The 70,215-nt window shown below is 54.4% G+C and overlaps 2 non-coding genes and 1 pseudogene across 3 annotated transcripts; 2 read left to right on the forward strand and 1 right to left on the reverse strand.

Annotated features, from left to right (window-relative positions):
- The first annotated feature begins 16,801 nt into the window (after positions 1 to 16,801).
- TRNAN-GUU (transfer RNA asparagine (anticodon GUU)) lies at positions 16,802 to 16,875 on the forward strand. Its single transcript has one exon. It is a non-coding gene; the product is annotated as a tRNA-Asn (tRNA).
- A 12,055-nt stretch (positions 16,876 to 28,930) lies between these two features.
- Positions 28,931 to 35,127, forward strand: LOC144274568 (C-type lectin domain family 2 member D-like; annotated as a pseudogene). The gene is made up of 5 exons (XR_013347896.1): positions 28,931 to 29,173; positions 30,268 to 30,369; positions 31,502 to 31,689; positions 32,422 to 32,525; positions 34,160 to 35,127. The product of XR_013347896.1 is annotated as a C-type lectin domain family 2 member D-like (transcript).
- A 32,112-nt stretch (positions 35,128 to 67,239) lies between these two features.
- TRNAN-GUU (transfer RNA asparagine (anticodon GUU)) lies at positions 67,240 to 67,313 on the reverse strand. The gene has a single exon. It is a non-coding gene; the product is annotated as a tRNA-Asn (tRNA).
- Between the last annotated feature and the right edge of the window lie 2,902 nt (positions 67,314 to 70,215).

Genomic DNA, 70,215 nt, shown 5'->3' on the forward strand with positions numbered 1-70,215 from the left:
CACTAGGCTATGGGGAAATGGGGGCAGCTTTGTGGGGCAGGAAAGGTTCCCAGAGGGCTCTTAGGGGACTCTCCTGTCCTTTCCAGGAGTGATAGCAGAGCACCACATCCTAAGAAGAGAAGTCCATGAAGTCCAGAAGTCCCCACTAGGCTCCTTGCCACCAGGTCAGCGAAAGGCGATAGGATGGGAATGAGGCCCTGGCCCCCACCTCAAGCTCCTGAGTCGATTGCAGCTGCTTACCGTGACCCCCATCAGTTGCTGTGCTTCCCCCAGGAGGGAGTAGACAAGCACCAGCCCAACCTGGCTGACACGCAGCACGGGGTCGTGGATAGCCAGCACTGCTGTCTGAAGGAAGGATCTTTTCTGACCAATGGAGAAGAATTTTCCAAAGACCTAAAACCAAGAGGACACGGGACTCGAGCAGATTGGCCAGAGCCAGCCTCCAAGTCCTGGCGGTACAATGGCGTCTAGTGCCCAAAGGGCGGGGAAGAGAGCTGCTGTGGCCAAGGCACTTCATTCCCCAGGAGGCTTTCAGGGTCCCAGGGCTCAGGGAAGCCCCTTTATTAAAAGATCGCAGATGCTGAGGGACCAAAGCCTCCAGTGGCTCTTTCGGGAGGTCAATTTCTGGCAGGGGCCAGAATGGGCTGGAAATGGATCTCTAATGTGTGTGAGCAGGCCCACTCTGCTGTACAGGGCACAGAGATGACAGGGGACCCTGTGTTGCTTCCAGCAGAGAGATCTCCTGCACCTCAGCAGCTAGAGGAGTGTGTGTGTGTTGTGTGGGGCGAGGGGGTTGGAGCTGACAGACCAAAGGTCTCTTCACCCCAGCTTAGTGATTTCTCTCGTTGCTGGGAATGGCCTCTGCATCTCCTTGGTTTCTTCACAGGGAATCCAACCTGCAGCCTCACAAGGACAAGGTGACTCATGGCCCAGTCCCCATCCCAGACGCTCCTCGGAGACATTTCTTCCGCGGCAGCAATTCAGCTTGTGTGAGGCGGGACAAGCTCACACAGTCTCTCTCACAGGGTGTCTGTGGAGCAGCGTTCTGTCGATGCCCTTGTCGATCCAGGAGCCGCTCCAGGGCCTCCTCTGTGATGTTGTGGCAATCACCCATTTCACCTTTGACTCCAGGCTGGGGGCACTGTGTTACGGTGTGTTCGAAGGTTTGAATATTCTCACCACAGTTGTGAGACGGGGCCAGGGGGTGTCTTTGATTTTCTACTTGTGCAGCAAGTAGCCGCAACTTGGGTCAGTGACAATGTGCTTCTTTGGAACAGTGGCTGAGGTCCAGATACTCTGCCATTCCCTGGCCAGGGCTGGAGACATAAGGGGGGTGCATGTGGTCCATATTGGCTCTGGAGCTCACTATGTCCCCTACCCAGTTCCCAGGTTGGGGCATTCTGCTTCCTGACCGCCAATGGAATTGGGCAAAGCCCACCTCCTTTCTCTGCTTCTACAGGGTGCAGGGAATTAAACAAGGGTCTTATCAAGCAATCGTGAATGACTGACTCAGGGCTCTCCTCTCAGACACTTGGGGATCAGCCAGGGGGACAAGGAGCAGAGAGACAGCCAGAGCCATAATCCTATATTAACTCACCCACCCGGGGATCTTCCTTATGCCACGGAGCAATGCAGCCATGTAAGACACTCAAATCACGGCAACGAGTGAGGTTCCAATGTGGGACCTTTAGCACCAGCCTGTCTCACTGGTTGCTGGATGAGGAACTCTGAGCTGGAAATAAGGAGTGGGCTCTTTTCCTGTCTCCAGGAGGCATCCACTGCAGGGAACCCAGCCAGCCACACTCCCTGAGCTGTGTCATGCCCTGGCACAGTGCCCTTACCTCCCCCACTCTGGCTGTATTCTTGTAGCCTAAGAGCCTTCTGTCCTGGTGCCAGTCATAGCACCAGAGATCTTCCGCGTCATGTATGGTCAGCCCTGGAAGAGAGAGAGAGAGAGAGACTTTTCTCCTCATTCTGGTTGCAGTTTCTGTGTCCTTCCAATCCCATTGGTGGCTCCACAGTGGAGTGGAGAAGAACAGAGGCAGAGAGAGACTTGTCCTCCAGCTGGGGTCAGTCTGAGAGAAATGGTCTGGGGTCCCATTATCCACCTGTGGTCACTCTCAGTCCCCTATTGGGTTCGGTGTCCCAGTTGGGTTCCTTACCCCTCTGTTGGAGCAGCAGTTGGTAGAGCCGGTAAGTCCCCTCTCTGGCCTGCCGGCTGATGTCCTTGTCTGGAATACTGACAAATAGAGCCAGCTGGGCCACATGGTGACCCATCCTGGGGAACTCGGCAGAGATCTAATGGAAGGGAGAGGAGAGGAGACTCCATCAGCATTTTCCTGTCAGCTCCCCTGGGCCAGAGGGCTCCATCCCCTTAGCTCCTCTGCAGGAGATGCTGGGGGAGAGGAGCTTGAGATCAACCCTTCATTTGCTCTGCTGCCAAGGGAGCACGGAGCTGCTTTGGGATGCCAAGCAGGGGTGGAACATGGGCTCCTTAAAGGCCCAGGGACAACACTGAACCAGGACATGAAGAACTTGACTCAAGCCTAGCTCAGTCCCTGCTCTGACTCTTCCTCCCTATGAAGAACCCTCCTTAAGCCACAGCCCCGGCAGCAGCAGATCCTGCAGCCCGCTGGAGCCAGCCCGCCTCCGCCTGGAGCCAGCAAGCTGGGGTCGGAGGTCACTTACGTCAAACTCAGGGAGGGAGACTGTGTATCTCAGCAGGGCTGTGCTGCTCCTGATGGCCCTGGCTCGCTCCTGCGACACCCTGGACACGACCCACAAGTTGATATTCTGTGGGGAAAGGAGGCAGGTCAGACTCAGTGGCCAGGTGCACCTGCTTTGCAAATGAGCCCCCCACGCCCCCAGCCCCAGGGGCCTGAGACATTCTCCACAGCGGGGAATATCTGAGGTCTTGATGGCAGAGCTTTAGAAGGGGATGCTTTCCCCCAGGACGCAGCTTGTACCCTGCAGGTCACAACTTGTCAGCTTCTCTCTAGATTGGGACAATGTTCGGGGTCGGGGCTGGTCCCATCCTCCCAGAACTCCTGATTCCTGAAGAGTTCACCAGAAAGGAGACTGAACCCTCGGCCCTTCCCTGCTAGGAAAATCCTTGGGGGGATGGAGGGAGTGACTGAGAACACAATCCCCCCAGGAATTTCAGAGCAGATCAGAGGGAAGGGCTGATTCCCTGGGCTCCTCCTCTTTCTCTAGGAAGGAGCGTGTGCCTCTTCTCTGTGAACCATCTCCCAAATCTCATGGGGTGTATGTGTTGGAGGGGTGGGGAAGGGTGGGTTTTCAGACTCTCACTCCCCAAGACAGCCAGGAGCCCTGTGGTTAGTACTCAGCAGAACCAGGCAGAGCTCTGGCTTGAAGTCCCAGCTCCTTCCTCTGTCCCTCAAGAAGGAAGGACCTGACACTGCATTGCACTGACGTCCCCAACCAAGGATGGCCCACTGGGGACCCAGCTAGGAGGACACAATAGAAAATGAATCTTCCAGTCTCTCCTTACCAGTCCCCCAAAGAGTTCATGTGAAATGGGGCTCACCTCCAAGATGAAGTGGAGCCTGTCTGTGTCTGGGGACTCTGCCAGCAGGTTCCCCAGCATGGCATCCAGAACCTCTGGGATGACTTTGTGCAGAGCCTGCAAAGCATGGGTCAGAGTTAGGGAACCTGGGCCTACACCTGCCACAGGATGGGAAGAGGGGTCTCTGGGAAGCACTGGGGAGACTCCAAACACATCTCCTGGCCTCTCTCCTTCACATCCCACTGCAGGCAATTCGCAAGAATTGATGACCCCTGGACCTTTGATCCATGAGCTTAGCAGGTCTCTGCAGAGGGCCTTGTAGGCAGAAGAGTATGAAACAGCCAAGTTGCTATGGATGGAAGCTAGGCTTCTGGGTAAAACATGGCTTATAAAAGAAAGAAAGAAAGAAAGAAAGAAAGAAAGAAAGAAAGAAAGAAAGAAAGAAAGAAAGAAAAATCCCCCAGGGAGAGGTAATCTCTTCCCTGCTGGAGGAAAGGATCCAACCCTGCAGCTTGTTCCAACTCCGCTACCCTACCCCTAAATCTGGAGCTCCAGTGAATCAAGGGAGCAGGGACCAAGGACCACTCTGGAAAAGTAAAAGGATGGAGGAGGAGGAGGTACCTGGATGTCGGTGGTGTCCTTCTCCGTGCCCAGGGTGAAGACGGAGTGAAGGGCAGCTCGCAAGAGGTGGGTCTCTAGGGCTGGCTCCAGGGCAGGTTTCATGGTGCTGGCAAGAGAGAGGAGCTGGTATTAGACTGTGCAGTACCGGGGTGGGACTGTCACCAACACGGACACCAACCCACAGGGACAGAGGCACAGGGTGGTGAGAATGGAAACTGAGGCACTTAGCTAGGGAATGACAAGGCCAAGGTGTCCCAGACAGAAAGTGGCAGGACAGGAATAGCTCCTGTTCCCTGGAGCCTACTGCCCCTCCTGTATCTGAGCCCGGGAGTGAGCCCCTCCCCAAGGCCCCTGTCATGTTATGGAAGTGAAAAGAGCCCTGCCAGGAAAGAGTGAACCTTCCCACCCCACCATCTCTGCCAGAGGCGCCACTCTTGGGAGGTGACCTGGGCGGGATAGTGACGGTGACTCCCAGCCTTGGGCCTGAGCAGCACTGGGGTGAGGGGAGCCGGCGGGGTGGGGGGGTGGGGCTGTCTCGGTACCAGAGGTTGCCCACTGCAGCCAGGGAGTGGGCGAGGACGGCGCTGGGTGACGAGTCATCGGGAAGCTCCTCGATGAGCTCCTGTGAGACGAGAAGGAGACAAAGGAGCGTGTAAGATTCAGGCCCGACTGACACCTCCCAGGGAGGAGATGACACAGCCAGTGCCCCACATGGCCAGCAGGATCCCACACAACCTCCCGCTCCTCCGATTCCTTCCTGCCCATCCGACTTGTCCCTCTTCCCGGATTCCTGCCCAGCTCACTCCCAATCCCCTTCTCTCCTCCTCCCTGTCAAAACTGCCCCCATTTAGCCCCATCCCGATGACCGAGCTGGGACCATGTGATTCTTTGTCCCCCACTCTCAGCTGCCCTCCAGCCCCACAATTCCCCCCGTGCCCACTACTGACCAATCTCACAATTTCTCCCTTCTCTTCTCCCAAGTCTTCAGCGACAGCAATCCCTGCACTCTGCTGCCCCCTCCAACAGTACCCAGCCCCCACCCATTAGCCTGGCCATACCCCTGCCAATCCCATGTCTCTCTCCTCTCGCCAGCTGCCGTATGGCGTGTCTCACTCACCACGATCCTCTTCACCACAGCCGCCTTGCAGCAGCGCGGCTCCAGCGTGTCCTCCCCTCTCTCCCGTGCAGCCAGACATGCGGGGTAGATGGCCTGAAGGAACAGGAGCTGCTGCCCCTCATCCTGGACCCACCAGGAGTGGGGTATAGCGAGAGAGAACCTGTTAGCGAAGGACCTTCCTGCCCCACCCAAACCAGTTCCAGGGCTCAGGCCTCAATGGGAGATTGTGGGGACCCGCCGATTGTCCAAATGCCCCACCACTCCTACACAAGCAGGATCAGGAACTGGGACAGTGCCTGTGGGGGGAGACGACCTCGGCTGTTGTGGGATAAAGACCCCCATCTGGAGGTCCCACATCATGGGTGTAAAAGGGCCCCATTAGGGGTGGTGGATCAGGAGGGACAAGACCCTCGGCAGGGGGTGGGGATGCTGGGAAGGGACAGGGCAATCTTGGTTCCAGCCCAGGTGGGGAACATTTGTACCTTATCTCTGCACTGGAGCTGCTCTCGGATGAGCTTGAGAGCAGCTTCATCTTTGGCCATGTGCACCCCTTCCTCCTGCTCCAAATCCCGGGGGGTCCCTGCACCAGGGAGGGAAGGACAGGGGCTTGGTGGGCAGAGCAGGATTCAAGACCCCCCTTCCCACCTCAGGCCCCCAGGGCAGATGGGGCCCCAAACCTCCCTCTCAGGGATGCCTTCAGCCCCCAACAGCTGCCGAAGCCCAGAGCAGAGCCCCCGTCCCCTGCCCAGAACTCCAGGGGAGGTGCCTGTTCCCCCCGCCCGGAGCAGCAAGGACCAACTGGCAGCAGCTCTTCATGCCCCCACCCCCAGGTCCCCGTGCGGAAGGGGCAGCTGTGTGACGGCTGCTGCTGTCCGTGGGGTTCGCGCGGCTCAGGCCAGACACCTGGGCTGGGGACCCCCCCCCCCGTATCCCTGGGAGAGCGTCTGGGCCCAGGGTGTTCACATCCCGTCCTCAGCCCTCCTGGAGCCCAGCCTGGCTCCTCACCTGGAACAAAGCAGTGGCGCCCGTCGGCCTGGCTGCTGCCAGAGGCCCAGGTGCTGCCGCTGTCCCAGGCTGAGCTGCCGGTGCTGGGACAGGGACCTTCCCCCTCCTGGCCGGCGGGGGCTGGAAGGGCCTCAGAGACCGGGCAGGGTGAGGCCTCCTGATGGGAAGGAGGGCTGGGCTCCTGGGGCCGCTGCTGCCCACACAACAAGCCCCAGAGCCAGCCTGCCCGGCGCCCCTCCTGGGCTGGGTCCTGTCTGCCAAACCGCAGCCTGGGCCAGCTCCACTGGGGCCTGGTCAGGGCCGCTCCCAGCTCGGCGCCTGTGCCGGGAGCTGGGGTCCTTTTCCAGAAGGCCGGGCACTTCCGCCGTCTGGCCTGGACGGGAGCTGCTTCCCCGCCAGCAGGGACGCAGGGGTTGCTCTGCCCCTTGGGAAGACGGCTGCTGCTTCCCTCAGGCTCTGGGGCCACCTGCAGAGCCTTCCTCCGCAACATCCGCAGGAGCCTGGCCATCCTGGAACCGAGCGGGGAGCAGGGGTGAGTCTGGGCTCAAGGCAGCCTTTCATTCTTGGCCCTTTTCCGTCCCTCCTCCTCCCTGCTCCAACCACAGCCGCCCCCTCTGCCCCCACAGGAGTGCAGGGAGTGCCATCTACACACACGGGCAGGAGTTCATTGCATGATCTGCTCCCAACGTTCCCCCTTGTAATCCCTGCTGCTGCAATAGCCAGGAAGTCTCATCCTTTTCCAGCAATGGGGTCAGTCCCAAAGACCATCGGTTACTCTGGACAAGCAGCCCCCTCCTGTCGTCCCAGGCCACTCTCCCACCCAGGCTAGAGAAGGAACCCAGGAGCCCGGACTTCTCCTGTGAAACCATTCTCCACATCAAAGTCACAAAGACCATAAGCACAGGAAGACCAGAGCCCTCCTCGTTCCCCATTGATTTCCAGGCTCAGCAGCTCACAGGGTCTGGCCCAGCTCAGAGACTCTCAGCCTGGGGAACAGTGTCCCACAAGGGAAGGGCTGGGAGCCCCATTGCTGGAACCTTTCCAAACACACTGGAGACGGCTCTGGAGAAGCCCCTGCCTGGCCTAAGAGTGAGGGGCTCTTGGGGGCTGTTTGCAAATGAAATCCCCCTTTGGAGATAGTCTCTCCCCCTGTTTCTGCCTCTCCCCAGACAGACAGGGGAAGACACCGAGGAACCTGAATGCCACTCACTTGCTCTCAGAGATGGTATGATGGATGGCGGATGTTCAGGGTCAGCAGACGTCCCTCGCCCTCCTCCTCACTCTCCAAGCCCAAGGCAGGCTGGAGAGGGTGGTGACCTCAGGAGTTACCCTGCCCAGCCAGCAGGCAGGGTGATGACACGAGGGCGATCGACTGACTGTAAAAACAAGAGTCTGTCTGATTGCCAAGGGACGGAGAAACTCAGCCAGCAGCAGGTGGGTGCCGAACACTGCCCTAGGGCGGAAGTGATGGCGCCTCCAAGATCCTGAGATCCCAGCACTTTACACACCTTCCTGGAGCCTCCCAACCCCGCTGGGCTGGAGCGATGGGACCCCAACCCTACTCTAGGCAAACGGGCCTCAGCTACCACCTCAGGGTCACACTGGGTGTCAGAGCCATGGATGGACCCCTTCACTAACCACTGCCGCACACTCCCTCCCACAGCTGGCAATTGCAACCAGGCCCTAATGTCTGGTCCCCCTGCCTTTGAGAGGGAGGGTCACTCCTGCTTCCATTGCTGCCTATTGATCTGTGGGACTTTCGGCAAGTTGCTCCCCCTCTCTAGGCTCTCTGGGACTCACATCCCTGAATGGGCTTTAAAAAAGACAATGGTTAAAGTTTGGCCCCAACTAGTTCTTGTTTCTCGAGACTAGCCATTTTAGCAAAGTTTAGAGTTCTTGACATTCAGCACCTGGAAACATCCCTTTCTCCTTCGCAGATGGCCTTAACATCCCTTATCTCACCCAGGCTCCCTGCTGCCTAGAGTTAGAAAATTGACCCTTTTCCCATTGGACCTACCCAAGGTGTCACACAGCAAAGCGGTGACGGAGCCAAAAAGAGAAGACAACAGTCGTGACTCCTGTTCTAACTAACAGACAACAACCCCCCCCCCGGAGGCAGGGATAAAGTCCAGGAAATAAGGTGTGAACATTTGCATGGAAACCATTTTCTGTCAGAAAATCCATTCAGACGAAACCACTTTGTTTCTTGAAAGCGTAACAAGTAGGATGAAAATTCTTTGCAAAAATATTTGCTTGCAAAACAAGAGCATCTCCTGTCCGTCACAGTGCATTAAACTGTCTCATTGTACACAAAGGGGAGACACTATGCTCTAGAAAATTAGATGAGATGCTTCAGTCTGAGCTAAGTAGTTGCTCCTCTTCACAATTTCAAAACAATAAAATACAAATCAAATCGAATATTAGGTCATAATCTGCTATGGCTCAGTGTGATAGGACACTTTCTAGTCTGCACTGCTCCGAGTGACACTCTTCAGTGCATCCCCAGCATCCACCCATGGTGAGGTAGGTGGGAGAGGATTGTTATTCGTACTTGACAGAAGGAGAAACGAAGGCTGAGAAAGGAGCAGTGACTTGTCTTAGCTGATGCAGCCAGTCAGTAGCAGAGTTGCTCTCAAATGAGCTACAGACCAACAATTGTTCCTAGTAATTATTCAGCAATTATTTCAGAAGAATTGGAATGTTCGAGAGGATCATGAACTGCTCCGAGACAATGAATGGAGAGCAGCATCAACATTGGTCAAACAGATAACTGGTTGTGACTTATTTGCTTGGTCATAAAAGAGAACAACAAAGACCAGAGTTTCCTCCCTGTCAATAGCCCCCTCCTCAGCCAATCAGGGTTGAGACTTTGAGGGGTGTGAGGCTAAGGGTTCTCATCAAATAGCCCAAAGAATGGCCCTGGTGACCACCAAGGGGATCACTCTCGTAGCACTAGTCCAGTCTCACCTCTCTGTGAGGGCCTCCCACAACCCCCTCCGGGCCCCGCTCCACACACAGAGCTCCTGGTGGTGGGAGGAGAGCAGAGGAAAAGGACAAAGGAAGCAAGAAGAGAAAGGTAGGAGGGACAGAGGAAAAGGGAAAACAAAAAGGAGAAACCCCAATGTCCCCAGTAATTCTAAGGGACAAAGTCCTAGGTCGGAAATAAAATACTGCCCCCACAATCTAATGTTTTCCTTTCCTAAAAATCAGCCGGCACCTGATGGATCAGACTGAACAGGTTCCAAACCTGTCCGAGGCTCTTACCTTCTCTACAGGGACGTCTGTTTTCTAGCAAAACTACGAAAAGAAAAGGAGAAAACTCCGAAGAGGGTCCTCCTTGCGCTCACGTACGTGCAAGTGAATGCTCTCTCAGTCCTCCAGGAGAGACCTCGAGAAGGAGACGTGCTGAAGCAAAGCCACAGGGATCTCCGAGGTTGCCCCTGTCCTGCTCCCCTGTCCTGCCTGGCTGATGTCAAGATCTCTCTGTGAGATCATCGCCTCCCCACCACCTTTGTCCAATAGGCTGAGGTCCTGCCAAAGGCCCTTGTGATGTCACTGCCACACCCACCCCTCCCCTGCAGTGCTGATGTCCTGCCCCTGTCCAGCCACATTGGATGTTTGAGCTGCTTCCCCTGGATCACCCCTCTCAATGAGTGTTCATTGTGGGCTCAAGCCAAACACAATAAAACATCAGAGGCTTCTCCCTGTGCTACGCTCAGTTTTTCATAAATTAGCAGACTTTATGGACAGAAGAGACAATTAGACCATGTCTTCTGACCCCCTGCATATCACATGCCTTCTGTAGATCATAGGAGCTAGTTTTTGACTACACACGTTCCAGAAAGCCATCTACTCTTCATTAGAAGACATCAAGAGGTGGGGAATTCCCACCACTTCCCTTTCTAGTTTGTTCCTTTGGTGATTCATCCTCACGGTTGAATATGTGTGCCCTCTTTCTCATATGAATTGGTCTCTTTTGAGTTTCCAGCCACTGGGTCTTGTTATGCTTTTCTCTGCTAGATTAATGAGCCCTTTAATACCCGATATTTTCTCTCCATGAAGTCACTTCAACACTTCAACGATGTCACCTCCCGATCTTTTTTATAATCTAAACAGGCTGAGCTCTTTCAATAGCTCACTAGCATCTGCCAGGAAGGGAGTCCCCACCGAGGGACACCGTAATCTCCCAGGGCGGGAAAAGGCTCTCACTGCCATCTCTTAACCTCATGGGGTGTTCTCCTGTTCTGCCAACCCCACCCCTATTTAAGCATCTCCAGGTGTCTGAGGGAGCAGGAACCAAAGGCCATCCTGCAGCTGGGACAGAGATGGAGGTTGATGACCTACCTGCCCATGGTGACCATGGTGCAGGACAGCCCTCAGGACATGCGAATGCAGCTCCAGATCTGGGAGCAGCTTCCCTTTGCTGGCACGAGACCTTGCAAGTTGAGGGGGGTGAGACAGGCACTAACTTTTGGAAACCCTCAGTGGGATCAGAGGGTAATGGTTTGTAGAAAGTGGTGTTGGAGAGCTTTACAAAAACTAGACAAGAACGGTGCATGTTCCAGGGCAGCTCCAGCCCTGGTGCTGTCGGTGAGACGTGTCCTCCCAGCCCTGCTTGAGGGGTCTTTCTGTTCCAGAACCTCATTGTAACTGCAAGAAAAGCCCAACTTGTGGAGTTGTGGTTGCACTGATAGTTGTATCATCTGCTTTGATCGCTGCCATCATTGCTCTGGCAGGTGAGTTCCCAGCTTCTGCCCTGCTCCCTTCCCCTCCAGTTACGATCTCCGTGCATCCCATTCCCCCGTGACCTACCACGGTCGCTCTCTCCTCCCGGCCTGTCTGACTTCTGCCCCTGGGACAGAGGATTCCTGGGGGATGTTCCTCCACGACCCTCCTTCTGCTCCCTCCCAGACCCCTGCACCTGGGCACTCTCTGTGTCGGGACGATCTGACTGACATTAGCCCCCCCCAGCCCATCTCTGAGCACTTTGGGTCCAAGTCACCTTTGCCACGCGCCGTGAAGTAGTCCCTGACCAGGGTGTCCAGTGGGACAGGGTGCAGTGCAATGTTGAGCACTTTGCCTTCCCTGTGTTGCTCTGAGGTTACCAGCCTGGCCTTCCTGGATCTTCAGGTCATGCCTGTGGCCGGGCGGCAGATGCTGCCGTGTTATTGAAAGGAGCCGGAGAACTCAGTCTAGACCCCACCACCAGCGCAGTGTGGAAACCCCCCAACCGCTGAGCGTGGCCATGAAGGCTCCCGTAGCACCATTCACTCCCCCGGGCTGCACAGACGGCGTGTGCTCGTGCAGAGGGCATCTGTTTGCCGTGAACATGAACGCTGCTGTATCCCCCCGTCGTCTGGGGCAGGGGCTGCTGGAGACTGTCGGGGGTGGGATTTCTCTGTTGCCCTGGGATCTGATTACTGGGCCCCAGGAGGGTTTAGCAGCTGGCAGAGGGGATTGAATCCAGCTCTGTCTGCATTAGGAATCCTCTGTGCCGATGTCATGACATCCGTGCCGTTGAATTGGGGCAAACCGCTAAAGGAGACGCACCGCACTGGTGCACAAAGCAGCTTGCCTTGGTGCAGTTCGCTGCAGGAAGTTACCAGAGCGAGCCGCACTGCTCCAGCGCATCTCCAGGAGGTGTTTGCCCTGATGTCACTGTGTCACTGTGATTATACCGGTGCAGATTGCTCGGATACAGAGGTGAATTAAGTTCCATCATTCCTGGCCCACAGTGCAACAGGTCACTTCTCGTTGCTGTGGTGTCTGGCGCCCCCTTCTGGCTTTCATGTCCCTGAGTGAAAGTTTCCACCTTCCTTTCAGTTGTTCACCTGCTGTTTGTTGCGAGGTTGAACGTCCAGCTGTTGATCTTGTGCCTGGGGTGAAATGCTCTGAGCTGTGTCAGTCCCTCCCAGGCTGGGAGTGTCCCTGGAATCCTTCTTGCCAGGCAAATTTACTGTGACAAACGTCTCCCTCACCCTGCGTCTGATTGCCGTGGACCAGCCCCAGCTGGGGGTCCCAGTAGGCTTGGCAGACCGGTCAATTGACTGCCTGTTTGACCTCAGTCAAATAGTGTCAAATATTCCAGCAAGAGCCCTGGGGGTAGGAGGCAGCGTGATTTTTGATTCGTCTTGGAGCCTCACTTGTGTTTTTCAGAACTTGGTTTCAGTGTTTCACTTTTTAATCTGAGTTAAAATAACTCAGTTCAATAATTTTTTTTAAAATTAGGATAAGTATCTACCTTAAGCTAAACCTACTGGAGACAATGACGTCTTGCTCTTTTTTTGTTACTGTTCTGATAAATTGGTATTTTAAAATATTTGACCATTGGTTTTTTTTATGACACATTTGAGGTACCAGTCAAATGCCCAATTCTAGGTGCAACTCTTACCCTCCATGTGACTTTCTCATTCTCAGTGCTGGCATCTAAGCTTTCATCAGCTGATCTGTGCCCCCCTGCTGGCCCTGCTTGCCCAGACGGCTGGATGGGATACCGAGGGAAATGCTACTATTTCTCCGAGAGGGAAGGGAGCTGGACCGACAGCCAGAGCTCTGCTCTGCCCCGGGTGCCTCCCTGGCTGGGATCGACAGTGAGCAGGAAATGGTGAGAGATCTCGAATTGCCAGACACTGGCCTTGGCTCAGCGGCGGCTGCTACAGTAGGACCTGGGCTCTGCCCCCTCCCGTGCTGGGAGGCCGGAGTGAATGAACTTCCAGCGGCTGAACGCCAGCCCTGGCTGGGCCCAGGGCCCTACTGTCTGTGTGTGATCACGAGGATTGGCCATTCTCAGCTTCCCCCTCCCCAAATAGGGAGACAGCCCCTCTCTAGGGCAGGGCTGGCTCAGGCATCTACTGGCTGCGGGAGTGGGACTGAGAACCCAGTCAGTGCTCCTGTTTGGGGGAAGGGAAAGGAGCAGGGTGAGGATGTGGGGGGTAGGGTGGGGGTGGGAACCTGTCACATTGACCCCTCCCACTTCAGTTTGACTCGCTCCCTCCTCCTACCCTGCTGTGGTGAGTGGTGGCTGCTCTGTGAGAAGAGACGTCTCTGCAGAGAGTTCAGACCCAGCAGCTGCCCCCAGCCCAGGGGGACTTGGGGTGTGGGTGACTGGGAGCACTGGGGCGGGGCTGCTGTGTGCGGTGGGAGGGTTAAGACTGCCTGGGTGGTCTTGTGCTTTGCAAGAGGGAGGGGAAAATCCCCCCCCCCCCCCCCGAAAATAAACTGAGCGTCCTTCAATATGCGACTGGGATTCTCTGCAGCACAGAGCCCTGGAGGGGCGGTGGGGGGAGCACGGGAGCTGGGGCTGATACCTGCTGTCCCTCGGCTTTCTTTAAGGCGTTCCTGCTGCGCCATAAGGGTGTCTATGACTGGATCGGCCTCTGGAGGGAGCCGGGTCAGCCCTGGACATGGGCCAACAGCACCAAATTCAAGGACCTGTGAGTCTCTCTCACCCCTCTGGACTAATTCCCTGGGCTTGGGGATTCTGGTGTCTGAGGTGTTTGAGCTCAGGTAGATCCACCATTCAGTGCTAGTGAAACAACCAGACACGACCCTGGTCTGTTCGCGTCCTGCGTGTATCGGAGACCGAAGGGAGCCGGCGTGTCCCTGAACTCTTGGCTGCTCCCTGCAGCACGCGGAGACAGAGCCCGCCATAGCCAGAGGTGCCCTCGCAGCGCGCTGGGATTTCAGCTGGGACACTCGCTGTTCTCCCCCAGCACTCTTCAGCAAGGTCCCTGGGGTGTCTGACCCCCACTGCGGAAAGGAGGCAGCAGGGAGCTCAGGTTAACAGTGGCTGCTAGAGAGGGCAGCATGTCGAGCAGTGCATGGCAGGTGCAGATCCCACTGGGGATTTCAGCCGGCAGGTTTGAGTGATTTGGCTGGTGAGGCCTCTGAATCCGCAGCAAGGCACCGATGTTAAAGGAGCCTGCGGTTCACAGGTGCTGGACGCCTGGGGCTCCCACTGGAACGGGGTACAGTAGTGATGGCTGCCCAGCCAACACCCCGCGATGGGTTTCAATGGGTTCCAAGTGTGATCACAAAACCTTGAGCCTGGAGCAGGGTTTGAACCCCAGAATTCAGCACTAGAAGCATGAGCCTCTGCCATAGGAGTGAAAGAATCCACTTCTTTAACTGAAACCCCCCCGACTGATAAAGCTCTTATGCAGGCCAGCCATTAGAGGGGGATGGAGACCCCCCACTTCCCTGATCTGGGTTACTTCAGTACTTTGAAAACTCAGGCTGTTATGGCGCTGGGTCAGGGCTCCCCAATTGACAGTCCCCATTCTGCTGTATTGGACCCAACCTTTGGATCCCACCTGCTTCCAGCCTCACTGGGTCTGAATAGCCACCAGACACTGTCCCGAGTTTGGGCCTCTGTGGCCCTCTCCTGGGGTACAGACTCCCTGTCTGGTTCCCTCCTTAGCATGTGGGACCCTGCAGATCATCTGCTGTAGGACCCAAAACCAGGTCTGAACCCTCCCAAACCTCCCGAGAGGCATGTTGTCCCTAGAGCTCCACCCTCCACTCCAGAGGAACTCTGGGAGGGTCACGTGAGGGTTACAAACAAGGCACACATGCTTTCACAAAGGAACTTCTTCAACACTCTCTTTTTCCCCCATCCCCAATGGAAAGCTCAGGAGCTATAGATCAATGGAAAAGGAAACCATCAAAATGAGTCGGGCCTCAAAACTGTGAGACCCACTTAAAAATCATGAGACTTAAAATACTAAATGCAGAGTTTTTTATTTCCTGGTTTGCGAGCCTTTGGCGGTCATGGTTTCTAGCATGCTCTGCAAGGGTTAAAGACTTTGTTTTGTCTGCCCTCCCTAAGAAAACCATGAGAACTGAGATTCTGGCCTGCTCACAGGACTCTAGGAGCTGGGGTTTTAAGAAAAACACCAGATATCATGAGCCATAAAAGGGGAGAATGGGCAGTAAGTTACAGCTGGTTTAGAGAAAGTGCAACTCCCTAGAAGTCAGAAGGAAGCAGATGATGAACTGTGTGTTGGAGGTGTATCTGAGTCCCGCGGCCTCCTGGTGTAATGTGGATTATACTCTGCTTCTGCCTCCCAGCTCTGGGTCACCTAACCTGGAGGGGAGGGAAGCCCAACCCCAATGGAACAGGGTCGAGCAAGAGAACTTTTGTGATGGTTGGGTGGGTGCAAGACAGGAAATCCCTTCGCAAAGGATTCCTTTGCTCCTCTCCGTGCTCTGCTTTGCCTTGCAGGTCTCCTGTGCTCCTTTCCTTTGTGGTTAACTCTCCCCTTCAGGCAGAGGTGAGAACTTTTAATAGAAGTCAGGGTATTTTTGTTCTACTACACAGACTCCGTGCTGGTGAGGGGGAAAGTGTTGCCTCGTAGATGTGCCCCCGGGGGTGTTTAGTTTTCTCAGATTACTGGCTGGGGGCTTGAGCCGGTTCTGTTTTGAGTTGTTAAGGGGAAACCCTGGAAACTAAACTGCACCCTTGTTGCTGCTGACACCACCTGGAAGAGGGGTTACGTAACTACAGCCCAAATCCTTCGCCCAGAGCAAAATTTTCCCTCAAAAAAAGTTGGACACATGTTAACCTCTTGTTAAATGTACCAGGGAACCCCCCTCCCCACATTTCTCCCCAAGTCCAGCCGCAGCCTCAGCCCACCCCCATTGCACACACTGCTGTGCCCCCTGCCTGGCTTCTTTATGCCCCCGGAGACCCATCGGGGGATCCGCACAGTGCCGGGCAAGCTGCACCGGCCAGGGCTCAGCTCAGCGGGGTCAGCGCCCAGAGATCCTCACTGGTCACAGTCTTTCCTGATCTTGGGGTGGGGGTACTCTTGTGGGGGCAGCTCCATGGCCCAGCCGGTGTGGAACCAGGAAGAGTAGTGTCGTCCCCAGGGGGAGCCAGCAGGGCCGGGGCAGAGAAGGGTGTACAGTTCCGGGGCAGGGCGGCAGGGGGGCCCAGGCCCAGGTGAGTTCAGTTTTGACATCTGGAGGTGGTGGTGCAGGGTACGGGGAGACTGAGGCACATGTGCCGGGCTGGGCTACGTACACTCAGAGCCCTGGGTATAAACAGAGAGACTCAGCCTAAGCAATTGCTTGGGGCCCCCAGCAGCTCAAGGGGGGGCCCCTAGTCCCTTTTTTTATTATAAGAAATTGTCTGTTTTAGTTTTGGGGGAGGGGGCAAAAGTCAACTTGGGGGGAGGGAGAGGAAGGGATGGGGTGGGTCAGAGCCTCTCCGCAAGCTGGGGAGAGAAGGAGACAGACAGACAGACACACACCCCTCCCAGCGCCTGTCTTCCCACTTCCACATTGTAAGGTGTGGGGGGGGGGAGGAGCGAGGGGGCGGGGCCTCAGGGGAAAGGGTGCTGCAGGGGGCGGGGCCCCGGTTCGGGCACCAGTGGTCCCCCCCGCCCCGCCCCAACACACACACTTTTAAGTACTTCCACTGCCCCGGAAAGCCGAGTGGCGGGGGGACTGGGCTGCCGCCCCTCCCCAGCCAGGCTCTCCCCAGCAGCTGGCTATGGCCGCTTGCTCCCTGCCTGGGGCCTGGCTGCCCAGTCTCTGTGGCACAATCGGTTAGTGCATTCGGCTGTTAACCGAAAGGTTGGTGGTTCGAGCCCACCCAGGGACGCGGACCTGCTTTTGGGGGGGTAGGGATAGCCATAAGCCCGGGAGGCAGCGACACAAGAGCGGGGAACGCTGCGGGATCCTGACCGCCTGGAGCCTCTGCTCTTCGCCCGCTCCCCGGGGGCAGACAGCTGGGTGTGTTTCCCTTCGGTGTTGCTGACCTGCCCAGCTGAGCGGGGCTGCAGCCGTGGGACCCTCTCCCCGAGCCTGGCAGCTCCCAGCGGGGCAGCCCGTCCCCTCGCTGCTCCCTCTGCCTGCCTGCCGGGGTCACTCTGAGCCCACTCCCCGGGGTGGCTCTGGCTCCAGGGGACACGAGCCTGGGCGATCTGCGAGCCGGGCTCCGGCTGCCTGCGGAGCGATCAGGGGCTGGGGGTCTCCGCCAGCAGGTGAGGAGGGGCTGGTGTTGTGCATGGAACGGGGAGGGGGCGAGCAGGGAGGTGCCGGGTTGGGGGGGAGGAGAAATGTGAAATGTACCAACCACTTCCCACTCACTCACTGGATACCATCTAACCTTAGACTTTCCCTTACCCACCATTCAACCCACAGCCTGCTCTGGCATCCCACCTCACTGCTGCCAATCCCCATGGCAAGACCCCCCCAGTGCCTTGCTACTGAGACAACATACACAAGTTTGCAACAAAATGAGGCAGACTGGATCCTCAAGGTACAAGGCTTCCTGTGCTTTGATGGGGTGGGGGCAACCCCTGGTTTCCTCGTAGCCCAGTCCCAGCTCGGACACTCCTCAAACTAACGCCTATCACCTCTCTCGACCTGCCCCACCCTTCAGTACAGCTACAGGTCCCACAGAGAGTGCAGCTGCTGTACATGCCGCTAATCCCAGTGCCTATTGCCTGCTCCAGGGAGCAGAGTTGAGGTTGCCTGGGCATGGACCGTAACTCTGTAATTCCCAGGTTTCTGATGCTTGAGTTTTGCCGATGCCCACGTTCTGGAAGGGAAGGAGCTGTCCCTGCCTGGCAAGCCGGACCTCTGCCTGCATGAAGTCTCTGCTGTTTAACTGATTTCAGATTCCTGCCCCTGGTTGGAGCTGAATTCACACTGCTGCGGGGTGGCGGGGGGGGACAGTCTCTCAGAGCCCCACAAGTTTTGTCCATCCCAGCGGCCTTTCAACCCTCTGGCTCTCTTTCTGTGCATGCTCAGTGTAGTCCAGGGGTCCTCAAACTGGGGGTCGTGAGGTTATTATGTGGGGGTCACGAGCTGTCAGCCTCCACCCCCAAACCCTGCTTCATCTCCAGCCATTATAACAGTGTTAAATATATTAAAGTGGTTTTCAATTTATAATGGGGGTCACACTCAGAGGCTTGCTGTGTGGAAGGGGTCACCAGGACAAAAGTTGGAGAACCACTGGATAATCCATTTGGTTCTTGGGCTGGAGGCACAACCCTAAAAGGAGACGCACGCGCTTTTGCCTCTTGTGTTCTCCGTTTTGCTCCGGCTGGTGGGGCTGCAGGGGTAGCTGCTGCCCCTGTCCCAGGCTGCCTAGGGGGAAGGGAGGGACAAGGACCCTGGGCTGGAAGCACTGGGAATGAATTCTCAGCCAATCAGATTGTGGGGCGTGACACCAGGAGCATGGGCGAGGGTATGAAGCCAGAGAACTGGGTGGGGAATGGAGGGGCAACAGCTCCGGAGCCCATTGGGGTGGCATTGGGACAGGGGTACTTGGGAGAGACACCACTGCTCACAATCCTGTAAGTGGGGACTGGATGAACACGAGTGAATGTCACCACGTGCCTGAGGGATCCCAGCAGGCCAGGGCCAAGGACTGAAGTGAGATCCCTCCATCTGGTCCCTCCAGGGCGTGGTGAGGGGATATAAGGGGGGAATCCTGATATGGGGACCCCACAACCGGTTCTAAACAATAGAGGCAATGTCTTGACTGACAGGTCTGGGAGGAACTGTCAGAGCTCCCCTTAGAGAGAAGCTTGCCACATTCAGACAATCTGCATGGGGCCAGGAGGTGACCAGCCCTGCAAACCAGCTGCCCAGCCACCCCAGAGGGGCCTGATCCCAACCCAGCGCTCGCCCGGAGCCCAGATGGATCCAGCAGCTTCTCCCTCTGCCGGGGCACCGCAGCCCACAGGGCATCTTCATGGCAGGGATGGACCTGGCACAGCCCCAGGTACCGCACTTCTCTGCCCGGGACAGGGACGGGCAGAGGCTAAACACAGACCCTGCAGGGCTGAGCAGCAGCAGGTGCAGCTGGCTGGTTCCTGTGCGGATCCCCCCATTGGGATCTGCTGCAGCTGCTCTTTGGGGGACAGAGAAGGGGCCCTATGGCCAGGCAGGGGGCACAGCTGTGTGTGCAATGGGTGCAGGGGCTGGAGTTGGGGGGGAGGTTGTGGGAACTGGGGTGGGAGGGATGGGGGATTTCAGAGCAGCTGTAACAAGTTGACTGAAATGGTTCCATTGACTTTTTTTTTTTTTTTTTTAGGAAAAATTGGGTGTTTGATTAAAGGCAAGTTTTTGTGGAAAGTGTCGGCTTTAATAAAAAACATTCACGGTCTTCTTGGAAAATTCAAAAACCAAAAATTGTTCTGTTTTCAATCATTCTGAACTAATTTTTTCTGATTCTGGTTTAAGATTTTGGCAGGGTTGGCCATTTTTGTCAGAAGTTTTTCTTGTTCTAGCCCTCCTGGATGGGGAGAAAAGCTTGAAAAGGTAACCCCTAAAGGCTGCACCACCAGGAGATCAAGAACAGAACCCAAAATTGTTTTCAAAATCTCATCTTGTTTAAGCCAATCTGATGATTTTGGGGGGCTCTGACTTGTGATTTTTGGTCACTGGGGGTTGGCCACATGGGCTAGAACCAGCTTGGCCAGGATCCAGATGTTAACCCCAGTGTAGAGCGCCCTGGCAGTGGCCCATACCCATCAGCTGTGGGGGACAGGAGAGAGATTTGATGTGTTCCCTGAAGTTCAAATTAGCAAGAGAAGCGGCCGGGGAGACACATTATAAACTGGGGGATCAGTGACATTCAGGGTGAGGCAACATTGAAAATACTCAGCGGTTTTACAGTCGCTTTGCTCTGACGCTCTCAGCCCTGGTGGAGCAGAGCCCCCGGCCCTTCCCTGAACACACCCACAGATACCCCTGCAAGGGGGGGTCCAGAGCTAGGAGCGGGGCAGGGGGACCCCTGGGCACCAACTCCTCACCGCACTCTCCTCTCCCTGTTCTCTCTCTCTCTCCAGATTCAGCCAGCCGGAGCGGGGTGGCAGCTCCTCCCGCCCCACAGGGACCCCTTGCTGTTCTGCGCTTTCACAGCCCCGCTTTCCTCTCTCTGTTAAATCTCCTGGGGTGGGATCCACCTTCCACCCCTCCGCTGACCTGCCTGTGCCCCTCTTCTCTCTCTGCCAGGCCCCTGCCTTCGCTTGGAGCTCTCGCCAGGGAGGGGCTGCTGCTGCTGACTCTGCTCTGAGCTCTGCCTGAGGATGGGGGAGATGCACTCGGCCCCTGGAGGGGTCAGGAACCGAAGGTAGAGCGAGCATCTCGCAGGGGTTGCCTGGGAACTAGTTCATGGTTTGAGATTGTCTAGCTCGGCATTTGTCCAACTGGGAGTCCTGACCCAAAAGGGGGTTGCAAGGCTATGGTGGGGGGAGGGAGGGGTCAAGTGATCACAAAAATATTCTCAGGGGAGGGGGGCAGGAGGGGAAGAGGGCTACAACAGCTGCCCCTCTCCAGCTGCCCAGCTCTGAGGGCAGTGCCCCGCCCGTAGCAGCCCAGAAGTAAGGGTGGCAATACCATGCGTATGTTTCTATGAGTCCGTACAGTAACTTGCTATGACTGTTTGGGGGTCGGGGGTTGTCATAGCCTGAAATACTTTCAAAGTGGGGCCAGCAAAAACAAAAGTTTGAGAAGCCCGGGTCTAGCTTATTCTGATACTTGTTGCTCCCAGCCTTCCCCCAGCTGGTTTTATAGAGCTGGTGAGGCTCTTCTTCCCCATCTAGTGTCCGATGCTAGTAAAGCAAGAGGGAAAAAATTGATCCAAGCAACTCCAGACCCATTCATCGAAGCCTAGCTGAGTAGTAGGCAAGGGGCTGTAGAACACGCTGTGAGGGAAGGATGATGAAATTCATGGAGGTAAATGGCAAGGGGGATGTAACCAAAGGTAGATGGGGCAGACTAACCCGAGTTCTGTCTTTGAGACAAGAACTGATTGTTTAGACAAGGGAAATGCAGCAGATCTAATATACTTGGACTTCAGTAAAGCATTTGATATGGTACCACATGGGAAATAATTAGCTAAATTAAGGAAGGTGGGGATCAGCACAAGAATTGTAAGGTGGGTGAGGAACAGACTGAAGGGGAGAAGGCTGAAAGATGAACTATGGGACCAGAGGGAGGTTCCTAATGGAGTTCTTCAAGGATCTGTTTTGGGATCCATCTTCATTAATCTCTTTACTAATGGTGTTAACACGAAAAGTAGGAGAGTGATAACAAAACTTACTGATGATAAAAAGCTGGGAAATGTGGTCAGTACAGAGGAGGGTCGGAATCTTACACAGGAAGATCTGGATGACCTTGTAGACTGGAGTAACAGAAAAAAGATGAAATTTAATAGTACCGGGTGCAAGATCCTGCACTTAGGGTCTAATCATAAGAATTTCTGTTGTATGCTGGGGGCTCATCAGTTGGAGGAGACAGAGGAAGGGCGAGACCTTCATGAGTTGGTCGATTACAGGATGATGGAGCCACCAATGTGATGTGACCCATGAAGAAGGCAAATGTGACTCTAGGATGTATCAGCTGAGGCCTTTCCAGTAGAGATAGAGAAGCATTAATGACATTGTATATGGCACTGGGGGGCCCTCATCTGGAATGGAGGGTCTGTCCTATGAGAGGAGAAAGGGAGAGCTGGGCTGGTTTAGTCTAGCAAAAGGAAGGCTGAGAGGGGATCTGATGGCTCTCCATAAATACATCGGGGGGTAGACACCAGGGAGGGTGAAGAGCTGTTCTACATAAAGGACAATGTAGGCACAAGAACAAATGAGGATCAAGTGGCCAAGAAGAAGTTTAGGCTGGAGATTAGAAGGTTTCTAACCATCCAAGGAGGGAGGTTCTGGATCAGCTTCCAAAAGGAGTTGTGGAGCAAACAACTTTATTAGTTTTAAGATAGCTTTGGACACATTTGAGTGTGATTTGCATGACAGGGTTGCTTGTGGTGGTGGGGGTTGGACTGGCCAACTCTGGGGTCTTTTCTGGCATATGTCTTATAGTCCCAAGTCTCATGCTTCAGGGCTTCAGCTGGTCACCTACAGGGGTCAGGAAGGGACTTCTCTCCCCCCCCCCGCCCCATGTATTCTGGGTTGGGGGCGGTGTTTGTTGTTTGTTTCCATCCTCTGAAGCATCAGAGTTAGCCCTGGCTGGAGGTGGGACACTGGATGGGGTTGGCCAGTTCTCTGGAGTGGAACCAAGCTTTCGTTCTCTCAGGAGCTTGGGTGGCTGGGTCTAATGCTGGGTCACATGCTCAGGGTCTCAGTTATTGCCATATGTGGGGTTGGGAAGGAATTTTCCTCCAAATCAGATTGGCAGGGAGCTAGGGGGTGTTTAGCCTTCCTCTGCAGTGTGGGGGGCAAATCCTTTGCTGGGACCAACTGGGTATCTCTCCCTTAGTCAGTTCTGTTAGAGGCACCTGCTTTCCAGTTCCAGAGGTCACTGATCAGCCCCAGCAGACGACCCCCAGCCAGGGGGCACTGGGAAGTTCATTTTCAAGAGGATTTCATGGCTCATGATGAACTGGGCATGTAGATCCCTTAGGTAGCTCTGAAAATCGCTGCCTGGGGAATGGAGATACCTGGCTAGTGGGGCAGAAAAACAAAAAACCAAAAACCCCAAAACCACACCTCCCCCACTTTTTTGATGGCTTAAAATATTGAGTAAAATACTTCCCCTGTGGCCTGTGCAGTGCAAGAAATTTGATAAGCATTTATGAGACTTTAGGACGGGTGCAATTTCTATAAAATTGGCATAATGGCTGTGATGGAGCCTCACAGATGAACTCCATCTCCATAGAGATCACTCCAAGTGAGTGTCAAAGGAACCCGCTTACCGCCCCACTGTGTATCCTGTATCTGCCACAGAAGGAGTGACGAGAATCAAGAGTTGTCTGGGGTAACCTAGGGCCATAACCACAGGGGGGTGAGGTGGGATTTAGGAGTATTGACAAATCTCTGGTGGAGGGAGCCAAGGCCTGGGATAGCCGGGAGATGCAGGTTGGGCTTGAGGGGCAATGAGGTGTTTGTCTACACTGAGACAGCTCATAGCCTGACATGGTTGTCCAATTTGGTTCCTTGTTCAATCTTTTTGCCTTCATCCGTCTGCCTGCGTGGGCAGCACAAACTTCCCTGCACTCGGCCCTTTAACCCAGCCATGGGGCTCTCTGCTTGGATTGTAGATTTCAACCATGCTTCGTGCCTTGCTGTGAACATCACATTGCAGCTGCCATTGGGAGATGCTGTTAGGGGTCACTACAGAGCAGCGGATGGCCAAAGAGCCAGTCCCCTGCTCCCGACAGAGCCCCAGGATGACCCCAAGAGCAGCGATGTGGGGGAAATGGAAGTGGAAGAGATGGGAGAACAAGAGGACGAGGAGATGGACGTGGATTAGAACATCGCTCTGAATCTGATCTGTATAGTGCTGGATGTGCATATGGACCATAGGATGTGCCCCTATAGGAGGGGCACTGTTTACAGACCTAAACCTCTCAGGGATTTTTTAAAATATATTTTATTATTACGTTCTCCTTTGCACTTACAAGCTTTGAGCAGATTTGGGGATTAATGAATGTTCCGTTTCCAGTGATGTCACTGTGTCGACAGCTCTGGGATTCGGACACGATACGGGTACAGTAGGGTAAGGTGCATCAAATCTCTTCAATCCAGACAGCGTGATCCGAGAGCAGACGAACGACCGGCAGGCTTTGTGCTGACCTGGTGTGAGTCAGAGCAGCCTTGAGGCTGCTGTAACATTCTGCTCCCCATAGGCCCAGGAGCAGAGCACGTGCCGAGCCTTCACAACAGCCAGGGAGATGCCTTGTGCAGGGGAATTTTCAAGGGCTGTTTACACCCATTTTAAATCCCCTTTGCCTCCCAGAGTTACTTAATGGGGCAGAATGTGACTGACTTCAGATTTTTCACAAATTGGCTGTTTTCTGCGGAAAGTTCTTTTTGTTGTTTTTTTAACCACCACCCCCAATGTCTGAAAAACAAAATATTTGCACTAAACCAAAAACATTTCAATCTGTAGAGCCTGCTGGGATGCTGCAAGGGAGCTGTGGTCCAGGTGTCTCATGTCCCCATTCTGCTCTGGGGGGGACTCTCCTCATTCTGGTTGGCTGGACTACATCTCCCATGATGCACCATAGTCAGAGACACCCATGATACAGCTGGCTCCCCTCACCTTGAGGAGAGACTGTGGTGCACTGTGGGAGATGCAGTCAGATCAAGAAACCACCAAGCCTCCTGAGAAAAATGCACCATGTTATATGTTGTTTCATGTCATGAAATATTTCAGTTCAATGTAATCCTACCAGGGTACCATGTGGCCTCATGGCAGCATTACATTGAACTGAAATATTTTGGTTTTCAACTTTTTGCCTAAAAGTGTAACTTTCTGTAGAAAATTTCAGTGAAAATTATTCCCCTCCCCCCGCATTTTCATCAGTTTGCCATGGTGGGGGGACCCACTTTTTCCAACCAGCACTGTCCGTGCCATCTGCTTACCCAGCTGAACCCTAGAGGGAGGGTGTTACAATAGCTGGAATGGGGGTGCAACAGTGGACATATCTCTGTAAACACTCCTGACTGTGCAAAGCTGTTTGAATGGTGGATTCTTGTTCTTGAAACACTGGAGATGAGAGCTGGTCAAAATGTTTCAATGGTTTTTTTCAATAAAAAGCTTTTTTTTCCAACAGTGAGATTTTTCATGCACAGTTGTCAACCTTTTTGTTTGTTTGCCAAAAATAAATATTTTAATACTTTTTGATAATTTCCAAAACGCAGAGCAAAAATACTGGTTTGCTGAAAAAGTGGATTTTGGCAAACAAAATAAATAACTGTTTTGGATTAAACATTCGAACAAAAATGAAGAAAAGTGGGTTTTTTTCAAACAAATTGAAATGAAAACAACTTTGCCACTGTGCATGAAAATGGCTTTTTGTATTTTGACCAGCTCTACTAGAGGCCACACTGTTAACAGTCTTCGTTGTTTTAAAAGATATATCCTAGCAGGGGCATTAAAACCTGGCATTGGGATCTGAATGCACTGTGATTTGTACGTCTGTGCAGTATTGCTACATATCAGACGTTTCTATTCTTCTGATGATTTATGAAACTGGAAAGCAAGGGATTGTGTTGTAGAAAACCCAGGGTTTTGAACCAGATGCTTTTAAGACGAATGTATTTCTTTATTTTGAGGTGTAAAAATGCACTTTTATTTGTTCTGTCACCTTATTTATTCGGCTCTGTCCTTTGCCCACCTGTCTCTCCACCATCTGCTTGGGCTTTGACGCTTAATTCAAACAATTACACTCCCCTCTCCTTTCTCTGTAGCACAGTTCCTAGTCCAGTCCCCTTGCTCCCTGCTGGAAACGAGTGAGGGACAAGCGCTGGCGACCAGAACAGCCTGCCTGCAGTTAAATAGACCAAAGTGTTGCTTAAAAAACACCCTGTTTCCATCAATAGATTGGGCTAGTAACTTTGGGCTATTGGTGCCAGAGATAAAAGCTGGCAACCCTTTGAGTCATATGGTCATGCCCCCAAAGCCACCCTGCTTCTGCCAGAGCTGGACGTGAGTGTCTCTTTAACCGAGGCACTGATTTCGTGGGGGGGGGGAGGGCTTGACCCCTGCTCTGCCCCAGGCCCCGCCTCTTCCCAACCCCGCCCTCCCCAGGCTTGCCCCGTCCTCCCCCCTCAGCACCTCCTGCACACCGCTGAACAGCTGATCACAGGCAGAGGGGAGGTGCTGGGGGGGCTGATCCTCAGGTGACCTGCAGACCAGAGCACTAACTCGGAGGATATTTCATGTTTTATGTGGAGTCCCAGCTCCTAGAGACAAGTGAGTGGGGGAGAATCTCAGCTTTGGTTTAAAAATTAAAGGAAGTTTGTAGCCCTCAGCGTCATGGAGAAAGGCCTGAAAATGTGCCCACAGGTTGTAAAACCAGGCAGGAGAGAAACAGGCTGCATCCTTGTTTAATACCTTGCTGATTTTTCAGCTAATCTCTTGATTTCGGGGGGCAGGTTTGGGCCCACCCATGGGTGCTCCGGGGCTGGAGCACCGTTGGGGAAAAATTAGTGGGTGCTCTGCACCCACTGGCAGGCAAGCTCCCCGCCCCCCCCCCACCCAACCGCCTCCACTCCTCCCCCTCCCAGCGGCCCCTTCTCTGCCCTCCCGAAACCGCTGTAGCAAGCGCTGGGAGGGAGGGGGAGGAGCGGGACTGTGGGGCGCTCAGGTGCCGGGGCAGGGATTTGGGGAAGGAGTCGGAATAGGGGCAGGGAGGGGGCGGAGTTGAGGCGGGGACTTTGGGGAAGGGGTTGGAAAGGGGGCGGGGGTGGAGCAGGGCGCGGGCAGAGGGGGCTTAGCACCCACCTGCCCGGCGGAACTTTCCCTAGCTGGAGATTGGAGCTCTTGGGACTAAGATCCAACCCGCCCCCCCCCCCCCACTGCCTGAGCCCCCCCCTTTGCTGTCAGCCCAACCGAGATCACTTTAGCAGCCCACAGTCAGAGGGGGAGGCAAACCAGCAAGGAACCGACCTGCTCTGCAGTGAGACCAGTGGAGATGGGGGGTCTGTGGGCAGGAGAGAAGAGCTGGGCACATGGAGATGAAGTTCTGCCCCCAGGGAGAGGGAATAAATCTGTCTGGGGGTGGAGGAGCGGGCGGGGCGGGGGAGGTTACAAACCCAACTACAACCCCGATGACGTGGGACCCTGTTTATTGCCATCTTGGCTCCTACTCGCTGAAGTTCAGGATTACTATCGCTCTCCCCTCGGGCACAACCGTCCCGCGTCTGACTCGGTCCGGCCAGCCCGGGGTCTTCTGCCTCCGGGAGCGGCCAGTCCCGGCTGCTTGGAGGGAAGGGATCGGGAACCCGGCAGCAGGCAGCTGGGGGGGGCCGGGGGGGGCTTCTCCCGGAGAAAGCCGGGGGGGGGCGCCCCGCTGTGAGAGCTGATCCCCAGCAGCTGGGACAAGTCTGAGAACCAGGCACGTCATTTTGGACTGTCCGAGCCAGCCAGCGGGCGGGGCGCTGGGTTCCGGACAGGCCGGAGGACCCTCCCCCTCGAGCCTTTGCTGTGGGCAGAAGCGGGTCAGCAAGTGAAGTCACGGGTCAAAATGTTCAAATGTTTTATGGCAGGACTGGGCGGGGCGGGGCGGGGGCGGAGTCAGCGCGAGGTTTAAAGCGCAGCGGGGGGGGGCGGTCGCAGAGGCTGGGGAGGCTCCGGACGGTGACGGTCGCTGCTGAGCTGGTGAGAAACGTGCCACCCGCGCCGGGCTCGTGGGGGGAGCGCCGGGACACAGGGGGGGCAGGGGCTGGAATCTCCCCCTCCCCCCTGTCTCTCCGGGCTGGGGGGGTGTCCCGGAGTCCCTGGGCGATGCTCTGGAACTGCTCCCTGTGAAGCCAGGCAGGACTCTGGGGAAGTTTCCCCCTGTCTGGGCTCCGGGGGGCGGGGGGGGAGGCGGCGTCCCCCCCCCCCATCTGGGCTCCGGGGGGGAGGCCTGTGAGGATGTGAGGCAGCAGGGAGGGGGGAGTGTTGACCTGGGAATGTGCCCTGGGGATGGGAGACCTGAGAGCCTGTAACCTGAGCTAGCAGGGGGAGGGGGAGGTGACACCTCTGCCCGGGAATGTGGACAGAGGCTGCAGGAGGGAGCCGGCTGGGGGGGTTTAGTTCAGTTTGGGGCTGGGTGGAGGAACACAGGGAACCCCAGGGCTGGGGTCCAAGCTCCCTGCTCCCCCAGAAGGACTTGACTGAGGGGTCCTGGGTGTCCCCTCAAGCTCTGTTTTGGACTGTGTTCCTGTTGTCCAATAAACCTTCTGTTTTACTGGCTGGCTGAGAGTCTCAGTGAATCCCATGAAGAGGGGTGCAGGGCCTGGACTCCCCCACACTCTGTGACAGGGTGTGCCCCCCCGTCCCCTCCCCCGTCCGGGCTCCGGGGGGGGGTGCCTCCTCTCCCTTCCCTTCTTCTCCTCTCTGGGCTGGTGGGGGGGGGGGCTCTCTTTTTCCCCCCTTCCTTCTCCTCTGGGGGCAGGGCCTCTCTTAGGTGTCTGGTGGCTCTCCCCACGCCTCGGTCTGCTCGCTGGGGATGGGGCACCTGTGTGCAGCATGGAGCTACCTGGGCCCTTCCCCTCCCATGGTCCCAAGCCAGTGGGGGGGGGGGCATCAGCGCACTGTTGCTCCCTGTGCCCCCAACCTTGGGGGCCCCAGGCCGGGCTTCCCACGGGCATCCTCCCCTTCCCTGCGTTCCCAATGAAAAAGGGGGAAGGAAAGGGCCACTCACACAATTTCCCCGCCCCTCCTCCCACCCTGTGGGGGAAGTTTTGGACATGAAGTTTTAATGGTTCTGTCACCCACTGAGTGGGCACTTGGCCTTAGAAAATTACTGAAGTGTGAATCGATAAGTTGATTAAAATTGATTATTTAAATTGAGGCGTTGGACTTGGTGATTTAATTGCCTTGATTTTACTCATTCCATCCTGGTTCTCTCCCCCCGCCCGCCAACTCCCCACTCCTGTTAGGATTCTCGACTTGCTCTTGATTGCGGGAGGTATGTGTGGGGAGGGAGGGTTTTTCCCTCCTGTCAACCCCAGCTGGGTGCCTGCCACGCGTGGGTGGTGCCTGGCAGGTGGGGTCCTCAGCAGATCAGGTCTCTGAAGCCCTGGGGGATGGAAGGGCCATGGCGTTTAAGGGGGTTCAATCATCATGGCACAGCCTCTGGCTGGGGGTTGGGCTGCTGGGCAGGGAACGAGAAACCACAAATCGCGCCCCTCCCCCCCCCGCCTCACTGACCTGTCCTGCTGGGTCCGTCTCGACTTTCGGATCGGCTGGAGAGTCCAGAGCAGGGTGTGGCGGGAAGCAGGGCCGGGACCCCCGCCCCAGCTTGGCTTCGCTGCTGCTGAATCGGACACAGTCACAGAGAGGAGCCGACCCCAGCCCAGCGCCTCCAGCAGCGTGTGCAGCCCGAGTGTCGCTGAGAGAGACGATGGGGCCAGCAGCTGGACCTGCTGGGAGCGAAGAGCCGCTGCAGGAGTGGCCTGTTGAAGGCAATGGAGACCTGGAGACTGGAGGAGAGCCAGGTAATGGGGTGTCGCTGCCTGGGAACAGGCTGGAGAGAGACACTGAGGCTTCCCCACATGGGGCCAGGCTCTCAATGGCAGCAGCCAGTGCCCAGCAACGCCCCGTCTGTGGGTAGCAGGGACTGGATCACCCCCAGGGGCTCTCAGGGCACCAATCCCTGGCTCACAGCTGCTGTCTGGCGCACACAGCGGTGGTCATGGGACTGTGCAGGGCCCTCCTGGGCTGGGTGTGTCAGACCCCCTGTGACAGCCCTGGCCCATCTCTGCCTGGTTCGTTCTCCCTCCTTCTGCTGTGTCTGGCCAGTGTGAGACCCCAGTGTGCGGGGACAGGGGCACTCGGCAGTGTGGGCCCAGCCAGCGCTCGGCAGGGTGCAGAATGGGGGTGGGGATGGTGAGGGGGCAGTTGGAGCAACTGCCACCAGGACATGCAGGTCCTTATCTCTGTGCCCCTGAGCTCACCAGGCCTCCTGGCAGCCTGGCTGGGAGTGCCCAGGGGAGGGCACTGGGCTGAGGGGAAGGAGGGGCCAGCCCCAGCCTGGCTGGCCCTCCGGGCTCCTCTCCCAGAGCGTCTGAGAGAAGGAGCAATCGACAGAACGGTGCATGCTCGAGTCCAGTGGTTCTCAGCCTTTCCAGAGGACTGTCGCCCTGTCAGGAGGCTGATTTGTCTTGCACTCTCCTAAGTTTCATCTCACTTAAAAACAACTTGCTTCCAAAATCGGACATAGAAATACAAACATGTCACAGCCACTATTCCTGAAAAATTGCTGACTCTCTCATTGTTGCGTATTTAATTATGAAATAGATCAATTGGACTATCAACGCTGTACCTTTCTGTGTATAGTCTATCAAGCAGTATAAACGAGTCATTGTCTGTAGGAAATTTTAGCTTGTACTGACTTAGTGCTTTTTATGTAGCCTGTCGTAACACGAGGCAAATCTCTCAATGAGTTGATGTGCCCCGTGGAAGAGCTCTGCTTACCCCCAGGGGTACATGAACCGGTGGGTGAGAACCACTGTTCTAAGGCAGCTCCAGCCCTGGGGCTGTCGGGGAGACGTGTCCTTGCGGCCCTGCCAGAAGGGTCTTTCTCTTTCAGACCCTCGTCGTAAGTGCAGGAAATGTAACTACAAGACATGTACAATTGTGCTCGCAGTCGCCCTCGCAATCATGTTCTTAGTTCTTATCATTCTCCTGGCAGGTGAGTTCTCGCCCTTCCCTTCCCCCTCTCTGCACATCCCATTCCCCCTGGAGCCACCACACTCAGTCTCTCCTCCTGGCCTGTCTGGCTTCTGAGCCTGGGACAGAGGATTCCTGGGGGATGTTCCTCCAAGACCCTCCTCCTGCTCCCTCCCAGACCCCTGCACCTGGGCGCACTCTGTGTCGGGACTGACATTAGCTCCCTGCAGCCCATCTCTGAGCACTCTGGGTCCAAGTCACTGTTGCCGGGCCCCAGGCACGGTCACTGATACCCGTGCAGAGTGGGGGTGATTGACAGTGCAGGGCAGCAATGAGCTGGGCCCTCTGCCTGCAGCGTGTCGCCCTGAGGTGCCAGCCTGGCCTTCCTGCATCCCCGGGTGGTGCCCAGTGCTGGGCAGGTGCTGGCGTGTCACTGAAAGGAGCCGTGGAACGCAGTACAGACACCTCCCTTAACGCAGCGTGAAACCCACCCATTGGTGGCCTCGGCAGGGCAGGGTCTCGTCATGCTATTGACGTCCCCGCCTACACAGACAGCGTGTGCGAGCGCAGATGGCAGCTGCTTATGGTGACCGTGAACCTGGCTGGCTGCGCTGGAGAAGCCGGGCAGCGGGCGTTCGGTCTCCTGAAGGGAAGGGAGTTTGTTCCTGTCTTCATCTCAACCTGCCTCTTCAGGGAAGCAAAGCGCAGAGCAGGGGGAGGGGGCAGCAGTCCAGGCTAGCAGAACTCCTTGGGGTACTAGAGCTGGCAAATCATGTTGAAGTTAATCTCCTACCCATTAATTATTGCCCCCCTGCTGGCCCCCTGGTAACTGTCCCCTCCCTCTGCAGCTGTCTGCCCACTCCGTGTTGTAACGCTGAGCTTGGGCCCAGCTCTCTGTCCTGGGCTTCATGGCATGAGCAGTTTGTCAGCTTCATCCCTGTTGAATGCGAACCCAAGAGAGTGAGAGCAGAGTCAGATAACCCCCCTCTGGGGCTGGATTCCCAGCATCCTCCTGGCTCCCTCACGGCCTTTCAGTACCCACCCTGGTTCGAGGTGTCTCAGAAGCCTGGAGCGCAGGGGCTGATCTCCCCCTGTTCTCCTCGTTGGCAGGTGGCGGGTCTCGCTCACACCACGTGTCGCTGTCTCATTCTCAGTGTGGAGACCTAAGTGTCCGTCAGCTGAACCGGGGCCCGTTGCTGGCCCCGCATGCCCAGACGGCTGGATCGGATACCGAGGGAAATGATACTATTTCTCTGAGGCCGAAAGGAACTGGACCTGCAGCCTGACCCACTGCTCTGTGCTCAGCGCCTCCCTGGCTGAGATCAACAGTGAGCAGGAAATGGTGAGAGATGCTCGAATTGCAACGTTCTGGTCTTGGCTCAGCAGCTGCTGCAGGAGAACCTGGGCTCGAGGAGCAGCTCTGAGTAAATGAGCTTCCAGCTGCTGAATGCCAGGCCTTGCTGGCTGGCCCGGGGCACCTCTAGTGTCCGTGTCTGATTGCAGGGATCACTCACTGTCAGCCCTCTCAAAAGGAGACCGCCCCTCTCTCGGGCTAGGCTGCCTTGAGTGTCTTCTGGGTGGCATGGGGCCAAAGGGGTACTGAGATCCCAGATTGACTTGAAGAGCCAGTGCTCTTGGGTAGCCAGATGAGGATGGGGGGGCTCCTCTTAGCCCTGGCCCCTTCTGACTGAGGATTTGGTGGCTCTTCTCTCATCCCTGGCCCTTCCCAGCATCCCTTATTGAGCTCAGCTGGGCTCTTTCCTTCCCCTTCCCCTGTGATGGGGAGGGGAGCTCAGTTGTTCTGTAAGGCGAGGCTTTGACACAGAATGTGGCCTTCTATGGAGAGGTGTGGGGGCAGCTTAGACCCAAGAGCTGCTCCAGCCCTGGGCGGATTGATGTGAGGGGGACCTGGGTTTGGGATGGGAAAGTTAATACTGAATTACCCAGAGCTGGGCAAGAGGGAGGCAAAAATCCCCAGCCGTTCCCTGAAAACAGAGCCCATCAGTGTATCCCTGTGAGTCTCTGGTGCACATAGCCTGTGCTCTGAACCCACCTCTCCCTCTGCTGTTTTTAGACTTTCCTGCTGCGCTATAAAGGCAGATTTGACCACTGGATTGGCCTCTGGAGGGACCCTGGGCAGCTTTGGAAATGGGCCAATGGCACCAAATTCAACAACCTGTAAGTCCTCTGTGAATTCCCTGGGCTTTGGGTCCCTGGTGTCTGAGATACCGAGTTCAGCCGACTCACCAGTCAGTGCTATGTACTCTGTGTATTAGTGATGGGTGGAAGCAAGTGTTGTCTGCTGGGAGACTGGCCAAAGCTTTCAGATCTGTCTGGCTTTAGTGGGGCCATCTGCGTTAAAGACGCCTGATAGTCACAAACGCTGAGTGCCTGGGGCTGCCATGAGAATGGGGGTACAGTAGAGATGGCCCAGATGACATCCCAAGAGGGATTTTCAGTGGGATGTGGGTGTGATCAAATAACCAAACCCCAGCTGAGCCGATAGCAGGGTTTGACCCTGGACCATCAGCACTGAAAGAACGGCAGAGTACGTCACACTGGCCAGGGAGTGGCACTACATGTCCAGGAAAGTATAGAGTAAATTAGAGTAAAAATCTTAAACAAATCCAACTGTATCCTAGCATCTCTAAGAATAGAAATTCCACACTTGAAGAATAAGAATCTAGCAGCAGGAGTATACTACTGACCAGGATGGGGACTGTGAAATTCAGAGATTAGAGAGGCTACAAAAGCAGAAAACCGAATAATAATGGGGGTTTTCAATTATCCCCATATTGTCTGGGAACATGTCCCCTCTGGATGGGATGCAGAGATGCGATTTTTAGACACCATCCGTGATGGCTATTGTGACGCCAATTTACCCAAACTGGGTAAACAGGCATCTCAGTGGGGTGTTAACCCTGAAATCTGCCACCCTGTGGGCGCCCACCCCAGCAGAAGGCTCTGGGTGCCTCATTGCCATCTCCTCAGAGCTCGTCTGGGGTGATGCTGGTGGGGGAGCCATCCACAGCCATCTGCTCAGGTGGCTGTGAGCTGGGCTCTCCCTTCTCTGGGACAGATCTCACCCCGAGCCAGAGGCTGGTGGCCTGAGGGCAGGGAGATCCCGGCCTGCCCAAAGAGTAGTGCTGGGCCTCCTCCCAGCCCAGCACATGACTACTGTGAGTAGCCAGGATGGGACCATGGGGGAGGATTTGCCTGTGGGCCTGGATTCCACCCTGTTTCCAGGTGGGAAGTACTGGCCTCCAGCTCTGACGGGAAGCTCTGTGTGAGTGGCTGGGGTCACCCCATGGCTGCTGGGTTTGTGCTGCTGGCATTTCACTCCAGCCGCCCCCTGCAATACAGCCTGTCCTGACAGGCCTCTGGCCTGAGAGCTGATGTAAACTGTCCAGGGAGCCCTGGACCCAGCTCTTCTGTGCGGAGTTACTGCTGCTCCTCGCCATGCTGAGAGTCACCTGGAACCTGCGCCCGGGGCAGTTTGGGTGGGTTGGTCCTGCAGGGGCCCATCCAGACCCAGCTGGGTGTGCGGGGCTGGGGGAGGGAGTAGGAACTGGGTTAATACCCTCCCAGCATAAATGCTCCATGGAGGTCAGTTGATATGAGAACTTTCCTGGCCTTGCTGCCCCACTGCCCCCTTTCTAGCTGGGGCCTGTGGCAGGTGCAGGAAGCGGAATCGTGAGGGGCTGTGGGTGCAGCAGCTCCCTGCACTGTGCGAGAGCGTCTCTCCCTGCCTGTGACTGATGGGAAATGTCCAACTCCTACCTGACACCAGCTCCCTGGCTTCTCTCTTGCAGGTTTCCAATAGGAGGAGGAGGAGACTGCGCGTATCTGAACGATCTGAGTGCGGTCAGCAGCTTGCGATACACCAGTGAGATACCCTGGATCTGCACCAAACCCAATGCATTTACAGAGGCACAGGAGGCTGCCATGGTAGGGGGCTCGTAAGGAGAGCACTGTGGAATTAGTCCCGGAAAAGCTGGACTGATCTCTTTACAAGATCACATCTGAGCAATTCCGGAATATTGGGGAATGCTCTGCGCATCACTGGGCAAAGCACTGTGGACTCAGGTGAAAACCAGAGATGCTATTTGCACATCTTGTCCCCCCACCCGTGCCGTCTCTTTTTCTGCCAGTGGAATGGCTCAAATCCAGCCTTTCCTACCCCTCCTCAGCTGCACCAGGAACTCTGCCTAACTGAGCCAAGGCACCAGCCTCAGCTTTCACTGCCCTGACATTCCCCAACAGAAGCTTTTTATTCTTGAAAATTACCTATGGAATCTTTTAAAAATATTCATCATTCCCATTTTATGGTCTGGAATAGAGCTGAGGGGGGATGTTCTCCATTCCCTCCCCACTCCAAGGAACTTTTTAACAAGACTTTATTATGGGTCAGTTTTCGGGGTGTTTTGAAAACCCAATTGATTTTGAAGTTTGCAGGTTTACACACCAGTTCCTGGTTTTTGTTGCCAGATATTGCTTTGGATGAAAGAATGAACGTTTTAAACTGGTTTTAATTTTCCATTTTTAGTTTTAAGAGCGCTGCACCTGCCAAGGGAGTAGGACCCCTGTTACACTCCTCGTGGGATACCTAGGGCCTGGAACGTAGGAGTAAGAGGAGAAATGTCTGTTCTCTCCCTTCCTGGAGCCCAGTGGGTTTGAAAAGGGCAGGGAGGGGGTAGGTGTGACACAGACAGACCAGGTGGCAGGTCATGCCAAAGTCCCCATGTCTGCTATAGATGCTTCTGTTACCTTTTGAAACTTTGTAGCTTAGTTGTGTATGTATGTTCACCTGCTTTAGCCTTGTAAATAATTCTTATTTCCTTTTTAATAAAGTGTCATATAATAAGACTGGCTACATGCGCGGTCTTTGGTGTGATGTCTAAGGTGCAGTTCACCTGGGGTGCCTGGACCTGTGGGACTGGGAGTAACCTGAATACTGTTGTGATTCTGAGTGTAAGAGACCATCTGTCTCTCAAAGGCAGGCTCACCTGGGTTGCGAGACAGATCGGAGTACCCAAGGGGACTGCATGGCTAGGCTGTTAGGATGCCGGAGGAGGTTACCCTGCATGTTTGGTTGGTGAAATCTATGTCTAGAATTCTCAGCCAGTTTGGATTTGTGCCCTGGTTCCCAGCAGTCTGCCCTGAGGTTGGCGCGCACTCTCTCAAGACACTGCAGACAGCGCTATTGCACGGCCTTGGCTCCAGTTCCCTCCTTGCAGGAGAGAGGAGCTGAGCCTGCCCAGAGATGGAGTTTGGGGTAAAGATGTATGTGACCCAGGGACCCCTTGGTGCCAAGTGGCAGGCAGCACAGAAGGTTTTCCAGGAATCCCCTGGGTCTGATCTTTACATCAGTCGTTTTAAACCTTTCCAGATGACTGTACCTCTTGCAGGAGTCTGATTTGCCACCTCACTTAAAAAGTGAAACTCCAGTTTCACCTCACTTAAAAACTACTCCCTTACAAAATCAGACATAAAAAATACAGAATCGTCACAGCCACTATTACTGAAAAATGGCTGACGTTCTCATTGTTACCATATCATAAAATAAATCAATGGAAATACAAATATTGTACTTCCATTTCAGTGTATAGGGGATAGAGCAGTGTAAACAAGTCATTATCTGAAATTTTAGTTTGTACTGACTTCGCTAGTGCTTTTTATGTAGCCTGTTTTAAAACTCGGTAAATATCTGGATGAGTTGATGTCTCCCCGGGAAGACGTCTGCATACGGCCAGAAGTACATGTTCCCCTGGTTGAGAACCAGTGGTCTACGGAATAGTTCACCAAAGGGGGCAAGCGAGGTCTGTATCAAGGGCCAGTAGCCCAATGGTCACCATAATCGGAGCAAGACCTCTGTGCGGATACTATGTAAGGAGCTGTGTCTCTAGACTGACAATGATGCCTTTAAGGTCTTGGAGTTAAGGCAGGTCACAGGAGGTGATGTACCTCAGATGCTCCTTTCAGACAGGAGGCAACTGAGGTTACCTCCCTGTCTGGCCCTCTGTGTATTCTGTGCCTGCCGTAGGATGTCTCTTTGCCACTGAGCCAGGTGTAAAATTAGATTGCAAAATCCACAAAAAAGGGAAATCTACAGGAAGAAACTTAAAGCAGGGGGCTGTGTGTGTCCATCTGTGGTGTTGAAGCATAAAGACAAAGGATCGGTCTGATCTCTCTCGGTGCGCAGAGACCTACTGGATCCTTCCCCTCGGAGACAAACTGACCATACACGTGTCTCATGAAAGAAGAGTCCGAGCCTGCCTGGCTCTGAAGTGCTGCAAGGATTTCGGGTGAGCTGTACTTGGATAGACAGGAGAATACCTTGTTAGTTCGGTCTAGGCTCTAGAACACATGTTATGACTTTGTTATATGTAACCATTTGTTTCCAACACTTCTACTTGACGCTTGGCTTTGTTGAACTGAGGGGTGATTTCGCTGTGAGCCTATGGCAGCGCTGTGTGTTAAGTGGAGCAGTGATCGGAGCTGGACCTGGTAAGCTGGGGCCGAGGATGTTACTGTTCCTTTGGAAACAGTGAATCTGTGAATCCTGCCAGTGCCCAGGGGACCAGGGATTGTTCGCTCCAGACAGATGCTCAGAGGGCTTGAGGGCAGAGTGGGCCTATTGCTACCCTGCAGTGATGGCAGGCCCAGCAGCGAGTGCGTGTGGCCAGTGGAGTTGGGGCGCTGACCCATGGCAGGCACAGACAAGGCTCCCTCAGGCAAAGGGCAGGTGGTGGCGAGGTGCCTCCCAGCCCTGGGTACCCTGGGAAGCATTGCAGGGTATTAACTTACTGAAGGTTTGGGGCAGTTAAAAATTACACCCCAAGGCCCCAGCCCAGTGAGGAGGACCGAGGAGAGGAACTGTGACTGCGCGGGGCACCTGAGTCCCAGCACCGCCCAGAGTTCTGCTCTGCCTAAAGCCCCAGTCCCGCCCCGTGAGTAGGGCTTTACCAAATTCATGACCATGAAAAATGCATCTCAGCCTGTGAAATCTGGTCTCCCCTGTGAAATCTGGCTCGGCGGGGGAGGGGGGGAATATGTCCCAGTACTGCCCCCCTTACGTCTACGCTGCCTTCAGAGCTGGGCGGCCAGAGAGCAGCAGCTGCTGGTCTGGTGCCCAGCTCTGAAGGCAGTGCTGCTGCCAGCAACAGTGCAGACGTGAGGGTGGGAGGTTGGGCGGGGAGGGGCCAACCTTATGGGTGGGTGATGTGGGCAACTGCCCCAAGCGCGGTGGTCAGGAGGGAACCCTGCCACCCGCCAGCTCCAGGCCCTTTTAACCTCTGAGTGCTGGACCCTGAAACGGGGGAGGGGCAGGGCTGGGAGCGTCCTGGGCAGGAGCTCCTACCGTGTGCCAGGCTCTAGCTGCAAGTTCGGGCTGGGCTGGGGAGGAACAGGACCTCGTCCCCTGCATGGGCTGCTCCCAGGGCCAGATCAGAGCCACCGCCAGGAACCTCCCCCAGCAGCAGAAAGCTCCATGGCTGCCGGCCGGGAGCCCAGCTCTGAAGGTAGCACCACTGCCAGGAGCAGTGCCGAAGTCAGGGTCGCAATACCGTGACACCCCTCCCCCAATAGCCTTGAGACCCCCACCATGATCCTCTTCTGGGATGGGATCCACACAGTTACAACAGGGTGACGTTTCAGATTGAAATAGCTAAAACTGTAAAATTTAAAAGACTTAAAAATCTCATGACCATGAAATTTACCAAACTGGATGGGTGAATTTGGTAGGGCCCTACCCAGGAGACTAAACAGGGGGTACTTCACATTACAGCTACACAAATGTGGATCCTCAGTTGCACTGTTTCTATCACGGCCGCTTCTTTTTGGCAGATCCATTTGAGATCCGCGGCACACGTCTCAGACAGAACCTGGCTGCCTTTTATCCACCCGCAGTTGTTCCCATCAGCAGAGCTTGAGAAGTTGCAGAGTGAGAGAGAGTTCGTATCACTGTGGGTCCCTGTAACAAGGAAAGGCCCAGGGGTGAGTCTTTCCTCCCCCTCCCGTTAATGGGAAGCTGGGCTCTGGTGTTTTCCTTCATCTCCAACTTCCCTGCAGAGCATGAGTCGAGAAGACGTCCCAGGCTGTAAGGTGAGTTAGGGCGGTGGCTCTCAACCTTTCCAGACCACTGCACCCCTTTCAGGAGTCTGATTTGTCTTGCGTACCCCAAGTTTCTCCTGACTTAAGAACGACTTGCTTCGAAAATCAGATGTAAAAATACAAATTTTGCCACAGCCACTATTGCTGAAAAATTGCTGACTCTCATTTGTACCATACAATTATAAAATAAACCCATTGGAAATAAGTATTCATAGAATCATAGAATATCAGGGTTGGAAGGGACCTCAGGAGGTCATCTAGTCCAACCCCCTGCTCAAAAGCAGGACCAATCCCCAATTAAATCATCCCAGCCAGGGCTTTGTCAAGCCTGACCTTAAAAACTTCTAAGGAAGTAGATTCCACCACCTCCCTAGGCAACGCATTCCAGTGTTTCACCACCCTCCTAGTGAAAAAGTTTTTCCTAATATCCAACCTATACCTCCCCCACTGCAACTTGAGACCATTACTCCTTGTCCTGTCCTCTTCTAGACTATTCTCAGTGGTAGAACCATCCTCTCTGGAACCACCTCTCAGGTAGTTGAAAGCAGCTATCAAATCCCCCCTCATTCTTCTCTTCTGCAGACTAAACAATCCCAGTTCCCTTAGCCTCTCCTCATAAGTCATGTGTTCCAGACCCCTAATCATTTTTGTTGCCCTTCGCTGGACTCTTTCCAATTTATCCACATCCTTCTTGTAGTGTGGGGCCCAAAACTGGACACAGCACTCCAGATGAGGCCTCACCAATGTCGAATAGAGGGGGACGATCACGTCCCTCGATCTGCTTGCTATGCCCCTACTTATACATCCCAAAATGCCATTGGCCTTCTTGGCAACAAGGGCACACTGCTGACTCCTATCCAGCTTCTCGTCCACTGTCACCCCTAGGTCCTTTTCTGCAGAATTGCTGCCTAGCCATTCGGTCCCTAGTCTGTAGCTGTGCATTGGGTTCTTCCGTCCTAAGTGCAGGACCCTGCACTTATCCTTATTGAACCTCATCAGATTTCTTTTGGCCCAATCCTCCAATTTGTCTAGGTCCCTCTGTATCCTATCCCTGCCCTCCAGCGTATCTACCACTCCTCCCAGTTTAGTATCATCTGCAAATTTGCTGAGAGTGCAATCTACACCATCCTCCAGATCATTTATGAAGATATTGAACAAAACTGGCCCCAGGACCGACCCCTGGGGCACTCCACTTGACACCGGCTGCCAACTAGACATGGAGCCATTGATCACTACCCATTGAGCCCGACAATCTAGCCAACTTTCTACCCACCTTATAGTGCATTCATCCAGCCCGTACTTCTTTAACTTGCTGACAAGAACACTGTGGGAGACCGTGTCAAAAGCTTTACTAAAGTCAAGAAACAATACATCCACTGCTTTCCCTTCATCCACAGAACCAGTAATCTCATCATAGAAGGCGATTAGATTAGTCAGGCATGACCTTCCCTTGGTGAATCCATGCTGACTGTTCCTGATCACTTTCCTCTCCTCTAAGTGCTTCAGGATTGATTCTTTGAGGTCCTGCTCCATGATTTCTCTGGGGACAGAAGTGAGGCTGACTGGCCTGTAGTTCCCAGGATCCTCCTTCTTCCCTTTTTTAAAGATTGGCACTACATTAGCCTTTTTCCAGTCATCCGGGACTTCCCCCATTCGCCACGAGTTTTCAAAGATAATTGCCAATGGCTCTGCAATCACAGCCGCCAGTTCCTTTAGCACTCTTGGATGCAACTCGTCCTGCCCCATGGACTTGTGTACGTCCAGCTTTTCTAAATAGTCCCTAACCACCTCTTTCTCCACATGTATTGTACTTACATGTCCGGGTGTAGCATATAGAAGAGTGTAAACAAGTCAGTGTCTGTCTGAAATTTTAGTTTGCACTGACTTCGCTAGTGCTTTTTATGTAGCCCGTTGTAAAACTAGGCCAAGAAGTAGATGAGTTGACATGCTCCTGGGAAGAGCTCTGTGTACCCCAGGGATACATGTACCCCTGCTTGAGAACCACAGAGTTAGGGGATCTGGAGCAAGGACCATACAAGCCTGAATCTCATAGGGTGGGTGACCTGGTACTTGTTCATTGGAAGCACCACCTTGATCTCCTGCATCTCAGCTTTCCTTTAAAAACCAAGTCTGATGGGTGAGAGAGAACCTGCACCGTGCAACCTGGGTAACAGGACAGCTGCAGGGAGCTGAGGACTTGTCCCGATGAAGGGTTAGGGCTGGATTCCCAAAGGGACTTAAAAGGCTAATGGCCACTTCAGGCACCTCTGTCTCTTGGAGTGGGAAGTTCCTTGGAGAATTCCACTGGGTGGGAGGCTCAGCTGTGAAGGGAGGGGGCGGGCAGGAGCATCTCCTCAACCCAAGATTGGATTAACTGAAGTAATGTTCCTTTTGCACAGAGCCTCAGCTCTTTGGAACCTCTGCAAACGCTTTAGCCACGTGTTTAACTCCATCAGCAGGAGTAGCCTTGGATCGCAGTGGGAGGGCTCAGGTGCGTAAGTGTTTGCAGGATGGGCGCTCAGGGCAGTCCCTGACGCCAGGGGAAAGGGGATGTGAAGAGCCACTGTCTGGATTTGGGAGCCTGCCTGCACACCGAACTCACTAGGCGCAGGGTGCATGACTGCAAGGTGCTGGGCTGGGGAAAATCAGCCCTGGGTGGTTATTTTGAGTAGAAAACCAGAGCCACTTCTGAGGTCTTTCAGCTTCTAATGCCCTTTCCCTTCCACAGCTGGATTTCAGCGTATGATAAAATCCCTCTCAATGCCAAGTCAGTGCCATAAATCACTGGACTGGGTGCAGGAATCAGTAGGTGACGTTCTCTGGCCTGGGTTATGCCAGGGCTCAGACTAAATTATTCCTCCCAAAACTTTTAAAAGCTGAGCCCCCTCCTCAAGGCAAAGAAACCAATTGTGCCCCTCACCTGTCAGCAATGTGTTAGCGACCTCACCCCCCATTTTCCTGTCTACATCTTCAAACCCCACCCTTCCCACCATGGCTAGCCCTTTCCCACGCTTCAGGAGACGCTGGAGTAGATGATCCTAACCGTCCCCTCTAACCTTAAGACTTGAGGGATCTCATCCAGGAGCATCTTAAAAATCACAGTTCCCAGACTCTGGAACAGGGGCTGCTTTGCTGGGCTCACCTTTCTCCCTCCATCACGTTGGCCGAGGGGGATAATGAGCCTGGAGATCTCATTCCCGCTGCTCTGAGTGGTGACCATGTGCACGCGACCCAGCTCAGCTCTTACTGTGTCCCAGGAATGTCTTCATCTTCTGGGATCCTCATGGCAGCAGTGGGATGATTTAACGGAGTCCCTTAGTCATGGGGCCTTTCTCTCTCTTTTTTTGTTTCAGAGCCAGCGTCCTGGAATCGTCTCATGGTGCGTGCAGTGGTGGCAGTGGTGGGGGTGCTAGTCTCACTATACCGATGTGGGTTTTGGAAAGGTAGAGGGAAAGCGTTTGCCTACTCATGACTCATCTTCAGGAAGCTGCTGACTCATCCCTCCCAGCAGCCTGGAAGTCCACAGGATTCTCAGGAATCTGAGCTCCCCACAGTGTGTGACAGGGACGAGTCCCAGGCCCAGGGAACCAGAAACAGGAATCGAGACCCAGCCCTGGAGAATGGGGAAGGAGACCTGCTAATGGTGGACAGACGCTTGACCCAGGAACCCAGAGGAAGGGATCCATTAGGTGGGGACACGGGTGTGGCCCAGGAAACTGGAGTAGCATTGCCAATTCTCCAGGATGACCGGGAGTCTGCAGGAATTAAAGATTAACTTTTTAATTCAAGATTATGTCTTGTGATAAAATCTTCAGGAATACGTCCAATTAAAATTGGCAACCCTAAACCGGAGTGGGGCGAGGGACCCATTAAATGGAGACAGACTTGGGCTGGGGAACCAGCTAGAAGAGCTGATCACTCTTACGATGCCCCTCAATGGTGGGGATTAGACTCAGCAAAACTTTTCATCTAAACCTTTTTTAGGTGAAAAATGCCAATTCAGCAGTTTGCGAATTCATGTCTGGTCTGCTGAATTGTTCACGTCCAGCCCTTCCCCCCAGTTCTTAAAAAGTCGAAGCATTTCGTTTAGACACTTTCCAAACAAACCATTTTGATTTTTCAGCTTGAAACAATTTTTTGTTTAAAAATGTCCTTCAGTTTTATTTTAAAAATTCAAAAAGTTACAACCCTTGAAATGTTCCTGGGTCTTTTTTTTTTTTTTTAAAGCTTTTCGGGTCATCAAAAACTTGGAAAAATTTTAGTTTTGTTCACCCTGTTCTCGGGGCGGGTGAGGATTTTAGTGGTTATATTGTCGGTCTCTGAGTCTCCTTGTTGCTCAAAGTTTTCTTACTGTAACAAATGTATTTGGGATGAGGGCAGGATGGGCAAAAGCTTCCTAAAAGTGTGGGGGCTGCTGGCAGCCAAACTGTGGCCCAGTCCCTGTGCCACCCCTTCTCCTCGAGGTCCTGCCCCCTCAAACTGCCCCTTTCCCTGACGCCCCCCCCCACGCCATCTTTCTCCCTGAGCTCCCACTTCACGCTGCCTCTTGCCCCCAAAACACGCCCCCCTCTGCTCCTTTCTCTCCCCCCTCATCCAGTCGCTCACACTTATGGACAGTAAAAAGTGGTGGGCCCTGGTCTCCCCTGGATGAGAATGGGAGAGGATGAAGAACTCCTTTCAAATATAACTCCCCCCCACCTCAAAAAAGCACAATTCACCAGCAACAGCAAAACATGCACCTAACCAACCCGGGCCAGTCACGCTGTGTTGTGTGTGACATTCCCGTCCTGGGGCGGTTTATGTCTTTGAGAATGTGAACCCTGCAGGCCTGGGTGTTTCTCTACGTAATGTGACCTCAGTGCTCCTCATGAGAGCCATTGTTTGTAAATGTTTCAGTAGCAGACATGTTTATCATTCATGGAGAGACAGACATTTATTCATAATTAGAACTGGTCAAAAATAGTGGGGGTGGGGAGGGTCATGAAAATTGAAGAAGAAACCACTCCCCCTCCCCAATATTCTTCTAACTCATTTGCAAATGTTTTTAATGATCAAATTTCTGTTTAGTTTTGGTGGGAAAAACTCCACGTTCTCTCTCAAGTGGGCAGAGAAATCCAAAATGCTTTTTTTTAAAAGGGAACTCTTTTCAAATGATCAATGTAATCCAAAGTGGCATTTCTAGTTCAAAGGTTGCATTGTGAGTGTAAAACCATTTTGAACCAGCTCTATTACTGTATAACAAGATGAGTTTATTTGTCATGCTGCATTGTTTGGGCCAAGTTGCAAGTGGTATTTCAGTTTTTGCACCGCTCTTCTCTTCTTGCGTCTGCCCCTCTCGTAAGCTGTGGCCTTAATCTCGGCCCTGGAAACACTTACGTGCATGTTTAACTTTAATGACTGCTGTGAATAATTCCATTTCAATGGGACAACTCTGAGGTTGAGTTTATGCTACGGCCCTATATCAGTGTAACTACGTCATTTATTTAATTTTCTTTCTTTTATTTGTGAAAGTTCTTGAGAGCTTAAAGCAGGTAAAATACATGAACAGGTTGGGACAGTCCAAGTTTGTCAGTGCAAAGTGACAGCAGAGATGTGGTATCTGCTAGTTTTCCATAAGTCTCTCAGGGGTACCCAGGATAACTTTGGGGATCTCTGTCTTGCATCTGGAATGTTCCCTGAAAGTGTCCAAACAGCTCAGAGATACAGAACCATTCCCTGGATCCATTCTTATAGCTGTCTTCCCCGGAAAGCAGTCTAGCAAGTGTTCCTGTCAGCTCATTGCTATGTTATCTGCCAAAACACTAGAGTTTTCAGGTGCCTAAATAGCCCCTGGAATCATGGTGAAATTATCCTCCCCCCCCAACCACCAAAATTTGAAACGGTGCCCTGAGTGCACGGTACCCTACCGTGCTCCCCCATAGGAGCTGCATTAACAGGCAACTCTGCAAGTTCTCTGCATGCCTCTGCAAGTGACCTCCACGCCTCTCCATTTCCTTGGCCACATGTATCCAGTCCCCATGCTGGCGGCTAATCCAGAAAAAGGGGGAAAGAGCTCACCACTGCGACCACCTGAGGGATGTGTTGGGCTGAGATCAGCTGGTCAAAGCAGGCAATAGGGACAGAATCGGAGACTTGAAGCTCTTCAAGTGACCTCTGACCTTTCCAGACCTGCCCTTCAATCAGACACAGCCATTGTCAAGTTGAATGTGATAGTAACTAGACCCATTTTAAACCCTTCACCACACAAGACAAAGCCCGTAGGATTCATCATGAACTATTTATTTCTCCTCCCCTGGATTCCTGCAGCCACCAGCCACCTTGCAGCTTTCCCTCGTCTCTCCCAGGCTGGGCTCACTTGATTGCAGGAGCTCAGCGGAGGGTCCAGCTTTGCTTTTTCGCTTCCATTCTTCACCTCTTTGGGTGGCTGCATTTGCAGCTGAGCAGCCTGATGGAAACACTAAGTCCTCTGTCTCGGCAGGCAGGCCCAGCCACGAAAGCCAAAGACTCCCTGAGAACAGGGGGAGGTTCGCCTGAACTCTCAGGAGTGGAGGCTTGGTCCATAGGGTAGGGTTACCATATTTGAACTTTCCAAAAAGAGGAAACTCCGGGGGGGGGGAGCGGGGGGAGTTGTAGCCCTGCCCCCTATCTACTCTCTCCCACTTCCTGCCTCCTGACTGACCCACACAGAACTGCTAACCCATCCAACCCCTGCTGCTCCTTGTCCCCTGATCGCCCCCCCCAGGACCCCGCCCTCTGTCTAAGCCTTCCTTCTCTCTGTCTCCAACTACCTCCTCCTTAGATCCCCCCACCCTAACTGCCCCCCTAGCACTTCCCCCCGTACCTGTCCCCTGACTGCCCCTCCCCCTATCCGCACCCCCGCCCCCTGACAGACCCCCAGGTCTCCCACACCCATCCAACCACTCCCTGTCCCCTGACTGCCCCCGCAGAATCCCCGACCATCTAACCCCCCCTACTCCCTGCCCCTGACTTTGCCCCCGAACCTCCGCCCCATTCAACCTCCCCGCTCCCTGTCCCTTGTCTCCCCTGACCCCTCTCCATATACCCACCCCCTGACAGGCTCCCTCCACAACCCCTGACCCATCCAACCCCTCCTGCTCACTGTCCCCTGACTGTCCCTTGGGACCCCATGCCCCTTCTACAGCCCCCTGGCCCCCTTACCCTGCTGCTCAGATCAGTGTGTCTGGGGTGCGGAGCCAGACAGTGCCGCTCTCCCCCGCAGAGCGCACCGGTCCCCACCCCCTGCCCCCAGAGTGCTGCATTGGGAGGGAAATCCCGGCGCTTTGGAGAGTTTTACAAAATCCTCCCGGAGGGCGATTTAAAACCCCAAAAGCCGGACATGTCCGGGAAAATCCGGACGCATGGTAACCCGACCACAGGCGACTCCAGGATCTGCAGCTGCTGCCACCTCTATGGTGATTCCTCCAACTCATCACCAACCAGCTCTTCCCCATTCTGCCAGCCGGCCCCACGGTCTGACCATGCAGGAGAAGAGAAACCCTTTGGGACAGCAGAAGAGTCTCCTTAATGCCGCACTCTTTGCATGGCTTCCCGCGGTCACCGGGAAACACGACTACCCTGCCCCCAGGAGTCTCTCAAGGAGCTGCCAGCGCAGTCACTGGGCACCCACTCGTAATGATCTCAGGCAGTGGCATTGCAGAGGGAGCTGAGCAGACCGTCCCTTCCGTGACTTCCTGAATTGCTGCCAGGACTGATTCTCCTCTGCACTAGGGAGAGTCCCAGAGTAAAAGCAGCTGTGGTAGGGGAGGGGGCAAGAGAAGCTCTCCCCCTGAGCCCTTGACTAGCAGGCAAGCAGGACTCTGGGAGCCAGGGATCTGTGTGTCTTGCTGGGAGAGCAGAGCTGGAGAGCAGAAAAGGGCACTGGAGGAATTGTAGAAAAGTCAGTGTCATGGCCAAGTCATGGGCAGCCAGACCTAGTGGTCAGAGGCAGAGTCCACACTCACGAGACAGGAGTCGAGAGTCAGCTGGGTCAGGACACTGGAAGAGCAGAAGCAAAAGACCAAATTGTGTTCAGCACCTCAAGTCAGATGAGTCACCCCGAGTCCGGATGCCAGGAAATCAAGCCTGGGGAGTGGGAGCAGGAACAGCTAACACACGGTCCAGAGGGGGCTGGTGGGAGCTCGGGTGTTCAGACAGCTTCTTGTTCCTGCTGCTGGTTTAAAGAGGTCCTGGGGGCCGATTAGCTGCTCTGGGACTCTGCCAACAGAGCCTCAAACTGTGTCTGGGCTTCGTCAGTCCTAGGTAAGCAGTTTTTCATAGGCTTCCAGGTGGCATGCTGGAGGGTGGCTGCTCCCAGGAACCCTGCACACCCGGGTTAATGAGCCATGGGTCATGACAGTGACTGATCTCTCCCCGCTCAAACCTCCTGCACGAAACAGTCTCCAGGGTCCCGGACGCATCCTCTGAGAATAAAAAAACACAGTCATGAGGACAAATAGGCTATGGAACAGGAGCCCCCTCTTTGTTGCAACAGCCCCAAGTGCCCAGAAGAGTGGACGGTTCTTACCTCCAGGACATGCCTGGGATCTTCCATCTAAGCCTCACTGGGACCCCTGTTGCTTGGTCTGACGGGATGAGATCATCTGTCCCCACTCCCCCTGCATTGGCTGGCTGCAGCACACATCTGTGTAAGTGGCTGGGCCAGAGAGATGTTACAGTCAGGGTCCAGGCAGCCCAGAAGGAGAACAGAAGGTCTGAAACCAGAAGAAGAAGCAATCAAATCCGCGGATTTGTCAGAGAAGTTTTGTACCCTACAGGGACATCAAAGAAGGTGTGTTAGGAAAGCTGAGATGTTAGTCTGGAAACAGCTAAGGCAAAGATTGTGACTTGTTAACGTTCAGTTTCAGTCACTACAAAGTGTGTTTTGTTTGTCTGTTTGAAATTTGTCTTTTTCTCTTGCTTAGTTTCATTTAAATCTCTTCTTTGTTACTGTGCTTCCCAAAGCACCTCAGCGTTGTGTGTTCGAGTGAAGTGTGAGTCTCCAGCCTACCCAACAGGCTGAGCTGTGCCCTGTCTCTCTGAAGGTAGCGAATAATTTCTGAGCGGTGCTGGTCCCAGAGTCCAAGGGCAGTTCACCAGACATCTCCTGAGAAGCCCAAAGAGACCAAAGGAGCAGGAGAGATTCAGGCCCCATTGATCCATGGGAACTTCCCACAGAAGAGGCTACACAGGGCTCCAGACACAGCCAGCAGGATCCCTCCCACAAGCTGGGCCATGTCCTTCCCCTCCCAGCCCCACAGCTTCCTCCCCACCCCAGCCTCAGGAACCCCTCCCACCTCCCTGCTCTCCCCACCCATTCTCCAATACCAGGCTGTTTCCAGAATGGAAGCAGGTGCGTACCAGAGTTCACTCACTGCTAGATGCTGGCCAGGCCTCGTGTCACCGCTTTCTAGCTGGGCTAGCAACCCCACTGATACTCACTCTTGCAGTTTGTTGGCTGAGAACTCAAGCCTCCAACCAGGTGACTGGCCTTTACTCCACTCCTTCCTGGGTCATGCTCCTTCCAAACAAAGTCCAAAAATGTCTTGAACAGAAACAAGGCCTTCCACCCTCGTGGGGAGTTCTTCCTCCGCCTGATTTCGGCTTGGCCTGCCCTTCTTGGGTTTCTATGGTCTGCTGTGTCCCCTTCCTTACGGACGGTGAGAGAACCCAGTCCTACCCTGGACTCCAGGTTTTGGCCCAAGGCCGTCGACTGAACAGCTCGCTCTGCTTCTGGACTTTTGATGGTGTTTTCCCTTGTTTCCTCTCAGGTGGGGCTCACTTGGTCATCAATTTGGCCTAGCCCCAGGCTAGGCAGCCATAGGCCAAGCCACCCTGTTAGATACCCTCCTCCTTCAAATCCGGTACAGCCCGGCTGACAGGTTTGCTGAGGGGATGGTGAAACCCCATTGCTGATCAGAAGGAGGTCAGAGTCTGTTCTCTAGGAGCTGAAGGTCCCTTTGTCCTGCTGCGGGAAGTGGAGCTGGAGAGCGGAGAAGTTAGGTGAAAGAGACTGCATGATGGAGTTGGCGACTGAGGGAAGGGAGCCTCCTCCCAGAAACGTTCCCAGGAGAACAGGTTTGAGGAGTTCTCTGGGGAGTCTCTTGCTAGGAAAAAAACAAGGGTGGCACATTGATGGAGATGTCTCTGTCCCAGGGATGGGGGAAGCTCCCAGCCAGGCTAGGCAGCAGGGATCCCATTTCTGCCCCAAGAAACCCATATGCCCAAAGTAGTCAATGGCTCTTACCTCCATGAGGGAGTGGGGTCTTCCCTCTCAGCCTCTTTGAGAACTACCACTGCTTGGTTTCCTCGGACAAGGGACCTGCCCCCACTGCTCCCTGAGGTGGTTCAGCTTCTGACTGCAGCCATCTGGGAGGCTGTCACACACCCCAGGGCCTAGAAGACGTGGGGGGAGGAGGCTCCTCTTTATGTCAGACTCTGAGAGCCCAAAGAAGAATAAAGGGCAGGAGACGAAGCTAGCCCTGAGCCTCTGTCCCATCCTCACCTCCTCAAATGTGGAGCTTCCTGAGCTTCAGTTGGGCAGACAGTCTGTAGCCCTGACCCAAAGTTCCTTCTGCGCCATATGGGCAGGAAGATCTCTGCCTGGGAGCACGGGGAATGGGATGGGGGTGAGATCAAGGAAAGAGGGGAGGGGTATGAGTGGGAGGGAAAGAGCTCCTGCCCAGATGGAGGAATTTGGGAGGCCAAGGGAAGGACCCGGCTCCACCAAGAGGGCAGAGAATTTCTGTGAGTGCCAGGGGCCTCCATTTCCGCTTCCACTAGCCCCGCATTTACAGTGAGACAGAGCAGTACCTGCAGCAGGGAGCGGGACTTGCTGAACAGGGAGGGGAACCTTTAAGAGCATCAGACGAGCCACAGCCCTTGCAGCGCCTCGGGCATCTGGTGCAAGTGCCTGATGATGTGAAGCTGGCCCATGACCTTGGCTGTGACATCCTCGTGCTGCAGGGGAACGAGAACATGTCAGAGACTGAGACACTCCCCAGGAATGAGGGAGGATGAAGGGCACCTAGAACTAGCACCATCATTTCCACCCAGCAACTGCTCATGTCTTAGTGGTGGATTCACCCTCCCGACCCCCAGGATGGAGGCTTGCTGTCCTCTCTAGTGACCTCCAGTGCCAACCCCCCTCCTTGTCGGGTGAGCTCCTGCCACCTCCCCATCAGTGCCCCTGACAGCTGTTCCACCTTCAACCCAACTGGGGACACCGCTCAAGTTCGTAGAACTCTCTCCTCCACCCCTACTTCCATCCCCACCCAGGTAGGGCAGGGAGGGGGCTCTAGCAGGGTGGCGGGGGGCAGGAGGGATTCTGGCAGCAGTGAAGTGGGATGGGGAGAGGTTGAGACCTTTCCCCAAGTCACCCTAGTGACAAAAGCTGAAGCCACAGAATGGCAGCCCTGGTGAACGAGGCAGGTCAGCAGCCCCTGCTGACTGAATCCCCCCAATCTCTCGAGAGCGGGTCCAGCCCTACCAGCAGCAACACCAGCTTCCCACGCCCATGTGCCTCAGCCCTTCCTGCTCGGTCGCCATCATCAGTCAGTCCTTGGCCTCCCAGGCTGCCGGGGAAGGGAGCAACTCTCGATGGTGGCTCAGGTGACATGGACACTAGGCTATGGGGAAATGGGGCAGCTCTGTGGGGCAGGAAAGGTTCCCAGAGGGCTCTTAGGGGACTCTCCTGTCCTTTCCAGGAGTGATAGCAGAGCACCACATCCTAAGAAGAGAAGTCCATGAAGTCCAGAAGTCCCCACTAGGCTCCTTGCCACCAGGCCAGCGAAAGGCGATAGGATGGGAATGAGTCCCTGGCTCCCACCCCAAGCTCCTGAGTCGATTGCAGCTGCTTACCGTGACCCCCATCAGTTGCTGGGCTTCCCCCAGGAGGGAGTAGACGAGCACCAGCCCAGCCTGGCTGACACGCAGCACAGGGTCGTGGATAGCCAGCACCGCTGTCTGAAGGAAGGATCTTTTCTGACCGATGGAGAAGAATTTTCCAAAGACCTAAAACCAAGAGGACACGAGGCTCGAGCAGATTGGCCAGAGCCAGCCTCCAAGTCCTGGCAGTACAATGGCGTCTAGTGCCCCAAAGGGCGGGGAAGAGAGCTGCTGTGGCCAAAGCAGTTCATTCCCCAGGAGGCTTTCAGGGTCCCAGGGCTCAGGGAAGCCCCTTTATTAAAAGGTCGCAGATGCTGAGGGACCAAAGACTCCAGTGGCTCTTTCGGGAGGGCAATTTCTGGCAGGGGCCAGGATGGGCTGGAAATGGATCTCTAATGTGTGTGAGCAGGCCAACTCTGCTGTGCAGGGCACAGAGATGACAGGGGACCCTGTGTTGCTTCCAGCAGAGAGATCTCCTGCACCTCAGCAGCTAGAGGAGTGTGTGTGTGTTGTGGGGGGCGAGGGGGTTGGAGCTGACAGACCAAAAGTCACTTCACCCCAGCTTAGTGATTTCTGTCGTTGCTGGGAATGGCCTCTGCATCTCCTTGGTTTCTTCACAGGGAATCCAACCTGTAGCCTGACAAGGACAAGGAGACTCATGGCCCAGTCCCCATCCCAGACGCTCCTTGGAGACTTTTCTTCCGCGGCAGCAATTCAGCTTGTGGGAGGCGGGACAAGCTCACACAGTCTCTCTCATGGGGCGTCTGTGGAGCAGCGTTCTGTCGATGCCCTTGTCGATCCAGGAGCCACTCCAAGGCCTCCTCTGTGATGTTGTGGCAATCACCCATTTCACCTTTGACTCCAGGCTGGGGGCACTGTGTTATAGTGTGTTCGAAGGTTTGGATATTCTCACCACAGTTGTGAGATGGGGTTGGGGGGGTGTATTTGATTTTCTACTTGTGCAGGAAGTAGCCGCAATTTGGGTCAGTGACAATGTGCTTCTCTGGAACAGTGGCTGAGATCCAGATACTCTGCCATTCCCTGGCCGGGGCTGGAGACATGAGGGGGGCGCATGTGGTCCATATTGGCTCTGGAGCTCACTATGTCCCCTACCCAGTTCCCAGGTTGGGGCATTCTGCTTCCTGACCAGCAATGGAATTGGGCAAAGCCCACCTCCTTTCTCTGCTTCTAGAGGGTGCAGGGAATTAAACAAGGGTCTGATCAAGCAATCGTGACTGACTGACTCAGGGCTCTCCTCTCAGACACTTGGGGATCAGCCAGGGGGACAAGGAGCAGAGAGACACCCAGAGCCATAATCCTATATTAACTCACCCACCCGGGGATCCTCCTTATGCCACGGAGCAATGCAGCCATGTAAGACACTCAAATCACGGCAACTAGCGAGGTTCCAATGTGGGACCTTTAGCACCAGCCTGTCTCACTGGTTGCTGGATGAGGAACTCTGAGCTGGAAATAAGGAGTGGGCTCTTTTCCTGTCTCCAGGAGGCATCCACTGCAGGAAACCCAGCCAGCCACACCCCCTGAGCTGTGTCAGACCCTGGCACAGTGCCCTTACCTCCCCCACTCTGGCTGTATTCTTGTAGCCCAAGAGCCTTCTGTCCTGGTGCCAGTCATAGCACCAGAGATCTTCCGCGTCATGTATGGTCAGCCCTGGAAGAGAGAGAGAGAGAGAGAGAGACTTTTCTCCTCATTCTGGTTGCAGTTTCTGTGTCCTTCCAATCCCATTGGTGGCTCCACAGTGGAGTGGAGAACAGAGGCAGAGAGAGACATGTCCGACAGCTGGGGTCAGTCTGAGAGAAATGGTCTGGGGATCCATTATCCACCTGTGGTCACTCTCAGTCCCCTTTTGGGTTCCGTGCCCCAGCTGGGTTCCTTACCTCTCTGTTGGAGCAGCAGTTGGTAGAGCCGGTAAGTCCCCTCCCTGGCCTGCCGGCTGATGTCCTTGTCTGGATCGCTGACAAATAGAGCCAGCTGGGCCACATGGTGACCCATCCTAGGGAACTCGGCTGAGATCTAATGGAAGGGAGAGGAGAGGGGACTCCATCAGCATTTTCCTGTCAGCTCCCCTGGGCCAGAGGGCTCCTTCCCCTTAGCTCCTCTGCAGGAGATGCTGGGGGAGAGGAGCTTGAGATCGACCCTTCATTTGCTCTGCTGCCAAGGGAGCCCGGAGCTGCTTTGGGATGACAAACAGGGGTGGAGCATGGGCTCCTTAAAGGCCCAGGAACAACACTGAACCAGGACAAGAAGAACTTGACTCAAGCCTAGCTCACTCCCTGGTCTGACTGCCTCCCCATGAAGAACCCTCCTAAGCCACAGCCCCAGCAGCAGCAGATCCTTCAGCCCGCTGGAGCCAGCCCGCCTCAGCCTGGAGCCAGCAAGCTGGGGTTGGAGGTCACTTACATCAAACTCAGGGAGAGTGACTGTGTATCTCAGCAGGGCTGTGCTGCTCCTGATAGCCCTGGCTCGCTCCTGCGACACCCTGGACACGACCCACAAGTTGATATCCTGTGGGGAAAGGAGGCAGGTCAGACTCAGTGGCCAGGTGTACCTGCTTTGCAAATGAGCCCTCCACGCCCCCAGCCCCGGGGGCCTGAGACATTCTCCACAGGGGGGAATATCTGAGGCCTTGATGGCAGAGCTGTAGAAGGGGATTCTTTCCCCCAGGACGCAGCTTGTACCCTGCAGGTCACAACTTGTCAGCTTCTCTCTAGATTGGGACGATGTTCAGGGTCGGGGCTGGTCCCATCCTCCCAGAACTCCTGATTCCTGAAGAGTTCACCAGAAAGGAGACTGAACCCTCGGCCCTTCCCTGCTACGAAAATCCTTTGGGGGATGTAGGGAGTGACTGAGAACACAATCCCCCCAGGAATTTCAGAGCAGATCAGAGGGAAGGGCTGATTCCTTCGGCTCCTCCTCTTTCTCTAGGAAGGAGCTTGTGCCTCTTCTCTGAGAACCATCTCCCAAATCTCATGGGGTGTGTGTGTTGGAGGGGTGGGGGAAGGGTGGGTTTTCAGACTCTCACTCCCCAAGACAGCCAGGAGCCCTGTGGTTAGTGCTCAGCAGAACCAGGCAGAAGCTCTGGCTTGAAGTCCCAGCTCCTTCCTCTGTCCTTCAAGAAGGAAGGACCTGACAGTGCATTGCACTGACCTCCCCAGCCAAGTATGGCCCACTGGGGACCCAGCTAGGAGGACACAGTAGAAAATGGATTTTCCAGTCTCTCCTTACCAGTCCCCCAAAGAGTTCAGGTGAAATGGGGCTCACCTCCAAGATGAAGTGGAGCCTGTCTGTGTCTGGGGACTCTGCCAGCAGGTTCCCCAGCATGGCATCCAGGACCTCTGGGATGACTTTGTGCAGAGCCTGCAAAGCATGGGTCAGAGTTAGGGAACCTGGGCCTACACCTGCCACAGGATGGGAAGAGGGGTCTCTGGAAAGCACTGGGGAGACTCCAAACACATCTCCTGGCCTCTCTCCTTCACATCCCATGGCAGGCAATTCGCAAGAATTGATGACCCTGGACCTTTGATCCATGAGCTTAGCAGGTCTCTGCAGAGGGCCTTGTAGGTAGAAGAGTATGAAACAGCCAAGTTGCTCTGGATGGAAGCTGGGCTTCTGGGTAAAACATGGCTTATGAAAGAAAGAAAGAAAGAAAGAAAGAAAGAAAGAAAGAAAGAAAGAAATCAATCAATCAATCAATCAATCAATCAATCAATCAATCAATCAATCAATCCCCCAGGGAGGGGTAATCTCTTCCCTGCTGGAGGGAAGGATCCAACCCTGCAGCTTGTTCCAACTCCGCTATCCCACCCCTAAATCTGGAGCTCCAGCGAATCAAGGGAGCAGGGACCAAGGACCACTCTGGAAAAGTGAGAGGATGGAGGAGGAGGAGGTACCTGGGTGTCGGTGGTGTCCTTCTCCGTGCCCAGGGTGAAGACGGAGTGAAGGGCAGCTCGCAAGAGGTGGGTCTCTAGGGCTGGCTCCAGGGCAGGTTTCATGGTCCTGGCAAGAGAGAGGAGCTGGTATCAGACTGTGCAGTACGGGAGTGGGACAGTCGCCAACACGGACACCAACCCACAGGGATAGAGGCACAGGCTGGCGAGAATGGAAACTGAGGCACTTAGCTAGGGAATGACAAGGCCAAGGTGTCCCAGACAGACAGTGGGAGGACAGGAATAGCTCCTGTTCCCTGGAGCCTACTGCCCCTCCTGTATCTGAGCCCGGGAGTGAGCCCCTCCCCAAAGCCCCTGTCATGTTATGGGAGTGAAAAGAAGAGCCCTGCCAGGAGAGAGTGAACCTTCCCACCCCACCATCTTGCCAGAGGCGTCACTCTTGGGAGGTGACCTGGGAGGGACAGTGACGGTGACTCCCAGCCTTGGGCCTGAGCAACACTGGGGTGAGGGGAGCCACCGGGGTGCGGGGGGGTGGGGCTGTTTCCAGAGGTTTCCCACTGCAGCCAGGGAGTGGGCGAGGACGGCGCTGGGTGACGAGTCATCGGGAAGCTCCTCGATGAGCTCCTGTGAGACGCGAAGGAGACAAAGGAGCGTGTAAGATTCAGGCCCGACCGACACCTCCCAGTGAGGAGATGACACAGCCAGTGCCCCACATGGTCAGCAGGATCCCCCACAACCTCCCGCTCCTCCGATTCCTTCCTGCCCATCCGACTTGTTCCCCTTCCCGGATTCCTGCCCAGCTCACTCCCAATCCCCTTCTTTCCTCCTCCCTGTCAAAACTTCCCCCATTTAGCCCCATCCCGATGACCGAGCTGGGACCATGTGATTCCTTGTCCCCCACTCTCAGCTGCCCTCCAGCCCCACAATTCCCCCCCTGCCCACTACCCACCAATCTCAGAATTTCTCCCTTCTCTTCTCCCAAGTCTTCAGCGACAGCAATCCCTGCACTCTGCTGCCCCCTCCAACAGTACCACACCCCCACCCATTAGCCTGCCCATACCCTTGCCAATCCCATGTCTCTCTCCTCTCGCCAGCTGCCGTATGGTGTGTCTCACTCTCCACGATCCTCTTCACCACAGCCGCCTTGCAGCAGCGCGGCTCCAGCGTGTCCTCCCCTCTCTCCCGTGCAGCCAGACATGCGGGGTAGATGGCCTGAAGGAACAGGAGCTGCTGCCCCTCATCCTGGACCCACCAGGAGTGGGGTATAGCGAGAGAGAACCTGTTAGCGAGGGACCTTCCTGCCCCACCCACACCAGCTCCAGGGCTCAGGCCTCAATGGGAGATTGTGGGGACCCGCCGATTGTCCAAATGCCCCACCACTCCTACACAAGAAGGATCAGGAACTGGGGCAGTGCCTGTCGGGGGAGACGACCTCGGCTGTTGTGGGATAAACACCCCCATCTTGGGGGTCCCAAATCATGGATGTAAAAGGGACCCATTAGGGGTGGTGGATCAGGAGGGACAAGACAATCGGCAGGGGGTGGGGATGCTGGGAAGGGACAGGGCAATCTTGGTTCCAGCCCAGGTGGGGAACATTTGTACCTTATCTCTGCACTGGAGCTGCTCTCGGATGACCTTGAGAGCAGCTTCATCTTTGGCCACGTCCACCCCTTCCTCCTGCTCCGAATCCAGGGGGGTCCCTGCACCAGGGAGGGAAGGACAGGGGCGTGGTGGGCAGAGCAGGATTCAAGACCCTCCTTCCCACCTCAGGCACCCAGGGCAGATGGGGCCCCAAACCTCCCTCTCAGGGATGCCTTCAGCCCCCAACAGCTGCTGAAGCCCAGAGCAGAGCCCCCCTCCCCTGCCCAGGACTCCAGGGGAGGTGCCTGTTCCCTCCGCCCAGAGCAGCAAAGACCAACTGGCAGCAGCTCTTCATGCCCCCACCCCCAGGTCCCCGTGCGGAAGGGGCAGCTGTGTGACGGCTGCTGCTGTCTGTGGGGTTCGCGAGGCTCAGGCCAGACACCTGGGCTGGGGAACCCCCCGTCGCCGCGTATCCCTGGGAGAGCGTCTGGGCCCAGGGTGTTCACATCCCGTCCTCAGCCCTCCCTCAGCCCAGCCTGGCTCCTCACCTGGAACAAAGCAGTGGCGCCCGTCGGCCTGGCTGCTGCCAGAGGCCCAGGTGCTGCCGCTGTCCCAGGCTGAGCTGCCGGTGCTGGGACAGGGACCTTCCCCCTCCTGGCCGGCGGGGGCTGGAAGGGTCTCAGAGACTAGGCAGGGCGAGGCCTCCTGATGGGAAGGAGGGCTGGGCTCCTGGGGCCGCTGCTGCCCACACAACAAGCCCCAGAGCCAGCCTGCCCGGCGCCCCTCCTGGGCTGGGTCCTGTCTGCCAAACCGCAGCCTGGGCCAGCTCCACTGGGGCCTGGTCGGGGCCTCTCCCAGCTCGGCGCCTGCGCCGGGAGCCGGGGTCCTTTTCCAGAAGGCCGGGCACTTCCGCCGTCTGGCCTGGACGGGACCTGCTTCCCCGCCAGCAGGGACGCAGGGGTTGCTCTGCCCCTTGGGAAGACGGCAGCTGCTTCCCTCAGGCTCTGGGGTCACCGCAGAGCCTTCCTCCGCAACATCCGCAGGAGCCTGGCCATCCTGGAACCGAGCGGGGAGCAGGGGTGAGTCTGGGCTCAAGGCAGCCTTTCACTCCTGGCCCTTTTCCGTCCCTCCTCCTCCCTGCTCCAACCACAGCTGCCCCCTCTGCCCCCACAGGAGTGCAGGGAGTGACATCTACACACACGGGCAGGAGTTCATTGCGTGATCTGCTCCCAACGTTCCCCCTCATAATCCCTGCTGCTGCAATAGCCAGGAAGTCTCATCCTTTTCCAGCAATGGGGTCAGTCCCAAAGACCATCGGTTACTCTGGACAAGCAGCCCCCTCCTGTCATCCCAGACCACTCTCCCGCCCAGGCTAGAGAAGGAACAGAAGCCAGGAGTACGGACTTCTCCTGGGAAACCATTCCCCACGTCAAAGTCACAAAAACCCTAGGCACAGGAAGACCAGGGCCCTCCTCGTTCCCCATTGATTTCCAGGCTCAGCACCTCACAGGGTCTGGCCCAGCTCCGAGACTCTTAGCCTGGGGAACAGTGTCCCACAAGGGAAGGGCTGGGAGCCCCATTGCTGGAACCTTTCCAAACACACTGGAGATGGCTCTGGAGAAGCTTCTGCCTGGCCTAAGAGTGAGGGGCTCTTGGGGGCTGTTTGCAAATGAAATCCCCCTTTGGAGATAGTCTCTCCCCCTGTTTCTGCCTCTCCCCACACAGACAGGGGAAGACACCGAGGAACCCGAATGCCACTCACTTGCTCTCAGTGATGGTATGATGGATGGCGGATGTTCAGGGTCAGCAGACGTCCCTCGCCCTCCTCCTCACTCTCCAAGCCCAAGGCAGGCTGGAGAGGGTTGTGACCTCAGGAGTTACCCTGCCCAGCCAGCAGGCAGGGTGATGACACGAGGGCGATCGACGGGCTGTGAAAACAAGAGTCTGTCTTATTGCCAAGGGACGGAGAAACTCAGCCAGCAGCAGAAGGGTGCAGAACACTGCCCTCGTGCTGAGATGACAGTGCCTCCAGGATCCTGACATCCCAGCACTTTACACACTTTCCTGGAGTCTCCCAACCCCGCTGGGCTGTAGTGATGGGACCCCAACCCTACTTTAGGCAAACAGACCTCAGCTACCGGCTCAAGGTCACATCGAGTGTCAGAGCCTTGGTGGACCCCTTCTCTAACCACTGCCGCACACTCCCTCCCACAGCTGGCAATTGCAACCAGGCCCTAATGGCTGGTCCCCCTGCCTTTGAGAGGGAGGGTCACTCCTGCTTCCACTGCTGCCTACTGAACTGTGGGACTTTGGGCAAGTTGCTCCCCCTATCTATGGCTCTCTGGGACTCACATCCCTGAATGGGCTTTAAAATAGACAATGGTTAAAGTTTGGCCCCAACTAGTTCTTGTTTCTCGAGACTAGCCATTTTAGCAAAGTTTAGAATTCTTGACATTCAACACCTGGAAACATCCCTTCCTCCTTCGCAGATGGCCTTAACATCCCTTACCTCACCCAGGCTCCCTGCTGCCTGGAATTAGAGAATTGACTCTATTCCCATTGGACCTAACCAAGGTGTCACACAGCAAAGTGGTGACAGAGCCAGAAAGAGAAGACAATAGTCCTAACTCCTGTTCTAACTAACAGACAACAACCCCCCCGGAGGCAGGGATAAAGCCCAGGAAATAAGGTGTGAACATTTGCATGGAAACCGTTTTCTCTCAGAAAATCCATTCAGACGAAACCACTTTCTTTCTTGAAAGCGTAACAAGTAGGAGGAAAATTCTTTGCAAAAATATTTGTTTGCAAAACAAGAGCATCTCCTGTTTATCATAGTGCATTAAACTGTCTCATCGTACACAAAGGGGAGACACTGTGCTCTAGAAAATTAGATGAGATGCTTCAGTCTGAGCTAAGTAGTTGCTCCTCTTCACAATTTCAAAACAATAAAATACAAATGAGATTGAATATTAGGTCATAATCTGCTATGGCTCAGTGTGATAGGACACCCCCTAGTCTGCACTGCTCCGAGTGACACTCTTCAGTGGATCCCCAGCATCCACCCATGGTGAGGTAGGTGGGAGAGGATTGTTATTCGTACTTGACAGAAGGAGAAACGAAGGCTGAGAAAGGAGCTGTGACTTGTCTTAGCTGATGCAGCCAGTCAGGAGCAGAGTTGCTCTCAAATGAGCTACAGACCAACAATTGTTCCTAGTAATTATTCAGCAATTATTTCAGAAGAATTGGAATGTTCGAGAGGATCATGAACTGCTCCGAGACAATGAATGGAGAGCAGCGTCCACATTGGTCAAACATCTAACTGGTTGTGACTTATTTGCTTGGTCATAAAAGAGAACAACAAAGACCAGAGTTTCCTCCCTGTTAATACCCCCCTCCTCAGCCAATCAAGGTTGGGACTTTGAGGGGTGGGAGGCTAAGAGTTCACATCAAATGGCCCAAAGAATGGCCCTGGTCACCACCGAGGGGATCACTCTCGGAGCACTAGTCCAGTCTCACCTCTCTGTGAGGGCCTCTCACAACACCCCCCCCGCCCCCGCCCCACCCACAGAGCTCCTGGTGGTGGGAGGAGAGGAAACGGACAAAGGAAGCAAGAAGAGAAAGGTAGGAGGGACAGAGGAAAAGGGAAAACAAAAAGGAGAAACCCCAATGTCCCCAGTAATTTTAAGGGACAAAGTCCTAGGTCGGAAATAAAATGCTGCCCCCACAATCTAGTGTTTTCCTTTCCTAAAAATCAGCCGGCACCTGATGGATCAGACTGAACAGGTTCCAAACCTCTCCGAGGCTCTTACCTTCTATACAGGGACGTCTGTTTTCTAGCAAAACCACAAAAAGAAAAGGAGAAAACTCCGAAGAGGGTCCTCCTTGCGCTCACGTACGTGCAAGTGAATGCTCTCTCAGTCCTCTAGGAGAGACCTCGAGAAGGAGACGTGCTGAAGCAAAGCCACAGGGATCTCCGAGGTTGCCCCTGTCCTGCAGCCCTGTCCTGCCTGGCTGATGTCAAGATCTCTCTGTGAGGTCATCGCCTCCCCATCACCTTTGTCCAATAGGCTGAGGTCCTGCCAAAGGCCCTTGTGATGTCACTGCCACACCCACCCCTCCCCTGCAGTGCTGATGTCCTGCCCCTGTCCAGCCACACTGGATGTTTCAGCTGCTTCCCCTGGATTACCCCACTCAATGACTTTTCCTTGTGGGGATGACACCAACCACACAGTAAAACATCAGAGGCTTCTCCCCATGCTATGCTCAGTTTTTCATAAATTAGCAGACTTTATGGACAGAAGAGACAATTAGAGCATGTCATCTGACCCCCTGCATATCACATGCTTTCTGTAGAGCATAGTACCTAGTTATTGACTACACACGTTCCAGAAAGCCATCTAGTCTTCATTAGAAGACATCAAGAGATGGGGAATTCCCACCACTTCCCTTTCTAGTTTGTTCCTTTGGTGACTCATCCTCACGGTTGAATATGTGTGCCCTCTTTCGAATACGAATTGGTCTCTTTTGAGTTTCCAGCCACTGGGTCTTGTTATGCTTTTCTCTGCTAGATTAATGAGCCCTTTAATACCCGATATTTTCTCTCCATGAAGTCACTTCAATACTTCAATGACATCACCTCCCCATCTTTTTTATCATCTAAACAGGCTGAGCTCTTTCAATAGCTCATTCGCAGGCATTTTTCTCCAGCCCTCGAAAGTTTTCATTGCTTTTTCCTGCCCCATCTCCAAGATTTCAAAATCTTTTTTCAAAGGTGGATGCCAAAACTGGATGCAGTATTCCATGATCAGTCTTCCTCATGGTGTGTCACCTCCCTATGCACCTCACTGCTCTTTTCATACATCTAATGATGGCTTTAGCCCCCTTCACCACAGCATCACCCTGGGTGCTCATGTTGAATGGCTTGCCCAGCATGGCCCCGAAATCCTCTTCACAGTCAGTGCTTTCCTGGATACACTTCCCCACTCTGTAGGTGTGGCCTGCATGCTTTGTTGCTAGCTATAGGACCCTTTCTTTGGTTATTTTCAAACTTGTTTTCTTTGAATGGTTCCAGCTTCTCAAGGGATCCGATTGCTCTGTATCACTGCCCTGTCCTCATCATTAATTACCACTCTGCTACTATTTTATCACCCACCAATGTTAGCAGCAGTGATTTTTTATTTGGGTTGCAGTTCATTGATATTTATTTTCAAGAATTAGTCCCCGAGAGCCTCTTCATATCCCTAGTGCCCAGAACCTGCTCCACACAGCACAGTGAGAAAAGGCCGCCCGGCCCAGCTGTGCCATAGGGGCTAAGCACATAACAACCTGAGGAGTTTGTGTCATCCATAGCTTCTGAACAACATGTGGGGGTCATCAGCTTACAAATACACTCTGGTCCGGTAGCGTTGACAGGCCCCAAATGTTTCTAAGTGTCCCGCCTTGAAAAACAGGAGAGAAAAAAACATAACCTTGATTAGCTTTATTTTATAGTGATGGAAGCTGAGGCACAGAGAAGCAAAGAGATTCGCTCATGGTCAAAAAGCCAGGAATAGAAAACGGCAGATCTGCTGATATTCAGGCCTGGGCCCTAGCCGTGTTTGTCCTGGCCTCTCTGCTTCAGCTCCAGCAACAACCCAAGTCGAGGTTTTCTTCGTCTCCATGTCCTTTAACTTCACATCACTGCAGAAGAAAGATTGTTTCTGACCAGCTGGCTCTAATCCATGGAGATGTCTTTCCAGAAGACGTGCTCTGGCTCAGTCCCATGTCGTAGGTTTTCTGGAGGAAGTACTCGGTGACGTTCTAGGGCCTGTGTTGCACAGAAGATGGACAGAATGGTCCTTTCTGACCTTAATTCTTTTTTTTTCGCTAGGAGGGTAACGCTGGACATTTTCTCTCATTCACTTTCCTTTGGAATAGTTTCAATCCAGTCCAAAGGATTTCCTCTTCCATTGTGTCTTCAGCACCTTTCCTAGCAAACAGTTCCTGTTCGAGCACAGGTTTCCAGTTTCAGGCTGTCCCAGGGTGAGATGGCCATGAAAGGAGTAGTAGCTGAACTGAACCTATCCCCAGGTGAAGGGAATAAGTGCAGGGGCAGAAGGAGAGGCCCCGAGATAGGACAGATTCTTCTGCTGGGCTAAGAGTATAGTTGGATGCACTTCACTTCACTTCATCAGATGCATTCAGTGGAAAATACAGTGAGGAGATTTATATACACACAGAACGTGAAAAAATGGGTGTTCTCATACACACTCACTTCAGATGAGCTATTACCAGCGGCGGGGGGGGGGCGGGGGGGGGGAAGAAAACCTTTTGTAGTGATAATCAAGGTGGGCTATTTCTAGCAGTTAACAAGAACGTCTGAGGAATAGTGGGGGGTGGGGGTGGGGGTGGGGGAATAAACATGGGGAAATAGTTTTACTTTGTGTAATGACTCATCCATTCCCAGTCCTTATTCAAGCCTAAATTAATTGCATGCAGTTTGCAAATTAGCTCCAATTCAGCAGTCTCTCGTTGGAGTCTGTTTTTGAAGTCATTTTGTTGTAATATAGCAACTTTTAGGTCAGAGATCGAGTGACCAGAGAGATTGAAGTGTTTTCCGACTGGTTTATGAACGTTATAATTCTTGACATCTGATTTGTGTCCATTTATTCTTTTACGTAGAGACTGTCCGGTTTGGCCAATGTACATGGCAGGGGGCATTGCTGGCACATGATGGCATAGATCACATTGGTAGATGTGTAGGTGAACGAGCCTCTGATAGTGTGGCTGATGTGATTAGGCCCTATGATGGTGTCCCCTGAATAGATATGTGGACACAGTTGGCAACGGGCTTTGTTGCAAGGATAGGTTCCTGGGTTAGTGGTTCTGTTGTGTGGTGTGTGGTTGCTGGTGAGTATTTGCTTCAGGTTGGGAGGCTGTCTGTAGTCAAGGACTGGCCTGTCTCCCAAGATTTGTGAGAGTGAAATGGCCCACCTTGATTATCACTACAAAAGGTTTTCTTTCCCCTCCTCCACTCTCCTGCTGGTAATAGCTCATCTGAAGTGAGTGTGTATGATAACACCCATTTTTTCACATTCAGTATGTGTATAAAACTCCTCACTGTATTTTCCACTGAATGCATCCGATGAAGTGAGCTGTAGCTCACGAAAGCTTATGCTCAATTAAATTGGTTAGTCTCTAAGGTGCCACAATTCCTCCTTTTCTTTTTGCTTAGATGCATGGGTCTGTAGTTGCCTGGATCACTTTTTTCCCTCTTGCTTTACTATCATCGGACACTAGATGAGGAGGAAGAGCCTCACCAGCTCTATAAAACCAGCTGGGGGAAGGCTGGGAGCAACAGGTATCAGAATAAGCTAGACCCGGGCTTCTCAAACTTTTGTTTTTGCTGGCCCCACTTTGAAAGTATTTCAGGCTATGACAACCCCCAACCCCCAAACAGTCATAGCAAGTTACTGTACGGACTCATAGAAACATACGCATGGTATTGCCATCCTTACTTCTGGGCTGCTATGGGCGGGGCACTGCCCTCAGAGCTGGGCAGCTGGAGAGGGGCAGCTGTTGTAGCCCTCTTCCCCTCCTGCCCCCCTCCCCTGAGAATATTTTTGTGATCTCTTGACCCCCCCTCCCCCCGCCAAAGCCTTGCAACCCCCTTTTGGGTCAGGACTCCCAGTTGGACAAATGCCGAGCTAGACAATCTCAAACCATGAACTAGTTACCAGGTGTCTCTGGGCCGATTCTCAGAGGAGGCAGCTCCTAGAATCAAGCCCTCGATGGCTCTCCCAGTGCAGCAGGCCCTGGGTGCAGCGATCCGTTTGAAACAGGAACCCCTGCAAGATGCTCTCTACCTTCGGTTCCTGACCCCTCCAGGAGCCGAGTGCATCTCCCCCAGCCTCAGGCAGAGCTCAGAGCAGAGTCAGCAGCAGCAGCCCCTCCCCAGCAAGAGCTCCAAGGGAAGGCAGGGGCCTGGCAGAGAGAGGAGAGGGGCAGAGGCAGGTCAGCAGAGGGGTGGAAGGTGGATCCCACCTCAGGAGATTTAACAGAGAGAGGAAAGCGGGGATGTGAGAGCGTAGAACAGAGACACCCCCCAGCAAATTCCCCCACCCCCAGACACCGAGATCCCGGCCTGGGAGCGGGGTTCGCTCCCCAATACTTACTCACGACAGCTGCAGCAAGGGGTCCCTGTGGGGCGGGAGGAGCTTCCACCCTGCTCCGGCTGGCTGGATCTGGAGAGAGAGAGAGAACAGGGAGAGGAGAGTGCGGTGAGGAGTTGTTGCCCAGACGTCCTCCTGCCCCGCTCCTAGCTCTGGACCCCAATTGCAGGGGTATCTGTGGGTGTGTTCAGGGAAGGGCCGGGGGCTCTGCTCCACCAGGGCTGAGAGTGTCAGAGCAAAGTAACTGTAACACTGCTGAGTATTTTCAATGTTGCCTCGTCCTGAATGTCACTGATCCCTCAGTTTATAATGCATCTTCCCGGCCGCTTCTCTTGCTAATTTGAACTTCAGGGAACACATCAAAACTCTCTCCTGTCCCCCACAGCTGATGGGTATGGGCCACTGCCAGGGCCCTCTACACTGGGGTTAACATCTGGATCCTGGCCAAGCTGGTTCTAGCCCATGTGGCCAACCCCCAGTGACCAAAAATCAAAAGTCAGAGCCCCCCAAAACCATCAGATTGGCTGAAACAAGATGAGATTTTGAAAACAACTTTGGGTTCTGTTCTTGATCTCCTGGTGGTGGAGCCTTTAGGGGTCACCTTTTCAAGCTTTTCTCCCCAGCCAGGAGGGCTAGAATAAGAAAAACTTCCAAGAAAAATGGCCAACCCCGCGAAAATCTTCTACCAGAATCAGAAAAAATTAGTCCAGAATGATTGAAAACAGAACAATTTTTGGTTTTTGAATTTTCCAGGAAGACAGTGAATGTTTTCTATTAAAGCCGACACTTTCCACAAAAACTTGCCTTGAATCAAACACCCAATTTTTCCTAAAAAAAAAGTCAATGGAACCATTTCAGTCCACTCGTTACAGCTGTGGTGAAATCCCTCATCCCACCCACCCCAGTTCCCACAACCTACCCCGCAACTCCATCCCCTGCACCCATTGCACACACAGCTGCGCCCCCTGCCTGGCCATAGGGCCCCTTCCCTGCCCCCAAAGAGCAGCTGCAGCAGATCCCAATGGGGGGATCCGCACAGGGACCAGCCAGCTGCACCTGCTGCTGCTCAGCCCTGCAGGGTCGTGTTTAGCCTCTCCCCGTCCCTGTCCCAGGCAGAGAAGCGCGGTACCTGGGGCTGTGCCAGGCCCATCCCTGCCATGAAGATGCCCTGTGGGTTGCGGTGCCTCAGCAGAGGGAGAAGCTGCTGGATCCATCTGGTCTCCGGGCGAGAACTGGGTTGGGATCAGGTCCCTCTGGGGTGGTTGGGCAGCTGGTTTGCAGGGCTGGTCACCTCCTGGCCCCATGCAGATTGTCTGAACGTGGCAAGCTTCTCTCTAAGGGGAGCTCGGACAGTTCCTCCCAGACCTGTCAGTCACGACATTGCCTCCATTGTTTAGAACCGGTTGTGGGGTCCCCGTATCAGGATTCCCCCCTTATATCCCCTCACCACGCCCTGGAGGGACCAGATGGAGGGATCTCACTTCAGTCCTTGGCCCTGGCCTGCTGGGATCCCTCAGGCACGTGGTGACATTCACTCGTGTTCATCCACTCCCCACTTACAGGATTGTGACCAGTGGTGTCTCTCCCAAGCACCGCTGTCCCAATGCCACCCCAATGGGCTCCGGAGCTGTTGCCCCTCCATTCCCCACCCAGTTCTCTGGCTTCATACCCTCGCCCATGCTCCTGGTGTCACGCCCCACAATCTGATTGGCTGAGAATTCATTCCCAGTGCTTCCAGCCCAGGGTCCTTGTCCCTCCCTTCCCCCTAGCCAGCCTGGGACAGGGGCAGCAGCTACCCCTGCAGCCCCACCAGCCGGAGCAAAACGGAGAACACAAGAGGCAAAAGCGCGTGCGTCTCCTTTTAGGGTTGTGCCTCCAGCCCAAGAACCAAATGGATTATCCAGTGGTTCTCCAACTTTTGTCCTGGTGACCCCTTCCACACAGCAAGCCTCTGAGTGCAACCCCCCGTTATAAATTGAAAACCACTTTAATATATTTAACACCGTTATAATGGCTGGAGATGAAGCAGGGTTTGGGGGTGGAGGCTGACAGCTCGTAACCCCCACATAATAACCTCATGACCCCCAGTTTGAAGACCCCTGGACTACACTGAGCATGCACAGACAGACAGACAGAGGGTTGAAAGGCCGCTGGGATGGACAAGACTCTGGGGCTCTGAGAGACTGCCCCCCCCTCCGCCCCACCACCCTGCAGCAGTGTGAATTCAGCTCCAACCAGGGGCAGGAATCTGAAATCAGTTAAACAGCAGAGACTTCATGCAGGCAGAGGTCCGGCTTGCCAGCAGGGACAGCTCCTTCCCTTCCAGAACGTGGGCATCGGCAAAACTCAAGCATCAGAAACCTGGGAATTACAGAGTTACGGTCCATGCCCAGGCAACCTCAACTCTGCTCCCTGGAGCAGGCAATAGGCACTGGGATTATCGGCATGTACAGCAGCTGCACTCTCTGTGGGACCTGTAGCTGTACTGAAGGGTGGGGCAGGTCGAGAGAGGTGATAGGCGTTAGTTTGAGGAGTGTCCGAGCTGTGACTGGGCTACGAGGAAACCAGGGGTTGCCCCCACCCCATCAAAGCGCAGGAAGCCTTGTACCTTGAGGATCCAGTCTGCCTCATTTTGTTGCAAACTTGTGTATGTTGTCTCAGTAGCAAGGCACTGGGGGGGTCTTGCCACGGGGATTGGCAGCAGTGAGGTGGGATGCCAGAGCAGGCTGTGGGTTGAATGGTGGGTAAGGGAAAGTCTAAGGTTAGATGGTATCCAGTGAGTGAGTGGGAAGTGGTTGGTACATTTCACATGTGCAGTATTGTGCAGGGATTATGCCGGATTATGGCTGCGGGGAAGTGGGCGAGTCTCCCGGGCCAGCAGCTCAGGGGCTGGACAGGAGGGTCCCCTGGCCTGCGGGCTGTAGTTTGACCACCCCCGCTATAGACTGTTGGCCAGTGACGTATGATACCATATTAGGCGCGTCTTCCAGACATGTGGATGGGAGGGGCAGGGCTGTGTCCTCCTGCTGCTCCGCCCCTCCCCCTGTTCATAGACTATCAGGGTTGGAGGGGACCTCAGCCGGTCATCTTGTCCAACCCCCTGCTGAAAGCAAGACCAATCCCCACTTTTTGCCCCAGATCCCAAATGGCCCCCTCAAGGATTGAACTCTCAATCTTGGGTTTAGCAGGCCAATGCTCAAACCACTGAGCTATCCCTACCCCCACAAAGCAGGTCCGCATCCCTGGGTGGGCTCGAACCACCAACCTTTCGGTTAACAGCCGAATGCGCTAACCGATTGCGCCACAGAGACTGGGCAGCCAGGCCCCAGGCAGGGAGCAAGTGGCCATAGCCAGCTGCTGGGGAGAGCCTGGCTGGGGAGGGGCGGCAGCAGCAGCCCGATCCCTGCCCGGGCTCAGCTTCCCGGCGAGCCGCAGCCCCTCCCCGGCAGGCCCTGTGTGCAGCAGCTGGCTGCGGAGGGGCGACAGCCCAGTCCCCCCACACTCGGCTTTCCGGGGCAGTGGAAGTACCTAAAAGTGTGTGTGTTGGGGGGGGACGGGACCACTGGCGCTCGAACCGGGGCACTGCCCCCTGCACCACCCTTTCCCCTGAGGCCCCAACCCCTCGTTCCTCCCCCCCACCTTACAATGTGGAAGTGGGAAGACAGGCACTGGGGGGGGGTGTGTGTGTGTCTCTCTCTCTCTCCCCAGCTTGCGGAGAGGCTCTGACCCTCCCCATCCCGTCCTCTCCCTCCCCGCAAGTTGCCTTTTGGCCCCTCCCCCAATACTAAAACAGACAAGTTCTTATAATAAAAAAAGGGACTAGCCCCCCCCCGCCCCTTGAACTGCTGGGGGCCCCAAGCAATTGCTTAGGCTGAGTCTCTCTGTTTATACCCAGGGCTCTGAGTGTACGTAGCCCAGCCCGGCACATGTGCCTCAGTCTCCCCGTACCCTGCACCACCACCTCCAGATGTCAAAACTGAACTCACCTGGGCCTGGGCCTGGGCCTGGGCCTGGGCCCCCCTGCCATGCCCGCCCCCCCCTCAGAACTGTACACCCTTCTCTGCCCCGGCCCCGCTGGCTCCCCCTGGGGACGACACTATTCTTCCTGGTTCCACACCATGACCGCCAAAGGCTCACAAACCAGCAGATAAAAAACTCTGCATTTAGTATTTTAAGTCTCATGATTTTTAAGTGGGTCTCATGGTTTTGAGGCCTGATTCATTTTGAACTCTTGCGTTTATCAATACAGAAATTATCTAACCCCTCTCTCTCTCTCTCTCTGTCACACACACACGCGTCACTTAGTCTTACACACCTGCTGTGGGCGCTGACGCCCTGGGCGCAGGAAGAGGGGGCGCGAGGGTGAGGCCTTGGGGGAAGGGGCAGAGTGGGGACAGGGCCATGGGACAAATCAAACTTCTCAGGAGCCTGTCTGTGCCTAATATAGTTTTAAGGGGCTCCTACCTCCCCTCTCCTGCCATGGCTCTTAAAACCAACTGAGAATCTGAACCATCTGCTGCCCAGGGCCCTGGGGTGAGCGGAGCTAACGCCAACCGCAGTATGGCCTGATACGGCCTGCACCCTATTTGTGAGACTAAGGGTGAGAATTTTCACCGGGAGTGGGCTCAAGACACTGCTGGGTAGCAGGCCCGGTACAGCCAACCAGAAATCCCCCCATCATCACTGGGGTTGGGTCCAGGCGAGCAAGGAAAAGAGAGACATCTGGTGCACCCCCCTCCTTGCATTGCAGGCTGACATACGCGGTGGAGTGTGAACTACCGCCCTGCACCACCTCACATACTTGATTTGCCACGGCTTTCATGGGACGGTGGAGGTTGATGCTTCCCTAAACCCTCGGGATACAACTTTCCGACTCTCTTTTCCCCTCCCGCATCCACTCACACACTAAACCCCCTGAAAGTAGCAAACACTGAAAACCCATCGCAGGCAGCCTAGCTCCGGGCAAGCAGCAGGAATGGGACAGAAGGGCAGAAGCTCACGAGTTCGCCTCGCCCCTGGCAGAATGCCTTGTGCGGGTTGTACCTGGGGGGTGCAGGGGTGGAATGAGCCGGGGACGTGTGCCCGTTTGAGCGATTCATAGCAGGCAAACGAGGCACCTTTGGGGGAGCCTTGTCCAGGCCTGCCATGGGTCAGCTCTCTCAAGCCACCACCCCTGGCAGGGCAAGCCTGACCTTCCAGCCCCCTGCAGGCCTCGCTCTCTGTGTACAGGTTAGCGATCGACACCCCCAAAGCCTCTGAGCGTCCCTCGGGAGTGCTCAGCCCGTTCCACTGAGCACACGCAGAACTGTGACTCTCTTCCCTCAGGCGCGGTCCACAGCAGCTTGTAAGATTCAATTCAGGCCAACCACTCTATTGAGAACCCAGCACTTAGATGTACAGAAAACAGGAATGAGTTTATCATCAAAGAACAGAGATGCAAGCGAGAGTGAATAAATAAATACTGGAAAGTAATGGTTACATAGAAAACCAAATCCTCACACTTTCTAGAACCGGGGTTCTCACAAATTTTTGGCAGCCTCAGCATGCAGCTCTGACAATACTTTACTAACTCTAGGAAAAACAAACAAATAAATTACATGTGCATATTTACATAGGGATTTTTTGCAGACTCAATAATAAATATAAGGTACAGTTGTGTCCTATCTTTACTGGACCTAAACACAGAACAAACCAGTGCTTTGCACAGTCTTGTCTTTTTTGTTGTTCTTTTGCTTTTTTGGTCAAAGGTGGAGGGCTGTACAACAATTCTGAACTAAATTTAAAAATGCTTTACATAATAGAAAGAATAATGACTAATAATGAAAGAATGTATCTGCCAATATGTCCAAAATTTCTTTCACAGACAAAAAACCCCAATCAACCTAGCCCAGTAATAATAATGATAATAGCAACAACAAAATCTGAGCCATTGCTGTTGTCTTTTCAGCTTGGTTTTTGCATCATTTAACAGCTTGCGCCTCTGAAGCTCACCATGGTAATTTGGTTCAACTTCCCTTGCACGAGTGCTGTAGGGATGTAGCACGACATACATTTCAATTTGATGAATTTCTCTCTCACACTGCAACTTGCTCAGAAACGGAATCGGATAGCTTCAGAAACACAGGAAACTGCCTTTCCCCCTGGTGCTGAAGTGTTCCTTTTTCTTTCTCTGTTTTGCTTTTCTTAGCAGAAGGTCCCAGAGGAGCCACCTGC

This window comes from Eretmochelys imbricata, chromosome 14 (genome assembly GCF_965152235.1).
Source record: "Eretmochelys imbricata isolate rEreImb1 chromosome 14, rEreImb1.hap1, whole genome shotgun sequence".
Taxonomy (NCBI): Eukaryota; Metazoa; Chordata; order Testudines; family Cheloniidae; genus Eretmochelys; species Eretmochelys imbricata.